The sequence below is a fragment of the Quercus suber genome, unplaced genomic scaffold (genome assembly GCF_002906115.3).
Source record: "Quercus suber isolate HL8 unplaced genomic scaffold, Cork oak 2.0 scaffold_1106, whole genome shotgun sequence".
Taxonomy (NCBI): domain Eukaryota; kingdom Viridiplantae; phylum Streptophyta; class Magnoliopsida; order Fagales; family Fagaceae; genus Quercus; species Quercus suber.
The window spans coordinates 1-54,949 of NW_027070511.1; the positions used below are offsets into that span (position 1 = coordinate 1).

At 33.3% G+C, this 54,949-nt stretch overlaps 1 protein-coding gene and 2 long non-coding RNA genes across 6 annotated transcripts; 1 reads left to right on the top strand and 2 right to left on the bottom strand.

Moving 5' to 3' along the window:
• Positions 1 to 15,805: 15,805 nt before the first annotated feature.
• Positions 15,806 to 18,385, bottom strand: LOC136065736 (uncharacterized). 2 transcript variants are annotated; one of them, XR_010627337.1, is made up of 2 exons: positions 17,428 to 18,385; positions 15,806 to 16,086 (listed from the first exon to the last, which is right to left on the bottom strand). It is a non-coding gene; the product is annotated as an uncharacterized LOC136065736 (long non-coding RNA). The 2 variants fall into 2 exon arrangements; XR_010627336.1 differs by having other exon boundaries at positions 16,811 to 18,385.
• A 1,753-nt stretch (positions 18,386 to 20,138) lies between these two features.
• On the top strand, positions 20,139 to 23,110 carry LOC136065735 (uncharacterized). Of its 2 annotated transcripts, XR_010627335.1 has the most exons (3): positions 20,139 to 20,156; positions 22,469 to 22,591; positions 22,939 to 23,110. It is a non-coding gene; the product is annotated as an uncharacterized LOC136065735 (long non-coding RNA). The 2 variants fall into 2 exon arrangements; XR_010627334.1 differs by lacking the exon at positions 20,139 to 20,156 and having other exon boundaries at positions 22,332 to 22,591.
• An 11,003-nt stretch (positions 23,111 to 34,113) lies between these two features.
• LOC111984259 (uncharacterized) lies at positions 34,114 to 36,570 on the bottom strand. Of its 2 annotated transcripts, XM_024015885.2 has the most exons (4): positions 36,525 to 36,570; positions 36,370 to 36,416; positions 35,026 to 35,352; positions 34,114 to 34,925 (listed from the first exon to the last, which is right to left on the bottom strand). In XM_024015885.2, exons 3-4 carry the CDS (start codon positions 35,350 to 35,352, stop codon positions 34,323 to 34,325), a joined length of 930 nt encoding a protein of 309 aa, XP_023871653.1. In that variant the 5' UTR covers positions 36,370 to 36,416; positions 36,525 to 36,570; the 3' UTR covers positions 34,114 to 34,322. The 2 variants fall into 2 exon arrangements, with proteins under 2 accessions (XP_023871653.1, XP_065625370.1); XM_065769298.1 differs by lacking the exon at positions 36,525 to 36,570 and having other exon boundaries at positions 36,370 to 36,511.
• Positions 36,571 to 54,949: the final 18,379 nt, after the last annotated feature.

The following is a 54,949-nucleotide window of genomic DNA, read 5'->3' on the forward strand; positions in this document are numbered from 1 at the left end:
TGAAAATTTTGTAAGAATATTGTAGATATAGTATTTTTTTTTTTTTGATTTTTCAAAAAGATTTTTTTTTTTTTTTGGATGCCTTTTGTTCTATCTCCTTCTCTCATACTCACAAATTAGGTAATTTTGTAACTCATAATCTAGTTAAACATGTAAGGCATGTTAGTAGTTTTTCTGTGTAGATGGAGGATGTTTCTCCAAGCTTTGTTAGTGTATTTTTAGCTGACTTTGGGTGATTTCTTTTTAATAAAAATACGGTGGTTTTTCTTCTTAAAAAAAGGGTTTATTAGATTTAAAAAGATAAGATAGATCAAAATTACAATGGGTGGGGTTGAAAAAAAGAAGAAGCTAAAATGTAAATTGCACATTCTAAGTCCAATTAAGTCCTCCAAGTTTCGAATTTATTCAATTTAAGTCTTTTTTCCAATTTCCTAAAAATTTTCCCATAAAAAATATTTTTCTCACATGAAAAAAAATTATAAAATTAAGAAAAATATTTTTTAGAATTTTTATGTGAGAATTTTAGTTCTTTAGTTAATTGCATACTTAACTGCAAATTTTTAATGAAATTGGGCAAAAAGCTTGAATTGAATAAATTTGAAATTTAAAGGATTTAATTGTACAAAAGTAAAGTTAGAAAAATAAAATAAATTTTAGTCAAATTTAGAGAGTGAAATTTGCATTTTAGTAAAAAAAAAAAAAAAAAAATTACAATGGACAATGTTAAATTGTGACTATAGTTACGTTATCAAGTTTGAAATTGTGATTAAAGTCATAATTTCAGTTATTTTTGGCAATCGCAAAATATTAAAAAAAAAAAAATCCTTTTAAGAAGTTTTACAAAGGCCAAAGATTTTTGCATGTGAAACACTTCAAATGTGTGTTGATACCCATTTTTGTTACACATTTTGATTCAATCGAGCCCGATCTCGTTGTGGGCCTAATTCATGTATATATATTATATTTTATTCTTTTAAACATGGTCCAAGCCCATGTTACATATTGAGAAAATTGAGGAAGTGTGGTTTGGAGGGTATAGATCAGTTTTTTTTTTTTTTTTTTTTCCAGTCCTTTTGCATGAGCCCAGCATGCGTGCTTCAAAGTGAGCAAGGGACACTAGTAGCACTCCAAGCTCATAAAGAAGGTTTTTTACCCAAAATTTCCATCTCAAACTCCTACTGATTGTAGCCCAACTTTTCTGTTTACACTTTTTTGCCTAAAACACATAGTTGAACCTAAGTGACTGGCCTTGTTTGCTACAGCAATCAAATGCAGACTCCAAGGGCCTGCCATGTCTAGGAAACATCAACCCATAAATTTAGGCAACTTTATTTCCCAAATTATGCAAAAGGCAAGCCAACCTTTTACCCAATTAAAGCAAATCTCCATAACCTCTTTGATTGTGACTTTGGGGTTCAAAGCCTCTTTTATTGACAAAAAAACTAGTCACTTAGAGCATCCCAAACTCAATACAAAAGGCCCCAATTATATTCAAAAGGGACCAATCACGTTTTACCCACATAGCTAAAACTTTAGAGCAAAAGCTCATTCAGCTAGCCAACATTCTTACAATTTTGAAGTTTAGGAGTGGAAATATGGGTGCAGGGGAATCTTCCCTCTCTTCCTCACAACCTCTCTCAATTTTCTCTTTTTGTTGATTGTAGGTTGAAGTTTCAGACTTGCGTACTTTTTCTACATTTTCTTGTATTTTAGTTATGACATTTCGATTTGTCTCTTGTTAAAGCACCATTAACTTTTTGTTCATTATATATTTGAAATTTTGGGCTTAATTTTTCACAAATAAAAATTTCTAAAGAACCCAATGGGAGATTTGGGCTAATCTTGCATTTTTTGCCCTTGTCGCAAAAACGTCTTGACAATGTGTTAGTTGCATTGTTCATTAATCAAGATGCATTGTTATCTATTAACAGATTTCCAAGGTCACATGCAGTTCTTTTAGTACTACACCATTTGCCATAATTTGATGAAAATTGATGAGTGGTGGACAATTGTTGAATGATTTATTTTATTTTATTTTAAAATTGTCTTGTTTATTCAAAACTAAAGAAAATATGCTTGTATGTGTATGGAGTACGGTTATCTCTCTAGGAGTTTTTTTTTGAAAACTTATCTCTCTAGGAGTTGCAATACCTTTTACCAAAAATAAAAAATAAATAAATAAAAGAGTGGTGCAAAATCACTCATATACCACTTTTTTTTTTCACCATTCATGATGATATTATAATCTTTTTTAATTGAATCCTCCAATTCTCTCACATCTTTAACTAGATGTGAAACAAGTGATATTTATTTGATATTTAAATACCATACGTCTTAACCACTTAAAAATGAGAGCATTTAATGGGAGGGGATGAGTTTATTATACATTCATGACACCCATTTATTTCTTTGAAGGGTAGGTTAAAAGTTAATGTCACCAAGGTATATGACATGGTTTTTTTGTTGTCAAACAAAACAGGAGACTTAATTGCATTATGAAAAATTAGGGCCTGGGTTGGGACTGAGCTGACAGTTATTAGTATGGTCTAATTTTCGTGCGGGCTCTGACAACGATCTCTACTTTTACCAAATAATTCTTCGCGGTTATTTTTAGCCCCATTTCCCATGAAATGCTATGTGCAAATCATTGATTGTTGGTAGACATATTATAACTCAAGTGGCTCAAATCAATTGTAGACTCATGAATTTGTAGAACAAACATATTAATTTCAGGTTAGTATATAGTTAACCTATAGTTAGTCAAGTATGTTCTAGTATATAAACCCTACGTACGTTGGATTCATTGTAATATAAGTGCTTAAAATAATATATAACCGTCAAGGACTTGCTCATTGGGGATGTAGGCCGTTAGGCCGCATCACATAAACCTTTGTGTGTACTCTTTCTTTCATGCTTCCGCTCATTATTCAAACATTACACACAACAACTCATACAACAACTTTCACAATTATGCTTGCCTTGTTACAGTTAGCCTGAAAATACTTTTGTTACAAAGGGAACATATAATTTTTATATGTTCATAAACATAAATTATTCTATCTAGCTAATTAACTAAACGTAATTATTAATTTTTAGCATATATTTGTAAGGGGTAAAGAATTTGGTTATAATGTTTACTTTATATGGGAGTGAAATGAATAGCGTAATTATGTAGTTCATGAACAAACACAAATTTGTTTGAAAAAAGAAAAAGAAAAAAAAAAACTAAACTTAAACCTATAATCTTGTTGAATATTAAACTCAAGCTTGGATCATGGTAAAATATAATTAAATGAACATTCATGAACTATTAATATTATGCATGTCATCTAGGAACGGAGTTAATACTTGGAATTAGAGGAGGCAAAAATACAAACAAAAAAAAAAAGATTATGAAACTCCAAACGAATACACACAAGCACTATGCACACAACACAAGCACTCAGCAACTAACCAACCTATTTCAGAATTACAAATAATCTCTTTAATTATTTATCAAACAAAATAAAATATCTGTAAATTTTTAAAAAAAACTAGCCACTAATGGACAAAAAGTCAAAAACAACATCACTTAGGACATGACAGAAGCTATTATCTATCAAACAGTACAAGAGTAACAAGACTCGATACTCACATTTATTTGCTATTAAAAAATTATTACTTTTAGCTATATTAAAAAATAAAAGGCGAAAGGTGGAAGGTGGAGACAGAAGCTTCTCTTTCTCAGTTTCTCTGTTCTATTTTCGGAGAGTGTGGAGCTCTCAATCTCATCTCTACCTCATCGCCTCTCTTTCTATTTTCACAACTCATATCATCAAATCAACCAAGCACTAGTCTCTAGAGATTCATATATGAGAGGGATAAAATATTATCATCCAAAAAAAGAGAGATTAGATATAAATACCAAATTTGAGTGGTGCTGCGGTGGACTGGTGGTGGCGGCGTGGTTCTGATCTGGTCTGCTACTCTGCTTCTGCTCTGACGGAGAGTGTGGAGCTCTCAATCTCATCTCTACCTCATCGCCTCTCTTTCTATTTTCACAACTCATATCATCAAATCAACCAAGCACTAGTCTCTAGAGATTCATATATGAGAGGGATAAAATATTATCATCCAAAAAAAGAGAGATTAGATATAAATACCAAATTTGAGTGGTGCTGCGGTGGACTGGTGGTGGCGGCGTGGTTCTGATCTGGTCTGCTACTCTGCTTCTGCTCTGCTCTGGTTTGGTTCCGCTGCCGTCTGCCTAACCCCGCTCACTCCCAGGTCCTAGTATTTAGTAAGTTAGGTTTTTTTTTTCCCTTTATTATTTGTGTCTTGCTGCGTGTTGTGAGATTTGTGTGGGTGTTCTGCTGCTCTTTCCTCCAAGGCTAGTTAGGGTGAGTTTGGTTCAGCTTTTTGAAGTTGGACTTTTTGAAAAAGTTGAGTTTTCAAAAAGTGCATAAGGAAAAAGTGATTTTCAAAAAGCTGAGTGTTTGGTAAAAACTGTTAAAAAATGCTTTTTGAAAAAACTGAGTGTTTGGCTAGCATTTATAAAAGTGGAGTTTTGAGTTATAAATTACCAAAAAGGACAAGACATATATATATATATATATATATAAAAGAATTCTTTGTTTTAATTATCTCTCTTCATGTAAGTTATGGACACAACATTTTTACAAAAATTTCACAATAAAGTTTATATGACAAGTTGTTAATGGTAGATAAAAATAATAATAATGTTATTAGTAGGTTCAAATGAGAACCAATAATAACTTACTGTGTAAAATTTATTATGAAAAGTGTTACATTCACAATATTTTTTCGTAATATTTTCACAACAAAATTTATGTGGAAAGTTGTTACTAGTTCTAATTTGAACCCGTCACTGAAATTATTTTTTTACTAACCAATAATAACTAATAACAATTTATTACTTTAAATTTATTATAAAAATATTGTGAAAATATTACGGTAGCATTTCTCAATTAAAATTTTTTATTTTTTATATTATTTATCCTTTCTTCATTTCACTTTCAGCCATAAGTTTCATTTCTTTTTCTTTTTTTTTTCTTGTTTTTTTACCTCCACACACGTGTCCATATCTTTACCCCCTTCTTTTATTTTCCTTTTCTCAATCATTCTCCCTCATTCAGAACATTCCAGGAGCTCTATTCTCTCTTTCTTTCTCCAGCTCTCTCTCTCTCTCTCTTTTTTTTTTTTTTTTTTTACTTGATTCCAAAACTCACTCTGCGGTAAGAAAATTGTCCTTTTCTCCCTCATTCAAGAACATTCCAGGGAGCTCTTATTTTTTGTTGTTGTTGCTCATTTTCGTCCCCAACCCAATCCAGATGGGTTAGATGGCTTTTATCTGCTGTTTTTTTTTTTTTTTTTTTTTTTTTTTTTTATGGGTTNTCTAGGGGATCAATTTACAGCTTAGAGGGCGGCGGAGAGGTTTTACGACTAGTACTTTGGTTTTCTTTTCGATAACACATCGGCGTGTTATCTTGTGTTTGCATTCTTCTTCTCTACTCTTTTAACTTTCATTTTACTGCTGTGTTTTAATGATTATGGCTTAGAGTAGTTAGTTTGTTTATTCGCTCGCATTTACTCTATTCCGCATTTAGTATAGTTAGAGTAAAATCTATCAAGCCGTAATATTTAATTTGGGGGGTCTAAACAACTCTTGTTTTTTTAACACATTTTCGAGCTTCCAATTGGTATCAGAGCGGGTACACTTGTTTGGTTTCAGTACCTAAGTGTGATCCTTGACCCTTCTGTGATGGACCGATTACAATCGTTCAATGCTCCACCATTCTTTGATGGGAGCAACTATGCATTTTGGAAAGTCTATATGAGGACATTCTTATGTGCTATAGATGAGTCGGTATGGGATTTTGTCGAGAATGGGTATGTAAAACCCACAACACCCAAGTCCCAATAGGACAAGACAGCTCTTACTTTAGCAAATGCAAATAGTAAAGCTATTAACGATATATTTTATGGTGTGTCTATTGATGAATTTCACAAGATATCGCATGTGGAGATTGCCAAGAAAGCTTGGACGATTCTTGAGACTACCTATGAAGGTACCAAGAAAGTTAAGGACACAAAACTCCAGATGCTTACCACAAGATTTGAAGAGCTCAAGATGGGTGACGATGAATCATTTGATTCATTCTATGGCAAGCTTAATGAAATTGTAATTGCTAAGCGCAATCTTGGAGAGAAGATTAAGGATGCCAAGGTGGTGAGAAAGATTTTGAGGTCTTTACCGGAGAGCTTCCATGTGAAAGTCACAGCTATAGAAGAAAGTAAAGATTTGGATGAGATCAAGATCTAAAGAACTCATTGGGTCTCTCCAAACATATGAACTTGGACTGCCTTCCTACAAGTCAAACAAATCACTTGCTCTCAAAACCATCACCGAGAGAATGGATGACTCCTTCAAAGAAGATAATGTAGAGAAGGAGATAGCATTCCTTGTAAAGAACTTTCGCAAATTTCTAAAGATGAAAAACAGTGGGAAGTCATTCAGCAAAGGAAAAATTTTCATCCCTTAAAGGTGATGGGAAGGAGTTCAAGAAGAGAGATGGGAATGATTCTTAATCCCCTCAAGGAATCATGTACTACGAATGCAACGGGCATGGACATCTTAAGAAGGAGTGTCCCAACCATTTGAGAGAGAAGGGTAAAGTGTTTGTCACTACCCTTAGCGATTCTGAAAGCTCAAATTCAGATACAGAAGGAGAATGTGACAGTGAAGGAAATTATAGGGCCTTTATGGCTATTGCCTCCGTTGATTCAAAGGACGATTTGAGCAATTTGGTTGATGAACTTGGTAATCTTTCTAAGGATGAGAAAATTGAAGAATCGGAAGATGAAGACGTGTGCCAAAATGAAGGAGAGAACAAACTTCAAGACGTATATGATTCTCTACTGGAAGATTGTGGCAAATACGCCAAAGTTGCTAACCTTGCTGTGAAAAAGATGAAAAAGGTTGAAAAAGAGCATAGGTGTATACTTGTGCAACACAAGGAAGCAAAGTGTGAAGTAGAAAGACTTAAGGGAGAGTTGGTTGAAGCTTACTCTAAGATCAAGTTTCTTGAACTTGAAATTATTCAAGCTAATGTCAAGGTTGAGTGCATCTCCACCAAGAAACTTAACAACGTGCTGTCCTCTCAAAAATCTTTACATGATAAGACTGGTTTGGGCTATACCAGAGAAGGAAATTCAAGTAGCGAACCCAAGAAGGAAGTAAGGTTCATATCAACCAAGAATGATGAGAAACTCAAAGAAGTAAAGCCTGAGATTGAGACCTCTGCTGCTGTAAAAAGAACCATTGGTGCAAAACCAAAAGAAAAAGGGAAGTCATTACCTAAAAATCAAAGGGGACCTCAAGTGAAGCATGTGTGTCATCATTATGGCGTATAAGGGCACATAAGGCCAAATTTTTTCAAGCTTCATGCACTCAAGAAGGCTGAATCTCTGCGTGGCCAAGAAATTTCAAAGATAAGACCAAAGGGAGCACAAGCTAAGGGAGATGGTGAGGGACATCTCATTGGAGACACTATGGAAATGTTGAAGAACATATCACTATGCCTTGCTAGCTTCACTCTGAGGTTTGAAAGTTATGTTGGTCGTACCTTGCCATTTAAGGCTCTCACCCAAAACACTTGTAAAGAGTGGGTGAAGAAGAGTACTTATGCATGATCACTTTCTATGCCCATGCATTAATACTTCAAATGTTTAGGACCATAGGTTCATGCATCATGACATACATAATACTTACTTCTCATTGCTTCCAGTTTATAGCATGTTTCTTTTACAAGTTTTGGTTTGTACTTGTTGTTTTGTTGATCTTACTTTACTTGTTCTATTTTTGAGTGTGTTGAAAAATTCAAAAACCCATAAAAAATTAAAAAATCTCCAAAAGTTTGATCGCTTGTGTTGTGTATATCACATGTGAGTTTGGCCTAGTACCTTTGTATTAATGGCGTAGTGTATTTACATGCTTAGCTTGTTTTGTATACACATATATCTGTGTGAGAAAAATCTTGAAAACTATGTGTGATTGTTGTAAATCAATCTTCAAGCTTGTCATGAATGATTGGTCAATAGTCTTGATGATCTTGATATTTGCTTAGACTTGTGTCTATATCTCTTCTCACTTTATTTTTATGTTTTTGCTTAAAGAGCTTAACAAATGTAAATCTCAAAATGAAAGGAGATAATGAGCTGCAAAAGCCGTTGCACATACTAGTATTTGACTAGAAAAAAGAGAAAGTGACTTTTTAATTGAAATGTATAGTGCTCAAAAAACCAAAGGCTCATTCTCAATATTGAAATATCAAAAATTTCAAACACCAATCTCAAAATGAGATGTATTGTTAAAAAATGATAAAATGTTATGATTTGTATAGAAGCCAAATGAAAAGCTTCTAAGATTTGTAATCATTTTCTTGTGGAAGGTCATATATGTTCATTTTTATAATTAAGATAAACTACTTGACTTAATACCGGTTTTGTATGACTTGATTGAATTGATCATTGAAACTTCAGTCTGATCTAAGGACTATTCCACATTTGATACTCACCCACAACACACAAGTTTTAGTTCAATTAATGCTTATTTCATTTGTGTGATTATATATGCTTAAATGTAATGTGTATGCTCAATTGCTTGCTGATCAAACACAAAAAGATTTTTAAGTATTTTATATGTTTTTGAAAGTGATTTTATACTTTTGTGCTTTAAGTTTTTGTTCAAAATGCATTTTTGTATTGTTCTTAAAAAACTTGTTCAGGGGCATTTTCGTGAAAAGCTCGTGACTAAGCACTTCTTGTGAAAAGAGTTTAAGGCAAAACTGGAAAACACAAAATTTTAGATGGAGACTTTCACGACTGTCTCGCGACTATTTCGCAACTAAAAGCTTCCTGCAAAAAGCTTTATGCATCAAATGTGTTTTTTGCAAGTAATTTCGCGACTATCTAACCTACGAAAAATACGTGTTTTCAGTTTTATAGGACTAATATGACTATTTTTTAAAACACTCTCATGTTCCCTCCCTTGCCTCACTCAAACCTCTCTTAACCCAAATTTTATTTTCCCTCAAAATCCTCTAATTTCAAGTACAAATTTTTGCAAAATCTTTTCAAAGGTATGTTTCCTAACATTCTTTTCATGTTTTTCTAAGATTATGCAGAGAAATTTCTAGGTTTGTCTTGAATTGGGTATTTTCGAAAAAGGGTTGGGTTTATTGATTTTGGGCAATTTTTTTTTGAAATATTGATTGGACTTTGTCCCATTTGACTTAATTGTATCTGTGTTGGCCCCTTGTGACATTTTGGTCATGAATTTAGGCATATTTTCATATGTTCATGCATTGTCCATTTGTATAGTGTTGTGTTGCATTCCATTTGTTTGATAAAATGCTCAAGTAACATTTTTGAGTGGTTTTGGACTCCAATGAGTTCCAATTTTTGGGTTTACCCTTGATCAATCTTGTTGAACATGTTTTGATCATTGAGTGTATGTTTTACACACTTTGACCCAAGTGTGCATCACCATGCCTTGCCATGCATCACCTAGGCACACGCTAGGCACACACCATGCACACCTCATGCACACTAGATACACACACTTGCACAATTGCTATATTTTTGCATTTTGGTAATGTTTACATGGTTTAGCACTTAAAGCATGTTGTTTTAACACTGTTGTATTCTGTTTTATGTATTTGTGCTTATGCTTTAGACTAACTTGACACTAATCAAGTTTGTGTTTTTGTGTGTGTGTGTGTGTGTGTGTGTGTGCACTTTGTTCTTTTTGTTGTGTGTTTCCTTGTGCAAATGTCTCCAACCAAGCACTCTACTTCCAAGAAATCATCCAAGCATCCTCGCACGGACTCTAACAACTTCAAGTCCATTGAGGCAGACATGGCTTATAATAATTGCTACAAACGAGCCACAATCATTATGCTTATGCTTTAGACTAACTTGTGCTTATGCTTTAGACTAACTTGACACTAATCAAGTTTGTGTTTTTTTGTGTGTGTGTGTGTGTGTGTGTGTGTGTGCGCACTTCGTTCTTTTTGTTGTGTGTTTCCTTGTGCAAATGTCTCCAACCAAGCACTCTACTTCCAAGAAATCATCCAAGCATCCTCGCACGGACTCTAACAACTTCAAGTCCATTGAGGCAGACATGGCTTATAATAATTGCTACAAACGAGCCACAATCATTATGCTTATGCTTTAGACTAACTTGTGCTTATGCTTTAGACTAACTTGACACTAATCAAGTTTGTGTTTTTTTGTGTGTGTGTGTGTGTGTGTGTGTGTGTGCGCACTTCGTTCTTTTTGTTGTGTGTTTCCTTGTGCAAATGTCTCCAACCAAGCACTCTACTTCCAAGAAATCATCCAAGCATCCTCGCACGGACTCTAACAACTTCAAGTCCATTGAGGCAGACATGGCTTATAATAATTGCTACAAACGAGCCACAATCATTATGCTTATGCTTTAGACTAACTTGTGCTTATGCTTTAGACTAACTTGACACTAATCAAGTTTGTGTTTTTTTGTGTGTGTGTGTGTGTGTGTGTGTGTGTGCGCACTTCGTTCTTTTTGTTGTGTGTTTCCTTGTGCAAATGTCTCCAACCAAGCACTCTACTTCCAAGAAATCATCCAAGCATCCTCGCACGGACTCTAACAACTTCAAGTCCATTGAGGCAGACATGGCTTATAATAATTGCTACAAACGAGCCACAATCATTATGCTTATGCTTTAGACTAACTTGTGCTTATGCTTTAGACTAACTTGACACTAATCAAGTTTGTGTTTTTTTGTGTGTGTGTGTGTGTGTGTGTGTGTGTGCGCACTTCGTTCTTTTTGTTGTGTGTTTCCTTGTGCAAATGTCTCCAACCAAGCACTCTACTTCCAAGAAATCATCCAAGCATCCTCGCACGGACTCTAACAACTTCAAGTCCATTGAGGCAGACATGGCTTATAATAATTGCTACAAACGAGCCACAATCATTATGCTTATGCTTTAGACTAACTTGTGCTTATGCTTTAGACTAACTTGACACTAATCAAGTTTGTGTTTTTTTGTGTGTGTGTGTGTGTGTGTGTGTGTGTGCGCACTTCGTTCTTTTTGTTGTGTGTTTCCTTGTGCAAATGTCTCCAACCAAGCACTCTACTTCCAAGAAATCATCCAAGCATCCTCGCACGGACTCTAACAACTTCAAGTCCATTGAGGCAGACATGGCTTATAATAATTGCTACAAACGAGCCACAATCATTATGGAAAGAGTTGTTAGAATAGAGACTCTTGAGGACACTTGCATTACTGATGTGTTCAAGGAAAGGACATGGATGAAGCTGCTGAACCCAAATGGAAATGTGTACTAAAAAATCATCAAAGAGTTCTTTTCAAATGCTAGTGTGGATGGAGACCACATTAATTTTTGGGTGAGACACAAGGAGTTTGTTATTACAAGGGAATCAATCCAAGAATTCCTCGAAGTTCGTCCATCTTCTCAATAGATTATCTTTCAGTATGATGATCGATTGGACTCTCTTAAGCCAATTGTAAGACTTCTTGGTGGTACACTAAACAAGAAGTCCATGAACACCATTCCATTCAACCTGGAGATGAGGACTCTAGCATATGTCATGATCCACAATTTGTATCCGATCACCAACTTGACGACATTGTCCGTTCCAAGGACAATTTTCTTATACGATCTTTTCACACATAAAGAGATTGACATTTGTGGACACATCTTCCATCTCTTGACCAAGAGCATTGAAAAAAGGAACTCCAGAACAATCATGCCATTCCCCACTCTCATCATGGGCCTTATTGCAAAGTCAAAGCTCAAACTTCCAAGCGGTCTCACCATAGTACAAAGAGACTATCCCATTAGTGCTAACACGGTGACTAGAAGCAAAGCTCACATCACCGGATCCAAGACCAGCGTCTCACAAATACCAAGGGATCATGTTGAGGAAGAGGGTGGAGATACTGAAGAGGAGATTGACAGATTTACCTCACCACCAAAAAGTTCTGCTTAACCATCCTCTCATGCACAAGCACGGGGACCCGATTGTCTTGATTTCCTCATTGCTAGGGTAGAGCAGATGTATACCATGCTTGACTCCCATGGGCAGCACATCGCAAACCAGTTTGCATACATCCAGGGTCAAATTACTGCACTATCTTCACAGATTGACGATATGTCGATGGAGTAGGGATCTGATTCAAAGTCAGATCAGTTCTAGCTTCTTTGGCTATTCCGGTCAAAAAGGGGGAGAAAGTTTTGAGGGGGAGTATGCACAGTTGAGGGAAAGCAGAGCATAGTCATAGTTATTGGTTTATTGTTGGCGGTTTAGCATGTTTTATGTTTGGTTTAAACTTTATTAGTTTTTATAACTCTTGGATAGTTTTATTGCTTTCCTTTAAAGCTTCAGTACATTGTTTATAATTTTCAGTTTAATTTTCAGTACTTGTGTTTCTTTCATTGCTTTGTAGTAATTTTTTTAGTGCTTTTAGATATTGCTAAACTATCTTAAGTACCTCACACTTGTACCCTAGTAGGATTTTGTATCCTTGATGCAAATACTCCTTGTATTTTGCATTGGTTGTGTGTTAGACATGCAATTGATCCTTGTGATTGAATTTTATTGCATTGCATATCCGGATGAGCATTTACTAACTAAATGTTCATTGTAGTCATTCTTCAATGACTATTCTTATATGATTAAGATATGCTTAACTGCTTCATAGTGTTTATTATCTTGATCGCATTTTACTTGCGTATATAAGTATTATGTATTCAACTTGTCATAAGCTTAATGAAAGTTTTGTTTGTGTGCGAGTGTTTCAGGTTACAGGTACATACATGCAAGTACTTCACAGCTTCTAGATTAGGTGTGAGTGAGTTTTGCCGCTGTTCCCAAACTCACGTTTAAGTCTAGAGTCTGTTTTAGGAGTTTTGTCACAAAATAGTCAAAAGGGGAGATTGTAAAGTTGTAATTTACAACTAGTTTATATTGGCTTTAATTCCGTGTCAAATTTAATCGTAATTATGCTCAATCTTATATACCCTGTATTTTATGTGGGATTTATTTGTAAGGGTTGTGTGTGAGAGAGAGTGTGTGAAGACTCAAGGCAATTGAAGACTAAAATTGTTTTCGCAGGTAGCTCGTGAGTAAGCTTCCCGCAAAGTGATGCATGTGTTAAGCACATGACTGGAATGAGAAGAGTCAGGACAAGATGGAGACAGCTAATTTTCGCAAGTGTCTCGCAGGTAAAGCTTTCCCACGAGACACCCGTGAAACATTCTGTTTTATTGAATTGTCATTTCTGATACACACTATCTGTACCCATACTATATATACCCATATTACCCACAGATGTTGAGGAGTGCTCCTGAGAGAAAACCCTAGCTATAAACCTTGAGAGTTAGAGATTGTTATACCCATAATTCTCTACACAATTCATTGTGGATTTTCCTCAACTCCTAGCTCTCCATTTCCATACACTTGAGAAGTTGATAGCCCAAACACTTACCACACTCATTCTAAGTGTCAAGTGAAGTTTTGGTACTGTTGGGAAGCATTGGAAGAATGCAAGATTTGGCGGAAGCAATCGGGCATATTACGGGATCTGGATAGCTAAACAAGACACAGTTCCAAAAAGCTTTGTTGGAGTAGGAGCTTGGAGGGCTTAGGTGCATCGGGTAGATTAGGTTTGGAGGGTTTCTTGCTACTCATGTATCCCAACTGATTGTCTAGTGGATCGATTTACCACTTGAAGGGCAGCGGAGAGGTTTTACGACGAGTACTTCAGCTTCCTTATCGATAACATATCAGCATGTTATCTTGTATTTGCATTCTTCTTTCCTACTCTTTTAACTTTCATTTTACTGCTATATTTTAATAATTATGGTTTAGAGTAGTTAATTTGTTTATTCACTCGCATTTACTTTATTCCGCACTTAATATAAGTTAGAGTAAAATCTATAGAGCCGTAATATTTAATTTGAGGATCTAAACAGCTCTTGTATTTTTAACACATTTTTTAGCTTTCAATAACAAATTATTATTTTTAATTTATTAGTAATATAAATAAAGATAAACTATATATTTGGTCCCTAACCTTTACATCATTTATCAATCCGATCTTTGACCCTTTAAATGTGTTAATTTGGCCCCTAACTTTTTAATTGTGTCAAAAAGGTATTTGCCGTTAAGTGATGAATGGAAAATAATAATATAGCTAGTGGTCAAAATAAAATAATATTTTTATGCCATGTGTATTGCCATGTTAACATAAACTTACACACACTAAAAAAAAAAAAAAAAAAGTCAAGGTCAATTTTCAGAATTGAAAGTATCTTTTTCATTCATTTCATTTTGCTTTGCTTTCTTGGGAATCAAATAGGGGTTAAAAACCCAGAATTGAGAGCTCAACTTCTTCTTCTGCCCTTATTTTCCTAGCAACCAAAAAAAAAAAAAAAAACTTTAAAGCACGGGAAGCCTCTCTTAACAGATATAAAAATCAACAAAAATGAATAAAAACCTTGTTTCAACCAGAATATACTTCGATCCATCCTGTTTGAGGCTCAAAATTGAAATTTTATAGAAAAAAAATAAAACAAAAAATCTCTATCAAAACAAAGAAAAGGATTAGTCGTAGTTTTGATAAAGCTAGATTTGCTTCTTTGTGAAGATCTAGACCTGCTTTGTTAGATCATCTGGGTTTTACCTCTTCCAAAAGGTTGCTTTAATTAGTTTTAGGCGAAAAGCACATTTTTGTCCCTACATTTTCACACGATTTCCATTTTGGTCCCTAACTTTTTTTTTTACCGCTTTTAGTCCCTATCCTAGAAAACGCCTATCGTTTTAGTCCCTGCCGTTACATCAGAGACGGAAAATGCTGACGTGGCAAACGGATGGCACTGTTGGCTGACGTGGCCATTAAAATAATAATAAAAAATATTATTTGGTATTAAAAAAATTTACCCAAACAATTACCCAAAAAACCCAGATACCCAACAAGCAAAACAACTACAAAAACTCAAAAAATAAATAAAAAAATAAAAAAATAAAAACATAGAGACAGCCATAATAAAAACCTGAGCTTGGTGGGCTTGGGTTTGCGCTTGTTAACGAGCGGCTTCTTCACATCGTCAGCTGGGTAGAACTTAGGAGCTTTGGCAGCCGGAGCAGGAGCCTTGGGCTGAGCGTCGTGGCGAGGGAAAACGTCGCCATTTTTGGCCTTGATAGCCCAGAGGCCTCGCTTGTGGTACATCTTGGACCTGGAGTACTTGCCGACCCCGCGAACCAGATCTGGGTTCCTGCTAACCTTTGGGGTCCTCTGCTTTGGTGCCATTGGAATTGAGTTGGGTGGCTGTGGGTTAATGTTTAGGTGGCTGGGTTGGTGTTTGGGTTGGCCGGATCTGTGTTTGGGTGGCCGGAAATGGTGGTTTGGTGGCTGTGGGTTAGTGTTTAGGTGGCTGGGTTGGTGTTTGGGTTGGCCGGATCTGTGTTTGGATGGCCGGAAATGGTGGTTTGGTGTTTGGGTGGCTGTGGGTTGGTGTTTAGGGGGCTAGGTTGCTGTGGGTTGGTGTTTAGGTGGCTAATTTTTTTTTTATAAAAAAAAAATTTAATTCTTTTAGCACCTGTAATGTACCTACAATACATATTTTTCAATACCTATTTTATAGCAACTGTAATGAATCACAATTAATATTTTCCAATAGCAAATACAATACCACATTAAACCAAGAAACTAAATATATTTAATTACACCATATCAATAATTACATCCCAAATGTCTAGAATGTTATATATACGCAAAATAATACATTCCAAGTGTCTAGAATGTTATGAACAAAATAATACATTCTACACAACTTTGTAGGTTCACATTCTTAACAAAACCTATGGTATAATAAGAGAGGAGAATACAACAATTCCTTATACAAAAAACACATTTGTAGAAGAAAGCAAACCTCTCGTATTAGAAGACAGTTGAACCAGCAGAAAGCAAATTCAAGAAATTCCTGCCCTTGCTCCTCCATGTGTCTTGAAACAGGTTCTAGAGCATTTCAAAAAAGTATTCCAGTCAATAAGACCCAGCATATTATACTTAAAAATTTTGGTAAGATATAAATGTTAAACAGGTGAAGAAACAGGAAGGATTAGATATAGTAAGGTGATGGAAATTGTGACATGTTTCCTGCACTGATGCAACTGGGCAATATATATAAGATATACATTTTGGTAATGCAATATGGAAGATTCCTCACCAACCACAACACGGAAAAGATCTGGGAAACCCAAGAAAGCTTTTTATTAAAGCATTTGAAAAGATCCTTTCCCATTGAAGCCCTTGGAATAACTACGAAAATATGCTCCCCTTTACTTTAGTCGAAATAAAATTCCTAAATATTATAGTTTCTAGAAAAGCATAAATTACCAATAATACAATTTTTACAATAAAATATGTATAGAAAATCTGCAGCTAAAGTGAGTTAGGTTGATGTGCTCTATGGGATGGGAGGGTTTTTTTTTTTCCTCCATTTATAATAGTAACCAAATATTCTTAATTTCATTTTGAATTGTTGAACAAAGGATATTTTAAATGAAGACGGACTTGTCTAACTAGTAATGCTGATACAAATTAGGGTGCCTACATGTATTCACAATATTAATTCAATTAGCTTTACATCCATGGCAATTCTGCCTATAGTAATCATGAAACTATTAATCATCAAGTTATGACCAATAAAATAAGACTGTTAGTTAAACACACATATTACCTTGACATGCCATGTTCTTCAAATAAATCGGGGTTGTTTACATGTATTCTTTTATGCCATTCTATCCAATCAAAAATAATACTCTCGGTCACCCCCTTAATTAACAGGTCCTTTTTCACTACTACTAGCGGAAAGTTCTTCAAATAAATGATCTTCAACAAAATTAGATAAGGACAGAAGCAAGATCAACAAAAGGTACCATCACATAAGAATTAAAAAGGAGCATTTACTAGCCATATTATAAATTTATAAGGCAAAAACAACTATCAAAAAAAGAAAAACATTATAAGGCAAAAGCAAGATCTAAACTTCTGTAACATAAGAATGAAGGGAGCATTTAATAGCCAATACTACCCTTTGTGAATTGTCATCTATGTAGCACTAACATCTTTTGTGAAATAAGTTTTCATTATCAGTCTGATAAAAAAAAAAAAGAAGTTAAATCCAATTTGAAAGCTTTCCACTGAAACCAATATCTCTAATTGTACACGAAGAAACATTTGATTATAAATCTGAAATTTACTTCTAAGACTAAGCAACTTTGAATTACAAGCCCAATATTTCCGGTAATCATGCTTTTTAAAACCAATAGCTAGTATTAGAGAACTCAAACTTACCAAGAGATGCCTCCACACATCAGGGCGCATATAATATGGTATTCCACTCCAAGCTAACTCACGCAACTTCTCTACAAAATGTTAGTTTACCACTAGAAAGAATGACATAGACTTCATGCCTTCATCATACACATAAATGTGCATGAAAAAGATACGTAGATTTTCTAAGTGAATGGGCTATTCTAAATTTGAAACTACAACATAAAATTTTAGTTATTTTATTGGTAAATTACACAAACAGCCAATGGATCTTGAAGCTAGGACCTCACCCTTCACCTTACTCTTTTTTTTTTTAATAGGTAAATAATAATTCTATTGACAAAAGACTACTTCAGGTGCACTAAACACCAATAAGTCTAAAGAATACAATGAAATAGTATGTACAAAAAAGCAAAGACTCTATGAACACTCCAATGGAGTTACTATTAAACATTGCTATCAATTGAGTCCCTACGTCCTTTAAAGTACAACAATTTCATTCCCTCCATAATGTCCACATCAAAATCTACGCACTTAGCTCCCAACACCCAACTAATTGAGCTCAACAACACAACAATTCATTCACACAACAAAACCCAACAACATGTAAAAAAGGAAATATCAAAGTGAAATTTTCATTAGCAATTTAAGGAATATTTCCAAGGAAACTTTAGCATCTACAACTTTAGTCACTTAAGGAACAAAATAGAATTCCATCACAAACTCACAGAAATTTAAGGAATTACACTTGATAAATAAGCAACCCATTTCATAATAATCATCAAGCCAAATTCTGATAACAAACTAATAATTATGCTGAAAAAGTTCACATTGATTTTTTCATCAAACTTGCATTTGTGACATTCATGGAACGAAAGAAAGGTGAAGATGCCAATAGTTATAATGTGCTTGTGTAGCAGAAGCTAGAATTCAAAAGGTTAACACTACAAGATATGAATACTATGGCTATCACTCACACCCCCCCCAATATTTCTATGAAGGAAAACCACTACATAGTAAACTTTCCCCAAACAAGCAATTTACTATAGGAAGAGAATTCTTACAACCACTTTAGAACCTTTGAATTCTTCAACAAGGGACGGAACCAAGATTCAAACCTGGGGAGGCCAAAGCTTAAAACCAACAAAAAAAATTTAATCAGAGAGCAAGCACACAACATTTGCTGTATAGAGTTTGTTTATTCCATGTTTTACCCTTTCACATCCTTTAATTTGTGTTGGCCTTACTAGTTACTAACCTCTACTTTGGCAAATTTCAAATAGTCGAAAACTCTATATCAACATTAAAATACAACTAATTTTAGTTCATTTGGATCATGGTGGAGAAATTTAAGGACCCCAAAGATTACTCGATAAGAAATTTTAACTCTAATTTCAAAATATCTCCCAGTTTAGAGTCGATTTTGTAGCATAAGAAGTTAAATTGAGAGAAATTTCCATGCTTTTTAAGATAGCAACTCATTTACTCTAACTGGATGATCAAAAATTTGTTCAAATTTGGACAATTTTGTTCAACCTTGGTCAAATTAGACTTAACATTTTTTTTTATGAAACTCTTTTAGCATACGTTTGGGTGAGGTATACAAGAATCATCAGCTTGATTTCCAATGCTTCAATTATAGTTTAGGATGCAACAATAATTTTCGAATACCTGGGCATCATTAAATAACTATCTAAAAAAAAAAAAAAATTACGTAGCAAAACACGATGTCAACAAGTTTATCACATAATTTGTAACAAAAAATTATGCATCCTTTTCATGAATTCTTGTGCTCAAAGTCAGGGACGGACCTACATAGGGGCAGGGGACCATTCCCACCCCCCCCCCCCAAAAAAAAAGCTAGGAATATTGGTCAAACATGGCTCTCATTTTGGAAGTTTCATTGAATTCAAGGGGAGCTATTCTCTCTTTTATTGCGAACTTGATGTTGTACCAATCATTTACTCGCCGTTTTTTACTCGTAACTGCATCTCTTTCGCATGCCATGAACTATAGAGTTTGTAGGGGTAGTTTTAAGTCTATATTTCATTTCCTGAATAAATGTCCCCAACAAAACTTCTTTTAGGCTTCGGTAAGATTTTAAATCCATCCTTTAAATTTATTTTTTTTCCAACTTTTTTTTGTTCATTATTTTTGTTTATTATTATTATTTTTGTTCAATCATAGACGACTTTCGAGACTTAAAAGAGCGTCGAGTTCCATTTTGATAAATGTGTTGAAATGTTTAAAAAATACTTATTTTGTATGTTATACTTTGTCGACATTTTTATAATATCAAATGTTTAAGAAACACTTATTTTATATGTAGTATTTTGTTAAATATGAAATAGGTATTAGTTTTTATTTTCATCAAAAAAAAAATTGTTTTAAGATTTGGCCCCCCAAGTTCAAATCCTGGTTCCGTACCTGCTCAAAGTGTTTTTTTTCCCCAACCAATTGTGTAAACCAAAGAGTGTTGGTTAAAACAAGGATGTAGGATGTTCTTATTACTCAAAACATTTATTACAAAGTATATAATTCAGCTTCCAATTCCTCTCTTGTTTATATATATATATATATATATATAAAGGGAGTCAGTAGCAAACTCTAGTATCGATATTACTAAAGAAACTTTTGCATGGATCTTTGTCTACACCATAAATCTTTGCAGTTATGAAGAGGTATTGCATACCATTGGTCATAGGGCAGTGTCCATTGTGGATAATGATCTGGCTATTTTACCACGCAAGGTATGTCACAACATTTTCTCTTATCATTTGTATCCTTCTTTGTTTTATTGTTTTGATTTTGTTGAAATTTTGTTTATCGAAGTTTTCCTTCTTTTCTTGACAACTTATTATTAATCAGCATTTATTTAATGTCTTAACACCTTTCCAAATACTTTTATTGATGCTTAATTAATTTGAGACATCTAAAGTTCAAAAATGGGTCCAATTTCACCGAATGAGATATTTGTCTTAGTATTTTGCAACTCACCACTGAAAGTAGATTTTGTGGACAGATATTCCACTCCAAATTACCAAGTTGGCAATCTTATACTTTGAAGGAGGAGATAAATGAGTTTTGAAATGGAATGGGCATTTAAAAATATTTTCAGTTTGACAAGGATATTTTGTATTGCACCAAACATTTGAAAACAATGAAAATGTATTGTACAAGTTAGTAGAATGCCTTTTATGTAGGCTTAGAGTTTGCTTTTCCAATCTCATTATTTGTTCTCTTTATTATTACTTCTTTATTTTTAATTTTATTTACAAAGAAGCGTAATGTCTATTACACACCCATTTACATTGTACACACGCCATTTTGGGCAGAAATCTTGACTTCAAGTTATGATTTTAGTTGAAAAATTTGTGTGTGCTTACGATGTGTGTAAGTGAGTTTGTGTAAGAGACATTTTCCTAGAAAGAATGAAGAGAATTAATTATTAGCTTTTTGTCCGGAGGTTTAGAAGCCTAAATCTTTTGTTTAGATATCATAATGCCCTTTACAAGGTTTATCATTTAAGAGTAACGGTACAACTATAAACTATTTTACAACATTTTTACAAACTGATAATGTGACTTACTTCTTATTGGTTTTCGTCTAAGCAAACCATTAATATCACCTTTTCATTTACCAATAACTACCCACCACATCAACGGTGTGTAAAAAGAAAAAAAAGTTTGTATTTCGAACATTACTTATCATTTAAAGCTTGGAATCATAATAAATTTTACTTTTACATATCATAATATATACTCTTTAATATTTGGCTTTATTAGTAAACTCGTAGAGTGCTTTTAGAACCATACACTTAGCCACACATTTTGTGTTATAACTTGCATAAGTGTCTAGTTTATAATTGGATTAGACCACTCAAAAAATAATATGCATATACCTAACATACTCAAGAAGAGAAGTGATACGTCTCTAATATTTTTACAACAAATCATAGATGGTTAGTTGTTATTAGTTCAAATTTGAACCTACTACTGAAATTACTTTTTTGCCCTAATAATAACAACCATTAACAACCTGTCACTTAAAATTTATTATAAAAATGTTGTAAAAATGTTGTGGAGATAGGATTTTTCCATTCAGAAAAGAACAAGACAGTATCCTGTCCCACACACGAAGATGCATGTTTTGTCAAGATCGACCTGTCCCAGCGTTTTTTTCCCGGCGTTTTTACAAAACGCTGTAATAGATAACCCTATACCAGCGCTCAAAACCGGCGCTTTAAGAAGCGCTGCAATAGGAGGCCTAAAGCGGCGTTTCTCAAAAACGCTGGTATAGGAAGCCCGAAAACGCTGGGATAGGGTTACTGACTTCCCTTGTGGAAAAGACTTGTCCCGGCGCTTTTAAAAGCGCTGGGATAGGTCCCTCCATTCCTTTACGTAGAAGGACCTATCCCGGCGCTTTTAAAAGCGCTGGGACAGGTCATTCTCCATTCCCTTATGAGAAAGACTTGTCCCAGCGCTTTTAAAAGCGCTGGGACAGGTCCCTCCGTTCCCTTATGGGAAAAGACCTGTCCCGGCGCTTTTAANTACCTCATGCCTACAAAAAATACCAAAATACCCTCAATGACTAAAATAAGACCAAAAACACCTACTATTATTATTATTATTATTATTATAAGGACTATATATTATTATTATTATTATTATTATAAGGACTATATATTATTATTATTATTATTATTATTATTATTATTATTATTTTAAGGACTATATATATTATTATAGGTAAAGTACTCGAACAAATGTTAGTTGCCTTACTGGTAAGCACGTGTGGTTTTCAAGTTCCTGTCGTACGTTCTAACCCTCAAAATAGCTTTTTTCATTATTTAAGTTTCTATTATCAAAACGACGTCGTTTTGAATTTATATAAAACTAAACATCTTAAACTAAAACCCTAGCGTCTCTTTCTCATTCAGCCGCCCCGTCCTTTCTCTCTCTCTCCCTCCCTCTTCACACACAGCCTCCATCACTCCCTTTCACTCACATTCTCAAATTTTCTAAAGATCCCTAATTTTTTTTTTTTTTTTTGGTTTCTGTAGGTTGTTGCTTTGTGATGGGTGGGAAGTCTGGGAGAGCTTAAAAAAGAGAATAGGGAGCCGTTTCCTCCTGTAGGAATTATTCCATGTGGTACTGGGAATGATCTATCTAGGAGTTTTGGTTGGGTAAGCTTTTCTAATCTTTGCATTCTAAGGTAGTTTTTATTTTATTTATTTTAAAATAATGGCTTCACACACAGCCATTATTCTTTTTGTTAATAATAAAAAAGGGGTGGAGCAATGTAACGTGGTCTATATTGAGTCTTTGATAAACTAAAAATCAATATATTATTATGTAAGATTAGATATGGTGTTTAATTCTTTAATGAAATTTGTTGCTTATGAAAAAAGGATATAGTGCATGATTAAATTTGAACTTAGTGGCCTTTTGCCTTATTTTTTCAGATTCATGAAAAGTGTCTATTGTATGCTTTTGAACTTATCATTTGTCTTCAAATGCTTCATTTTAATAGGTTAAAGCTGTTGCGGAGGAAATGGGAATTGGATTTCTAGGAATTGGTTTCCAGCCTAAGTGGGGAATTAAAGACATACCTGTAATGCCCAAGGTATTTTTAATCCTCTTTCCAACCATTTCATTTGGATTGAAAAGTACAGATTCAAGAATTTGTTAAAAAAAAAAAACACCGCACTTGTTGAAAGTTGCCTGTTGGACTGAATTATTAGAAATAGAACTGTGATATGTCTTTAGCATGTGGCTATAGTTTAAAGTTATTTGCAATGAAGAATAAGAATGATCATAAAACTTGGTCCATTTAATATATTAATAGTGTTTTATATCTTCTTTTTTGGTTGGAGCCTGGAGGAGGAGAAAAAGGAAGGGGGGTATCAGTTTTTCACTTTGTCACCATATCGTGTGTCTTGTATTTTTATTATTTTATTATTTATTTTTATAGAAGAAGTGTCTTGTATTTATTGTGATTGGTTGATTTGCAATTGGTGACTACTTATGCCTATATTTTCTTTGTGATTAAAACCTAACTAAATAATTTGGCATAATCAAACTTAATATGTAAAATTCATTGCATAATAAATTTCAGGGCCTAAATAGCCTTCTTAATTAGTGACGCCTTGTTCTTATACTTTTTTTAGTGATGATAATGCGAGGAATTTTCTACTTTGTTTTATTTTATTTTTTCCATTCTATTTTAAGTTTAAAATAGGATTCTAATAAAATAGAATTCCTCGAAAAAACTGTTTTGTTTTTGCCCAAAAATTTAAGCTCGCACCCAAATTGACCACTCCCATCAGTGCGATTCAATGGCCTTACACATTCAGTCAGTTTTGGTGCAAAGGTAAATAAAATTGAGGGACTTGATTTGGTGTGTGTGTGTGTGTGTATTTGTTTAAAATGTATTTGTATATACTTAAAGAATTAAGATTTGAATATATAAGTTTGTAAACAAGTTTATTAGATAACAAATTATTATTTTTAATTTATTAATAATATAGATAAAGATAAATTATATATTTAGTCCCTAATCTTTACATCATTTATCAATCTGATCTCTGACCTTTTAAATGTGTTAATTTGGTCCCCTAACTTTTTAGTTTTGTGTCAAAAAGGTCTTTATCGTTAAGTGATATATGGAAAATAATAATGTGGCTAGCGGTCAAAATTAAATAATATTTTTATGCCATGTGTATTGCCATGTTAATATAAACTTACCCAAAAAAAAAAAAGTTAAGGTTAATTTTTAGAATTGAAAGTATCTTTTTCATTCATTTCATTTTGCTTTGCTTTCTTGGAAACCAAATAGGGGTTAAAAACCCAGAATTGAAAGCTCAACTTCTTCTTCTACCCTTATTTTCCTAGTAACCAAAAATAAAAAACAACTTTAAAGCACGGGAAGCCTCTCTTAACAGATATAAAAATCAACAAAAACGAACAAAAACCTTGTTTCAACCAGAATATACTTCGATCCATCCTGTTTGAGGCTCAAAATTGAACTTTTACAGAAAAAATAAACAAAAAATCTCCATCAAAACAAAGAAAAGGATAAATAAGGATAAATTATATTCCAAGACTTTATTGTACATGCAACCTGTTCATAAAATATTTTAGTAATACAAAGTCATGAATATAGACTGTCACTTTGAAGATTACTACATCTTAATCTTTAAGTACTCGGTTTAATTCTTTAAGTTATTCATCATATATTTATGAAATCCAATTTTATAAATATATACTTTAGTAACTCTTTACTAAAGTAGTTAGGTCTAACATTCTGAATAATCAAACCTATTAAACTTATCTCAAGGGAATGTTTTTTTATCTCCGTTAAAAGATTATGAATTCCATCTTGAAAATATATGTTCCATCAACACTAAATGTGACTGCCTAACATACTGAAATTTTGATTGTAACTTTGGATCTTACTCTTGATCTATCAAAGTAACCTACACTTTATGATCATGTTCATTATTCTCTCAGGATTAAAAGTTCAAGTAAATAGAAGTCGTGTGATTTATTATTCATTTGACAGTTGTTAGAAGAATAATAAATCTCATAGTGATCCAGTTCAATATGTCTTAACTCTTAAAACATATCAACATATCAACTAGAAGTCTCTACTTCCATGATCAAGACAAATCATCTTAGTTGATATGTTATAATTTTCGTAGATAAAATACCCAATTTCATCACCAACTACGAACTAAAATTCTGAGTTTACAAAAAACTTGTGATCTATATCTTTTGTGACTAAATCACATAAATCACATACTATGCATCTCATGGATTATATGATAATGTCCAAATATTTATGTTACCATTATTTTAGATAAAAATAAAACAACTTTATCAATCACAACATTAAGTCATACATAATGTCATATATAGCATTATACAATAAGATTTAAGGGCATACATCATAACAGGTAAAACATGTCAATATTGAACCCGGATTAGAATTAGTAACAGTTTACCAAATAAAATTTATTGTGAAATTATTGTGAAAATGTTATAAATATAGCATTATTCTTATATTTATTGAACTCAAATTTTTATGATTCTCAAGTAAAGGTGTTCAACATTTTTATTAAGGTAGTTAAAATAGGTTAATTTAGTATATAATATATATTTTTAAAGTATATATATACATTTTTTTTTAGTTAAGGTTGTTACAGAATATATTAATTTAAAATAATATTATATATATATATATATTTTTTTTTTTTTGACAAGTGAGGGTGGTCCTAGGACCATCCTCACATATAAATAGAGCCGCCAGTACATCTCTTACCACTGCTAATTACTAATTGCTTATCCCTCCAACTAACTCTTGTCACCCCCATAAATATATAGCTCGCATGGGGTGGAAAATTAACCTTTTGCGGGTGGAAACTTTGATCAATCTTCACAAATCATGCATTTTTTTTTTTGGCGTGTGAGACGGTATTGGATCTTTTCCTTTTTCCGACTGTGTTAGGTCATGAGTCATGAGTCATGACACAATTACTTCTTTGAAGACTTACATGGAAACTTTCATCGCACTTTAGAGCAATTGGGCTGATATTTTCCACTATGCATTTCCGTGCAAGTGGTTCATGAGTAGGACAAATAATAATAATAATAGGTGAAACTGAAAGAAATTTAAGTTACAATTTTAAGTTAGAGTTCTAATTTTGTATCATATGTTATAAATTATTTATTCTTAAAGAGTTTTATTTTTTAATTTTAGAATCAAATGTGAGATCACATCATAAATATTCATCCAAGTGAGTTATTAAATACAAAAACTAAAGAGTCTAAAATAAATGAATCGTAAAAAAAAAAAAAAAGTGCTACACAATAATTTAAAAGAAAATAGACAATTTACATTTTATACATAATAATATCTTTACAAAATTTTTTAAAGACTTAACAAAATATAAAAATTACTATCAATAGCATTTAAATTATATATATATATATATATATATATATATATATATATGAATTATATTATGCATTTTATTGTATATTTTTAAGTGTATCCATGCATATGCATAGGGTTACAAGCTAATATTNGTATGTAGGAGTGGTCCTAGGACCACCCTCACTTGTCAAAAAAAAAAATATATATATATATATAATATTATTTTAATTAATATATTCTGTAACAACCTTAACTAAAAAAATTGTTGTTTTTTATTTATTTATTTATTTATTTATAATTTTTAATAGTTAATTAGACGTTAACCATATGATGCAAGAAAAATGATTAAAAGTGCAACATGAAATTAATCAAATTGAAGAGTGATGTATATTTGTGCAATCTAAATGGTATAAAAAAAATAATTATATTACTCGTTTAGCTTTGCTCATGTTTATTCATAGGAAGTCATCATAAAACTGATAGTCTATGGACTAATTAAAACATTATCAAGAAGTTTATTAAAAAAAAAAAAAACATTATAAAGAAAGAATGATGTTATTAAGGAAATTTTATGTTAACAGCATAAATTAAAAATTTCTTTTTTGCGAATGTTATTGCCGTTCGTTATTGCTTAATGACATCATTAAGCAATAACGCACGGCATAAATATTTCTTTAACAACACCAATTAAAGTAACTCAGGTCAACCCCATAAATATTTTGAGTCGAGTGGAAAATTAATCATGTGAAACCTAGTCAATCTTGACAAAACGTGCATCTTCTTGTGTGGTACAGGGATACTGCCTTGTCCTCTTTCTTAGTGTGTTTAGGTATACATATACTATTTTTTTCATCAAGTGATGGATACATGTCTAAAGTGGTGTAATGCACTTACAAATTGACACTTATGCAAGTTAGAGCATCTACATTGGTGTTGCTAAAAATAAAGCATCTATATTGGTGGTGCTAAAAAACTATTTTTAGCACCACCATATACAAAAAGGGTGCTACATTAATGATGGTATAGGTAAAATTTTTACCTACACAGTTACAGTGCATATCTATTTATGGCTGTGCACTGTAGCTGAAAGCTAAACTCACAATTGATTTTTTATTCCCACCTCCTATTAAAATATTATTTCTTTCTCTCTTGTATTTCTATTTCTTTATCCTCTACCCGATTTAGTTCGGATCAAACTCTCAACTTTCTCTCAACTGTCACCTCTCTCTCAACTCTCAACTCTCAACTCTCAACTCTCACCTCTCTCTCTCTCTCAACTCTCACTTCTCACCTTTGCCGAGATTCATCATCCTCTCACCGCCGCCAGCCCGCCACTGAAGCTCAACTCTCATCTTTTTCTTTTTTTTTTTTTTTTTTCTTTTTTTCTTTTTTTTCACTCCTCACTGGCCACTCTCCTTCCCCATGCTGCCGACCCATCTCACCTTTGCCACTGACCCTTGGTGGGTTGTGGTGTGGTTGGTTCGGTGGCTGGGTGCCTTGCTTGGTTGCTTCCTTTTCTTCTTCTTCTTCTTCTTCTTCTTATTCTTCCTTTTTTTTTTTTTTTTTTTTTTTTTTTTGGGCTGTGGTGTGGTGGTGGTGGTTGTGTGGGTAGGTCGGGCGGCTTGGTTTTGTTTTTTTGTTTTTAATGGGTTGTTGTTGTTGTGGTGGTGGTTGTGGCTGATGGCGAAGGTGGTTGTGGTTGGTTACTGAAGTTTGTGGTGGATGTTTTTATTATTGTTCTAATGAGTTATTTGTATTATTTTAATCAAATAGCTAAAAATATATATCCATTGATGTTGGGTGTATTGTAAAGTGAGGTAAAATAGATAAAGTGACTTTTGTAAGTGCCAAATAGCTAAATTTTTAGTTCCATCAATGTGGATGCTCTAAGAGCATCCACAACCTGAAATCTCATCCTATCCTATTTTATCATTTCAAAAAACTACTTTATTAACTATACCATACCATTTTACAATACACCCAACACTCCAAAACTCTATTTTTTTCCTATTTTATTTAAATATTCTTTTTTAATCTTTTTTTGCTATTTCTCTTTTTCTCTTCATTTTCTTCTCTTTCTCCCTCAACCTCTAGCACCGGCCTCAACCTCTAGCAAACCCATACCTAGCAAAATCACAAGACGCAAATCACAACAAAAAATCACCCAAATCAAACAAGCACTAGAAATCCACCTGCCACCCCAGCAAAATCACAACAAAAAATCCATACCAAAATCACCCAAATCAAACAAGCAAACCACAACAAATCTAAAACCCAAACCCAAACTCCACACCACCACCATAGAAACCACCACCAGAAATGAGTCTTTGTGCAAGGACTGACCCAAAACCCACACCCACCATGCCACTGCCACCCATTGACCCAAAACCACTGCCACCGCCGTGCCACATCATAGATCAACCCACAACCCACACCACAAACCCACTCCGTAAACCCACTCCACCACCACAGACCATCGACTCAGACCTACTCCGCCACCACTGCCACACAACCCAGGCCGCCGCTACAAGGAAGATGATGTCGTATTGGAGGATCCGTGCCTACCTCTGCTGCTACCACCACCACACGGGGTTTTGGGTTTGAGAAAAATAGAGTTTTGGGTTTGAGGAGAGGAGAGAACAGCTATAGAACAAAAGCAAGAGAGAGAAGAGAAGACAGAGAAATAAAAGAGAGAGTGTTGAGAAGAGAGCTTCAGTGGGAGAATAAAATAACCTTTTTTGTTTTACAATTGAGCTACAGTGCGATTCTACATTTAGAATCGCACGGTAGCACAATTGCAAATTTTTTTGCAATAGGATGCATTTGCAAGGCGGGCTACTGGGGGAAATTGGGCTGTGAATGCTAAAATGTTGTTACATATGCCATTTGCAAGTTGGGCTGTGGATGCTCTTATAACCTAAAATGTGTAGCCAAGCGTGCGGTCCTAAAAGCACTCTATTAATTTTCAAAAGTACGACATGGTAGAACCTACTTGGTCCAGCTCTTTGTCCACTGCATCTAATTCTTGCATGCACACGGTTTTATGAAGTCCAGCAAAATAAGAGACTTATTTATATTAGGGCAATTTCAAATAATATTTTTTTTAAAAAAGGTCATATTTAGTGCACAAAATTTTCACTTTTGTGGGATTAAGAAATAAGGCATTCTAACCCAAATTTTTATTGGTGATGTGGATTCTCGAACTCAAACCTACAACTTGTCACTTTTTGTAGAAGACACCTGTTATTGCGCTAAACCCAACCTCTTGATTCTTAGGAACCTATCTTATCAATTGATTGTTTATTAACTAATGGAAACATTATCCAGAAAGCATGATGCATGGAAATCCAAAATGTTAAAATAAACAATAATAAAAAATTTAAATGGATAAATTGTCATGCAATAGCTACGATAATTTAAAAAATATTTGTATCTATCTCAATTAGGAATGTCCATGGGTGGAATCGAGTCAAGTTTGTGCTCATCTAGAGGTGTACCCAACCCAACTAGGCTATAATAACCCCTCTTGAAGAGCTCAGCTGGACCCTTGGGGGAAAGAGAGGATTATGTCTTAGGTTGAGCCCACCTCCACCATTGCCACTTGAGCCTCTCTTCACCATAGCCTCCACTGACCGTGCTCTTCAAGAACATAGCCAACTTCAATTACGCATGCCCTTCAAGAACCATCAGTTGGGAATGAACTTGAGTCTGATATCAGTAGGTGTTGGTCATTTGATTGTCTTATTCTTGGATAATAAGAAGCTTACTTGGAACTGGGATAGCTAGCTGGTCATTTGTGTGTATAGTTATGCATACATGGCTGTGTGAAATAAACACCACCAATCAAAAAAAAAAAAAAAAAAAAATTGTTGTTTTTTATTTATTTATTTATTTATTTATAATTTTTAATAGTTAATTAGACGTTAACCATATGATGCAAGAAAAATGATTAAAAGTGCAACATGAAATTAATCAAATTGAAGAGTGATGTATATTTGTGCAATCTAAATGGTATAAAAAAAATAATTATATTACTCGTTTAGCTTTGCTCATGTTTATTCATAGGAAGTCATCATAAAATTGATAGTCTATGGACTAATTAAAACATTATCAAAAAGTTTATTAAAAAAATTAAATAAAATAAAAAACATTATAAAGAAAGAATGATGTCATTAAGGAAATTTTATGTTAACAGCACAAATTAAAAATTTCTTTTTTGCGAATGTTATTGCCGTTCGCTATTGCTTAATGACATCATTAAGCAATAACGAACAGCATAAATATTTCTTTAACAACACCAATTAAAGTAACTCAGGTCAACCCCATAAATATTTTGAGTCGAGTGGAAAATTAATCATGTGCATTGAAACCTAGTCAATCTTGACAAAACGTGCATCTTCTTGTGTGGTACAGGGATACTGCCTTGTCCTTTTTCTTAGTGTGTTTAGGTATACATATACTATTTTTTTTTTTCCATCAAGTGATGGGTACATGTCTAAAGTGGTGTAATGCATTTACAAATTGACACTTATGCAAGTTAATAGCCCAAAATGTGTAGGTAAGTGTGCGGTCCTAAAAGCACTCTATTAATTTTCAAAAGTACGACATGGTAGAACCTACTTGGTCCGGCTCTTTGTCCACTGCATCTAATTCTTGCCTGCACACGGTTTTATGAAGTCCAGCAAAATAAGAGACTTATTTATATTTGGGCAATTTCAAATAATATTTTTTTAAAAATGTCATATTTAGTGCACAAAATTTTCACTTTTGTGGGATTAAGAAATCAGGCATTCTAACCCAAATTTTTATTGATGATGTGGATTTTCGAACTCAAACCTACAACTTGTCACTTTTTGTAGAAGACATATGTTATTGCGTTAAACCCAACCTCTTGATTCTTAGGAACCTATCTTATCAATTGATTGTTTATCAACTAATGGAAACATTATACAGAAAGCATGATGCATGGAAATCCAAAATGTTAATAAAAACAATAATAAAAAATTTAAATGGATAAATTCATGCAATAGCTACGATAATTTAAAAAATATTTGTATCTATCTCAATTAGGAATGTCCATGGGTGGAATCGAGTCAAGTTTGTGCTCATCTAGAGGTGTACCCAACCCAACTAGGCTATAATAACCCCTCTAGAAGAGCTCAGCTGGACCCTTGGGGGAAAGAGAGGATTATGTCTTAGGTTGAGCCCACCTCCACCATTGCCACTGGAGCCTCTCTTCACCATAGCCTCCACTGACCGTGCTCTTCAAGAACACAGCCAACTTCAATTACGCATGCTCTTCAAGAACCATCAGTTGGGAACGAACTTGAGTCTGATATCAGTAAGTGTTGGTCATTTGATTGTCTTATTCTTGGATAATAAGAAGCTTACTTGGAACTGGGATAGCTAGCTGGTCATTTGTGTGTATAGTTATGCATACATGGCTGTGTGAAATAAACACCACCAATCAAAAAAAAAAAAAAAAAAAAAGTGTTGGTCATTTGATTGTCTTATTCTTGGATAATAAGAAGCTTACTTGGAACTGGGATAGCTAGCTGGTCATTTGTGTGTATAGTTATGCATACATGGCTGTGTGAAATAAACACCACCAATCAAAAAAAAAAAAAAGGAGACTCAGTCGCATTTTGGAAAATTAGGGCCTGGGTTGGGACTGAGCTAACAGTTCTTGGTTTGATCTAATTTCAGTGTGGGCTCCAACATCGATCTCTACTTTTATCAGATAATTCTTCTACTAAACAGTTGCCCCATGTCTGATACAATGATTTATCTTCATGTTTTCAATATATTCAATCTGTATTTGAAAGAAATTACCCACCCCTTTTTTAATCTCATTGCCCATGAAACACTATGCGCAAATCATTGATTGTGCTTGCCTTGTTACAGTCAACCTCAAAATACTTTCATTACAAAGTGAACATATAATCAGGACACTTTAGTCCGTGACTTCATGAATATTTTAGCCATTGTTACTGTGTAGAACATGTTGCCTTGAGGATTTTGTAATTGCAATGTGCAAAGATTTACTTAACTGAATTTTGTGTCTGATAACATATTTCTATAGCAATTTTTATTTCCCCTCTACCTTGTTTCACATGCTCAAGGTAACGATTTTCCTCTTATATGAGCAATTGCATCAGTTTATGCAAACTTTCCATCTATTTTGCACACAAAAAACTACTTTTTTCTATTTTACATACCAAAATTTACAAATACCCACATCAGTCTATCTATTCTACACATCTATTCAATAAAATATTCATTATTTTACAATTTTTTATTATTTTCTCACTCACTACACCTCTCTCTCACAGACCCAACACTACCAAAAAATACTAAAATATTAAATGCATGAGCTACTACCAAAAAATACTAAAATATTAAATGCACGAGTTACAGTAACCGTATATATGTATGGTTACTGTAGTACTTGTATATTTATGCACAATTTTACACTTATTGATGTGAGTGTTTTTTTGCTCAAAATGTGTAAAATAGACTATTTTTTGCATTTTGTAAGATTTTGCATGATTTAATGCGGTTGCTCTAAATGTAATATATATATATATATATTTATATTTATAGCAGGGCACAATAGCAGAGGAATGAAACGGCTTTGTTATACTCAACGTATCTTTGATTTTCCACTTGAAAAGCCAAACATTTATAACTGATCATAAAAGATTTTGCTTTCTCTAAAAGAAGCGTAAAGAACTACAGAAAAAAACTTTAACTAGAAAATCATTGAAATCACATCACTACAACAGAAATTATACATAATTTCCTTTCTTCTCTCGTAATACTTTTGATTACATCATTCCATTGCCATGTAGCTCTTGATAGACTTAGCAGATGAGTACTCGCTTTGCTTATTCATGCATATGGGCTTATATTCCTTCTCTGAAGTAGATTATGAGCAAACAGTGTAGTAAAATATGTATTAATTGTGGCATTCGATAATTTGTGTTTGATTATATAAACGGTTGGAGGAATATATTTGATTTATATGTCAAAAGCTAACGAGTCAAGACTTTTGTGACTCAAAAATACTGATTTGCTCATGAAAGAGAACCTGACCTTAAGTTCCTATTTCTTTTATAAGCAAAATATATAATAGACTTATTATAGTTTCATTTAAAGCCATATTTTTTAAGAAATTAATTTATAGCCAATTGAATGAAGTGAAAGGGAAATATAGATTTATTGGCCTAGGGGTGATGTGGATTTCTCATAAGAATGTCCAGTTGCCAAGATCTTAGTATTTTAAACAAACACGTTTAGTGTTAAAATCCCCAAACCCCCAATTATCAAATTACACACACACACACACACATATATATATATAGAATGTGTTGTCGAGGATGACTTCTACTTGGAAGAAGGTAGTGGGAATGATGACGTTGATGTTATTATGTGAATTTAGATGCAGGAGGTGGAAGTATGCAAAACCCAAGTTCAAGAGTTGGAAAACTTTAAACAGGCCTTAAAACATGGGGTCGACAGTGGAGTTGAAGGTCATTGTGAAGCTCTACAAGAGGCAGAAAGGGCATCAATTGATACCTTTTCAATTCAACACATAAGTGACGAAATACATATATGTCCATTCGAAACCTGTCATAACACCACGCTAGATTCCAAAGTGAAATTCATTCATATAATCACTCCTAGACAAAATACTAGGCCGCATTAACCTTTTATCATAGTGACTATATACAATAAAATGTCCATTCGAAACCTGTCATAACACCACGCTAGATTCCAAAGTGAAATTCATTCATATAATCACTCCTAGACAAAATACTAGGCCGCATTAACCTTTTATCATAGTGACTATATACAATAAAGTGAAGCATACAAATATCTCAAAAGGCTTCAACTTTCAAATACTTCCCCATCAGAAATTGCAGCCAAATCATAATAGTTAGCTATGACACATAAATGAAAGGACAACCACAAGTCGATCAGATTCCTTTCGCAATAAACTCCATCCATGCTTTCTTCCTCTTATCTGCCATGGTAAGGAAGGCAATTCTACTATTCAAATTACAGAGTTCATTGAGTACCTTAAAGTAGGTATCATGATCCAGGTCTGTGTACTCATTGAGCATCCCCATAGCTTTCTCAAGAGAGAATTTATCATCAACGGTGACAGATTTACTAAATTTCTTAGCGCTTGCCTTAGCCTGACTAGCTTGAAACCTTGCCCTACATAGTTCAGTATAGTCCCGGAGTCCCTGTGCGAACTCACTAAGTTCATCCGTTTTCTTAGCAGTCTTCTTCCCCTTAGACCATTCTTGTTGCATTGGACGCTTCTCACCACGTGTGGTGTGCTCATGACCCCTTTGGACATTGTTTGTGTTGTCATCACTATCATCATCCAGGTCAGCATGTAATCCAGCATTGTGAAACTTCTTATCTAGCTCACGCTCTTCATCACTATTTGGAGCTGCTTGGTTGGAGGAAATTTGGAGGATACCGGTGGCAGTAACTTTGTTGAACAGAATTCTTAGCAAATGATAGTGTTCACATCTTTTTTTCCAAAAGTCCTTGGCTTTAGGATTTGCCTACCAAAAAGCAACATAAACAAGTGAAACACATATACCATAGTATACGGCACAAACCAAGAAAAGACTGCTAATATAATTGAACAAATAAAACACTTACCGCAAGTACATCCGCCCAAACTTCATCACTGGCAATAACTGTGTTTGTCTTAAAATCCCAAACCATTCCAGAATTTCGTAAATCTTGAAAAATGGTCTCGTGTTTTGTTCTGAGCCTATTAAATTTTGTCTCAAGTTGTTGCATGCCAAAGCACCGATTAGCTCGTGCATTGAGTTCATTTCGAATTTTCGTCCAAGTTCTCTTCTTAAAAACACCAGTTTTCATGTTCCCTTTCACTTGTTCTTCGATCATAATATCTAAAAACAACTTTTCAATTGCAGGAGGCCATAGTTTGAGGTCTTCCGCCTCATTCAATTCATGTGCCATCTATTGAAGATCATTCACATTAGCCTCAAATAAACAATATGCAATATAAAACCTGAGATATATAGAATGACATAATAATAAGATGGTGACCACATTGTTGCATGCATATGACCTGAAACCTATACATAAGCATGAACCAATAACATTCAGCATTTATCCCATGCATACACACGCTTCATCGACCATACCAAAGTTATCCAACCCATATGCACCAGAAAAAGATATAAGTTATAGCTGATACAACATCGTCCTTTACTTGCCATTATAAATCTATTTCTTCCTTCAGCTGAGCATCAATAGCATTACTAAAATGTAAAAATTCCCTTTGAACTTGAGATTCAATAACACCACCCAATCTACAACTGCAATTCCAGTCAAGCTTAATCCCATCCACCATAATACAAATTTAATGTGGCTGTTTCAGTTGTGCTTGTTCTCTTGAAACCCATAAATAAATATTTGTAAATCTTTTATTTCAGTTTGGTGCATGCATTGACATACATTTCAGGTTTCACAATGTGATCTAAGATCATCATAATTTCAGGTTTCACAACAGAACAAATAAATTAACTATGAAAGTCTTCAAATATTTTCACACAATGGGTTGTTAACTTTGCCTTTGTCCTGTAGCCCTTAAAGCTCACGTTGTGTTAATGCTCAAAAATTAAGAAAGTTTCAAACTTTATCTTTGTATAAACATTTCTTGAGCATTTCTTACACTTTCTGTCTCATGGAGATAAGTTACATAATTAAATATATCAGTGAAAATTGCATCAAAATTATGAGCATATAAAATTAACATTGAGAGACATAAAGAAATATATCCCAGAAACCCATGCACCCCAATGTCTCAAATATAACCACAAAATAATTTATCTACAAGAAAAATAATGATAAACCCAGATGGGATTCATGTCTGTTTACCCTGTTTCTATGCATACGAGGAAATGAAACCTATAATGTCAGATTTAGGACAAAGCAACCAAAAAACCCAGAAAACCCGATACCCATTATCACCTTATACGGCTTGAAGTTCAGAAATCACTTCAGATCCACCAATGACCCTGCTATATCATACAAAGAAAAACAAAAGAAAAAAAAAAATAAAACCACCAATAATTTTATCAAAATTTGTGGCGTATTTGAGAGAGAGAGAGAGAGAAGCTATAAACCTTTTTGACGACTGAGTAAGCTTCGACACCAAGTGAATAGGGTTTCCTTTGCTTTTATATGGGTGGTTTATAAGGAGTAAGAGCTGAAAATAGAAAACAGATAACAGGTGCCAAACAAGTGATGGGTTACATTTTTCTTTTTCAAAATTCCAAAACAGAAAACAGTTTTCAACTACTGCGTTTGGTAAGTGTTTTTCAGTTTTGTGTTTCCAGTTTTTGTTTTCTAGTCTGTGTTGGGTGAAGAAGAGAGAGAAATAGGACTATGTAATTTAAGTTGTTGATTTTTATTTAGAGCCAATAAAAATATAGAGTTTTTCACTTATAATATGCCGTGGACATAACACTTCTTTCATTATCTTTTATTATGAGGGAGGATTTGTTCCAAGCATGCAAGCATATGTGTTGTAATGTTACACTCTTGCCTTCAGACAAGGATTATAAGGCATGATTGGAGTGCATCTTTTTTCGATGTGGGGGCAAGTCTTAAAAACTGCTCACGTTGCTTGTAAAGAACAAAATCGTGCAGGTCCTTCGGCTCCAAAGCGGACAAACTGCTTACGGGTTTGGAACAAATCCTCCCCCACATTTATCATTTTTGAAATTTAAATAGACAGACCTTATTTTCTTCCTTATCTTTTATTATTATTAAATTTATATAGACACCTTTTTTCTTTTTCTTACTTCTTCTATATTCTCTTTTATTTTGAACAGAAAAATTCTAGGTATTTAATATGAAAGTTTGAAAATGTGTAAAAAAAACAAGAACTGTTTAGACCCCCAAATTAAAGTTATGGCTTGGTTGATTTTACACTAACTTAATACTAAAAGTGGAATAGTGTAAACACAAGCATATAAGCAATACAACTACTCTAATCCATATTTAAAGCAACACAACAGTAAAAATGAAATGAACAAGAGTAAGGAAGAGAGATGCAAACACAGATAACATCGAGACGTGTTATCGAAGAAGAAACTGAAGAACTCGGCGAAAAACCTCTCCGCCGCCCTCCAAGCGGAAATCGTTCCACTAGACAATTAGTTGGGATATATGGGTGAGCAAGAGACCCTCCAAGCCTAATCTACCCTCTACACCTAAGCCCTCCAAGCTCCTACTCCAACAAGACTTCTCGGAACCGTGTCTTGTCTAGTTCTCCGGATCCCGCAACAAGCTCCATGTTGCATCTGTTATTCTAGGCTTCTTCCAAAACTTCCCAGCAGTACCAAAACTCCACTTGACACTCTCAAAGGGTGTGGTAAGTGTTTGGGCTAACAACCTCTCAATGGTATATAAATGGAGAGGTAGGAGATAAGGAAATTCCCAAAACAAATGTGTAGAGGATTGTGGGTATAACAATCTCTAACTCTCAAGGTGTTTTGCTAATGTTTTCACTCAAAAGCTCTCCTATAAATTTGTGGGTAATGTAAGTATAAATAGTGTAGGCACAAAAAGTGTGAATCGGACTTGACAGGCTAGTAGAATAGAATGTCTCACGGGTGTCTCGCAAGAAGGCCTTACCCGCAAGAAGGCCTTACCCGCAAGATACTCACGAGACATAGCTGTCTCCATCTAGCCTGACTCTTCGTATTTTAGCATGTGCAGGGCATATGATATACTTCACAGGATGCAAAGTCGTGAGATACCAGCGAAACCTTCTTCAGTCATCAAATGCTTGAGTCTTCACACTTCTCTCTCTATCACACAACTTTTACAATGAAATCTCACAATAAATATAGGGTACAACAAATTGAATAAAATTATAATCAAATTTAGCACGGAATAAAAGCCAACACAAAGATATAGTTGTAAATAACAACTTTACAATCTTCCCTTTAGTTATTTCGTGACAAAACCCCTAAAATAGACTCTAGACTTAAACGTGAGTTTGGGAACAAAGGCAAAACTCACTCACAACTAATCCAGAAACTGTGAAGCACTTGCATTTATAAACCTGTTACCTGAAACACTTGCACACAAACAAAACTTTCATTAACCTTATGACAAGTTAAACTCAAAGTACATATATGAGCAAGTAAACTTTCACTAAAGAATGACTACAATGAACATTTAGCAAGTAAATGCTCATCCGGACACGTTGTGAATGGTAAAGCCATTGAAATCTTTTGGACAATTCTCCAACATTTTTAAGGCTGTAAAATCCTTATTTTTCAAGGAATCTAATTCTTTTATCACTTTAGTCACTGAAACTAAGTATTTTACTGTCTGCAAATTAAAGCATAAAGTATTTTAGGATAAAAAAGTCGATGCTAGCTGTTGTAATAAACTCCGAGGCAATAAATTTATGCAACACTAGATTTTTGTTGCAATAAGTACCACATATTGCAATGATTTATTTTGAAAATCTCATTGCAATAGGTGTTATTGCAATGACAAAAATGTCGAAGCAAGCCGTTGTAATAAACTCTGAGGCAATAGGTCAAAAAAATCTCATTGCAATAGGTTTATTTTTTTATCGAAAAAAATTTAAAAATAAATAAAGCATTTTCTTGAATAATAATTTTTTCATTAACCTATGGTGCAATTCAAAAACTATATCCTCCTTCCTAGCCAAACAAGAAAGTGGATTAAGTGAAGCAGAAAAACCAAAGAAATCACCACAACCAAACTACCCAAAACCTTTATTTGTATACTAAAGACCTCTTCATATTTCTAATCTAAAAGTGAGAACAGGGTCACCATGTAGACGGCAGTTATATAGGTAATTACCAGGAATGCAAGAGTAGTACATAGAGCTATTGTCGAAGGCCCACACTAATCTTATTCTTGACAAGGAATCCACTAATTAGTAAGAAGGAGACAATGACTGATGCAATAAAAGAGATAACGTTGAATATTATGAAATAAAAGTAGTCCAACAGATCGATAGAACCTATAACTGACGTTCCAACATCAATTTTAATGTTATGACTTGTATAAAAAGTAACATTCCCACTTTGTGACCAAACACCGCCTGGGGGGCTAGTTGCCTGTTGGAAAGTGAGAGTTATAATCACAGTGGCCACTACCATTATATAGCCACGATTCTCTTCTACCCAATTACCTCGGTATTTCAAGTGTTTCGACAAATTCTTCCACCATTTCTTCCTTGCTTGTGTTGTTTTTGCTGATTCACTTGGATTATTCACTCTTTCAACACTACCGCCAGCATCCACTAACTTGTGTGAATGGAAAAGCTATTGAAATCTTTTGGACAATTCTCCAACATTTTTCAGGCTGTAAAATCCTTATTTTTCCAGGAATTTACTTCTTTTTTAACTTTAGTCACCGAAACTAAGTATTTTTTGGTAAAAAAGTCGATGCAAGCCGTTGCAATAAACTCCGAGGCAAAAGATTTACGGAACACTAGATATTCATTGCAATAACTAGCACATATTGCAATAATTTAGTTTTAAAATCTCGTTGCAATAGATGTTATTGCAATGACACAAATGTCGATGTAAGCCATTGTAATAAACTTTTACGCAATAAGTTCAAAAATTCTCATTGCAATAGGTTGATTTTTTATCAAAAAAAAAATTGAAAATAAATAAATCATTTTCTTGAATAATAATTTTTTCATTAACCTGTTTTGCAATTCAAAAACCAAATCCACCTACCCAGCCAAACAAAAAAATGGATTAAGTGAAGTAGAAAAACCAAAAAAATCACCACAACCAAACTACCCAAAACCCATATTTGTATACTAAAGACCTCCTTATATTTCAACTCTAAAAGTGAGAACGGGGTCACCATGTAGATTGCAATTATATAGGTAATTACTAGGAATGCGAGAGTGGTATATAGAGCTATTTTCAAGAGGCCCATACAAATCTTATTTTTGACCAGGATTCCACTAATCATTAAAAAGTTGACAATGACTGATGCAATAAAAGAGATAGCGTTGAATATTATGAAATAAAAGTAGTCGAACAGATCGATAGAACCTATAACTGACGTTCCAGCATCAATTTTGATGTTATGAACAGTATAAAAAGTAACATTTCCACTTTGTGACCAAACACTGCCCGGGGGGCTAGTTGTCTGTTGGAAAGGGAGAGTTGTAATCACAGTGGCCACTACCATTTTACAGCCACGATTATCTTCAACCCAATTATCTCAGTATTTCATGTGCTTCGACAAATTCTTTCATCATTTCTTCCTTGATTGTGGTGTTTTTGCTGATTCACTTGGATTATTCACTCTTTCAACACCAGCAACGGCATCCAATAACACGTTGCAAATGGTAATGCCATTGAAATCTTTTGGAAAATTCTCCAACGTTTTTGAGGCTGTAAAATCCTTATTTTTCTAGGAATTTACTTCTTTTATCACTTTAGTCACCGAAACTAAGTATTTTACTGTCTGCAAATTAAAGCATAAAGTGTTTTAGGATAAAAAAAGTCAATGCTAGCCGTTGTAATAAGCTCCGAGGCAATAAATTTGTGCAACAATAGATTTTCGTTGCAATAAGTACCACATATTGCAATGATTTATTTTGAAAATCTCGTTGCAATAGGTGTTATTGCAATGACAAAAATGTCGACGCAAGCCGTTGTAATAAACTCTGAGGCAATAGGTTGAAAAAATCTCATTGCAATACGTTTATTTTTTTATCGAAAAAAATTTAAAAATAAAGAAACCATTTTCTTGAATAATAATTTTTTGATTAACCTGTGGTGCAATTCAAGAACTATATCCTCCTTACCAGCGAAACAAGAAAATGGATTCAGTGAAGCAGAAAAACCAAAGAAATCACCACAACCAAACTACCAAGAACCTTTATTTGTATACTAAAGATTCCTCATATTTCTAATCTAAAAGTGAGAACGGGGTCACCATGTAGACGACAGTTATATAGGTAATTACCAGGAATGCGAGAGTAGTACATAGAGCTATTGTCAAGAGGCCCATACTAATCCTATTCTTGACAGGGAATCCTCTAATTAGTATGAAGGAAACAGTGATTGAAGCAATAAAAGAGATAGCGTTGAATTTACGAAATAAAAGTAGTCCAACAGATCGATAGAACCTATAACTGATGTTCCAGCATCAACTTTGTGTTATGACTAGTGTAAAAAGTAACATTTCCACTTTGTGACCAAACACTGCCTGGGGGGCTAGCTGTCTGTTGGAAAGTGATAGTTGTAATCATAGTGGCCCCTACCATTATATAACCACAATTCTCTTCTACCCAATTACCTCTGTATTTCATGTGTTTCGACAAATTCTTCCACCATTTCTTGCTTGATTGTCTGGTTTTTGCTGATTCACTTGGATTATTCACTCTTTCAACACTAGCACCGGCATCCAATAACACGTTGCGAATGGTAAAGCCGTTGAAATCTTTTGGACAATTCTCCAACATTTTTAAGGTTGTAAAATCCTTATTTTTCCAGGAATCTACTTCTTTTATCACTTTAGTCCCCAAAACATAGTATTTTATTGTCTGCAAATTAAAGCATAAAGTATTTTAGGAGAAAAAAGTCGATGCAAGCCGTTGTAATAAACTTCGAGGCAATAAATTTATGCAACACTGGATTTTCGTTGCGATAAGTACCATATATTGCAATGATTTATTTTGAAAATCTCATTGCAAAAGGTGTTATTACAATGACAAAAATGTCAATGCAAGCCGTTGTAATAAGCTCTGAGGCAATAGGTCGAAAAAATCTCATTGCAATAGGTTTATTTTTTTTATCAAAAATAAATTAAAAATAAATAAATCATTTTCTTGATTAATAATTTTTTCGTTAACCTGTGTTGCAATTCAAAAACCAAATCCTCCTTCCCAGACAAACAAGAAAATGGATTAACTAATGCAGAAAAACCAAAGAAATCACCACAACCAAACTACCTAAAACCTTTATTTGTATACTAAAGACCTCCTTATATTTCTAATCTAAAAGTGAGAACGGGGTCACCATGTAGACAGCAGTTATATAGGTAATTACCAGGAATGCGAGAGTGGTACATAGAGCTATTGTCAAGAGGCCTATACAAATCTAATTCTTGACTGGGAATCCACTAATTAGTAAGAAGGTGACAATGACTGATGCAATAAAAGAGATAGCATTGAATTTTACGAAATAAAAGTAGTCCAATAGATCGATAGAACCTATAACTGAGCATCAACTTTGATGTCGTGACTAGTATAAAAAGTAAAATTTCCACTTTGTGACCAAACATTGCCTGGGGGGCTAGCTGCCTGTTGGAAAGTGATAGTTGTAATCACAGTGGCCGCTGCCATTATATAGCCACATTTCTCTTCTTCCCAATTACATCCGTATTCCAAGTGTTTCGACAAATTCTTCCACCATTTCTTCCTTGATTGTCTGGTTTTTGCTGATTCACTTGGATTATTCACTCTTTCAACACTACCACCGGCATCCAATAACACGTTGCGAACGATAAAGCCATTGAAATCTTTTGGACAATTCTCCAACATTTTTAAGGCTGTAAAATCCTTATTTTTCATGGAATCTACTTCTTTTATCACTTTAGTCACCAAAACTAACCTGTCTACAAATTAAAGCATAAAGTATTTTAGGTTAAAAAAGTCGATGCTGGCCGTTATAATAAATTCCGAGGCAATAAATTTATGCAACACTAGATTTTCGTTGCAATAAGTACCACATATTGCAATGATTTATTTTGAAAATCTCGTGGCAATAGGAGTTATTGCAAAGGCAAAATGTCGATGCAAACCATTGTAATAAGCTTTGAGGCAATAGGTTGAAAAAAATCTCATTGCAATAAGTTTATTTTTTTATCAAAAAAAAAATTAAAAATAAATAAATCATTTCCTTGATTAATAATTTTTTCATTAACCTATGTTACAATTCAAAAACCAAATCCTCCTTCCCAGACAAACAAGAAAATGGATTAAGTGAGCAGAAAAACCAAAGAAATCACAACCAAACTACCCAGAACCTTTATTTGTATACTAAAGACTTCCTTATATTTCTAATCTAAAAGTGAGAACGGGGTCACCATGTAGACAGCAGTTATATAGGTAATTACCAGAAATGCGAGAGTGGTACATAGAGCTATTGTCAAGAGGCCCATACAAATCTTATTCTTGATAGAGAATCCACTAATTAGTAAGAAGGAGACAATGACTGATGCAATAAAAGAGATAGCGTTGAATATTATGAAATAAAAGTAGTCCAATAGATCGATAGAACCTGTAATTGACGTTCCAGCATCAACTTTGATGTTATGACCAGTATAAAAAGGAACATTACCACTTTGTGACCAAACACTGCTTGGGGGGCTAGCTGCCTGTTGGAAAGTGAGAGTTGTAATCACAATGGCCACTACCATTATATAGCCACAATTCTCTTCTATCGAATTACCTCGGTATTTCATGTGTTTCGACAAATTCTTCCACCGTTTCCTTCTTGATTGTGTTGTTTTTGCTGATTCACTTGGATTATTCACTCTTTCAACACTAGCACCGGCATCCAATAACACGTTGCAAATGGTAAAGCCATTGAAATCTTTTGGACAATAATCCAACATTTTTAAGGGTATAAAATCCTTATTTTTCAAGGAATCTACTTCTTTTATCACTTTAGTCACCGAAACTAAGTATTTTACTGTCTGCAAATTAAAGCATAAAGTATTTTAGGATAAAAATCGAAGCTAGCCGTTTTAATAAACTCCGAGGCAATAAATTTATGCAACACTAGATTTTCGTTGCAATAAGTACCACATATTGCAATGATTTATTTTGAAAATCACGTTCCAATAGGTGTTATTGCAATGACAAAAATATTGACACAAGCCGTTGTAATAAACTCTAAGGTAATAGGTTGAAAAAATCTCATTGTAATAGGTTTATTTTTTTTTCGAAAAAAATTTAAAAATAAATAAATCATTTTCTTAAATAATATTTTTTTCATTAACCTATGGTGCAATTCAAAAACCATATCCTCTTTCCCAGCCAAACAAGAAAATGGATTAATTGAAGCAGAAAAACCAAAGAAATCACCACAACCAAACTACCCAGAACCTTTATTTGTATACTAAAGACCTCCTCATATTTCTCATCTAAAAGTGAGAACGGGGTAGACGGCATTTATATTGGTAATTACCAGGAATGCGAGAGTAGTACATAGAGCTATTGTCAAGAGGCCCATACCAATCTTATTCTTGACAGGGAATCCACTACTTAGTAAGAAGGAGACAGTGACTGATGCAAAAAAGAGATAGCGTTGAATATTATGAAATAAAAGTAGTCCAACAAATCGATAGAATCTATGACTGACGTTCCATCATCAACTTTGATGTTATGACCAGTATAAAAAGTAACATTACCACTTTGTGACCAAACACCACTTCGAGGGCTAGCTACCTGTTTGAAAGTGAGAGTTGTAATCACAGTGGCCACCACCATTATATTGCCACGGTTCTCTTCTACCCAATTACCTTGGTATTTCTAGTGTTTCGGCAAATTCTTCCACCATTTCTTCCTTGCTTGTGTTGTTTTTGTTGATTCACTTGGATTATTCACTCTTTCAACACTAGCACCGGCATCGACTAACTTGTTGCGAATGGTAAAGCGATTGAAATCTTTTGGACAATTCTCCAACATTTTTAAGGCTGTAAAATCCTTATTTTTCCAGGAATCTACTTCTTTTTTTTTTTTTTAAGTTTTAGTATCATAAATTTTCATTTATTCATTTTTTTTTTTTTTTTGCACTAAAAATTTATGATAAATTTGAGTTTATTAAATACCTAGAATTTTCTGTTCAAAATAAAAGAGAACATAGAAGAAGCAAGAAAAAAAAGTTGTGCCTATTTAAATTTAATAATAATAAGAGATAAGGAATAAAATAAGGCCTGTCTATTTAAATTTCAAAAATTATAAGAGATAAGGAGATTGCAAGAAAAAGAAAATAGAATGTGTTTGTTTATATTTTAAAAAAGATAAGAGATGAGAAAAATATGATGCATCTATTTAAATTTCAAGAAAGATAAGAAATAAGGTGATTGGAAACTGTTGAGAAAGTAGGATTAGCGGAAGGTTTTATCTAAATTGTGAACTTTTATTTTACAAATATCTCACACATCCATCAATTAATTTATAGTTTTTTGAGAAGTACTACTTCTACAACACATTTACAACAAATTATAAATGGTAAGCTCTATGTTATTGTTGGTTCTAATTAAAAATCAACAACTTAAATTACTTTTTTGCTTACTTATAACAACCTATAATAGATTATCACTTAAAATTTATTGTGAAAGTATTATGAAAATGTAGTCCTATTTCTCTATCTCTTCTTCACCCAACACAAACTAGAAAACAAAAGCTGGAAACACAGAACTGAAAAACACTTACCAAACAGGTAGTAGAAATTGTTTACTGTTTTTGAATTTTGAAAAAGAAAAATGTACCCCTTCACTTGTTTGGCACCTGTTTTCAGTTTTCTGTTCAGTTTTACTCCTTATAAACCACCCATATTAAAGCAAAGGAAACCCTATTCACTTGGTGTCGAAACTTACTCAGTCGTCAAAAAGGTTTATAGCTTCTCTCTCTCTCTTTCTCTCTCTCTCTCTCTCTCTCTATCTCTCTCTCAAATACGCCACAAATTTTGATAAAATTATTGGTGGTTTTATTTTTTTTTCTTTTGTTTTTCTTTGTATGATATAGCAGGGTCATTGGTGGATCTGAAGTGATTTCTGAACTTCAAGCCGTAGGTATTGGGTTTTCTGGGTTTTTTGGTTGCTTTGTCCTAAATCTGACATTATAGGTTTCATTTCCTCATATGCATAGAAACAGGGTAAACAGACATGAATCCCATCTGGGTTTATCATTATTTTTCTTGTAGATAAATTATTTTGTGGTTATATTTGAGACATTGGGGTGCATGGGTTTCTGGGATATGTTTCTTTATGTTGACTATAGGTTAACTTAACTCTCAATGTTAATTTTATATGCTCATAATTTTGATGCAATTTTCACTGATATATTTAATTATGTAACTTATCTCCATGAGACAGAAAGTGTAAGAAATGCTCAAGAAATGTTTATACAAAGATAAAGTTTGAAACTTTCTTAATTTTTGAGCATTAACACAAAGTGAGGCTTTAAGGGCTACAGTACAGAGGCAAAGTTAACAACCCATTGTGTGAAAATATTTGAAGACTTTCATAGTTAATTTATTTGTTCTGTTGTGAAACCTGAAATTATGATGATCTTCGATCACATTGTGAAACCTGGAATGTATGTCAATGCATGCACCAAACTGAAATAAGAGATTCACAAATATTTATTTATGGGTTTCAGAGAACAAGCACAATTGAAACAGCCACATTAAATTTGTATTATGGTGGATGGGATTAAGCTTGGAATTGAAGTTGTAGATTGGGTGGTGTTATTGAATCTCATGTTCAAAGGGAATTTTTACATTTTAGTAATCCTATTGATGCTCAGCTGAAGGAAGAAATAGATTTATAATGGCAAGTAAAGGACGACGTTGTATCAGCTATAACTTTATAACTTTTTCTGTGCATATGGGTTGGATAACTTTGGCGTGGTCGATGAAGCGTGTGTATGCATGGGATAAATGCTGAATGTTATTGGTTCATGCTTATGTATAGGTTTCAGGTCATATGCATGCAACAATGTGGTCACCATCTTATTATTATGTCATTCTATATATCTCAGGTTTTATATTGCATATTGCTCATTTGAGGCTAATGTTAATGATCTTCAATAGATGGCACATGAATTATACACTGTTTAAAAAAATATTGAAATTATATATGGGGTTAGTTTACACTTTTTTTAAACCATATATTTTTAAAATATGTAATGATTTCTCATATATATATATATATATATAGTATTAGTGCATGGTGCTTCTAAAAGATCATTTGATATAGTTTATTTTTTATTTTTATTTGAATAATAATAAAAATAACAAAATTCAGTTCTATCTTAAAAATTTAAAAGGAAAAATTATACATTAAAAAATAAAATAAAATAAATAAATAAGCCAAACTAAACAAAGAACAAAGTCTTCTCAATATAGATTTTTGGAAACTATAAACAGTGAGAAACGTAAAACAAATAATAAATAAATAAATATTAGTTAAATGCTCCTATGAAATAGATAATATCAGTGCATGGTGCTTCTATTTGATCATTTGATATATTCTATATTGTGAATTTTATTTTATTTAAATAATAAAATACATTTATAACTAAAGAGACTAAAATGTAACACTACAAGAAAAAAGACATAATACAACAGGTATTATTGCAACAAAAAAAAAATAATGAAGTAATATATATACTATTGCATCTTTAGGTTGTTTTTTGTTGTAACAGTAACTTAAATTTATTAAATCAATATGAGATTGTAGCAATAATTATTATACTACATAAAAATGTGTTGTTGTAATATGTAACCCCTTTATACATTGAGATATATTATTGCGATAGGTAATCTTTTATTTCACATCGAAATATATTGTTAGTATAGTTACTAGATATGGTGTTTGAATTGCAAAACAGGTTAATGAAAAGAATTATTATACAAGAAAATGATTTATTTATTTTTAAATTTTTTTAATAAAAAAATCAACCAATTGCAATGAGATTTTTTCAAAATATGGACTCAGAGTTTATTACAACGGCTTGCATCGAAATTTTTGTCATTGCAATAACACATATTGCAACGAGATTTTCAAAATAAATCATTGCAATATGTGGTAGTTATTGCAACAAAAATCTAGTGTTGCAACAAAAATCTAGTGTTGCATAAATCTATTGCCTCGGAATTTATTACAAAGCTTGCATCGAATTTTTTTATCATAAAATACTTTAAGCTTGAACTTGCAAACAGTAAAATACTTAGTTTCGGTACTAAAGTGAAAAAAAGTAGATTCCTAGAAAAATAAGGATTTCACAGCCTTAAAAATGTTGGAGAATTGTCCAAAAGATTTCAATAGCTTTACCATTCGCAACATGTTATTGGATGCTGGGCTAGTGTTGAAAGAGTGAATAATCCAAGCGAATCAGCAAAAACAACACAATCAAGAAAGAAATGGTGGAAGAATTTGTCGAAACACTTGAAATACCGAGATAATTGGGTAGAAGAGAATCGTAGCTATATAATGGTAGTGGCCACTGTGATAACAACTCTAACTTTCCAATAGACAACTAGCCCCTAGGCGGTGTTTGGTCACAAAGTGGAAATGTTACTTTTTATACAAGTCATAACATCAAAGTTGATGCTGGAACGTTAGTTATAGGTCCAATTATCTACTGGACTACTTTTATTTCATAATATTCAACGCTATCTCTTTTAGTGGATCAGTCGATGTCACCTTCTTACTAATTAGTGGATTCCAGTCAAGAATAAGATTTGTATCGGTCTCTTGACAATAGCTCTATGTACCACTCTCCATTCCTGGTAATTACCTATATAACTGAAGTCTACATGGTGACCCCGTTCTCACTTTTAGATTTGAAATATAAGGAGGTCTTTAGTATACAAATATGGGTTCTGGGTAGTTTGGTTGTAGTGATTTCTTTGGTTTTTCTGTTTCACTTAATCCATTTTCTTCTTTGTCTGGGAAGGACGATTTGGTTTTTCAATTGCAACACAGGTTAATGAAAAAATTATTAATCAAGAAAATGATTTATTTATTTTTAAGTTTTTTTGATAAAAAAAAATAAACCTATTGCAATGAAATTTTTTCAACCTATTGCCTTAGAACTTATTACAATAGCTTGCATCAACATTTTTGTCTTTGCAATAACACCTATTACAACGAAATTTTCAAAATAAATCATTGCAATATGTGGCACTTATTGCAACGAAAAGCTAGTGTTGCATAAATTTATGGCCTCGGAGTTTATTACAACGGCTTGCATCAACTTTTTTAACATAAAATACATTAAGCTTTAATTTGCAGATAGTAAAACACTTAGTTTCGGAGACAAAAGTTAAAAAAAAAAAATTGATTGCTATTAACTATACAATGATTATGTTTTTTTTTTTCTTTATTTTAATGATAATAAAATATATATCTGTAGTTAATTGAGATTATGAAAAAATAAATTAGTAATTTACATTTATTTGCTTGTTACATGTATGACAAATATACTGACATATACTAGCTAATTGTTTATTTATTTTATTATTAAAATAATTTTACTCTCAATTTTTTTAAATTTAATTTTAAGCTTGGCTTTTGGACTGAAATCTTGACTCCATTTGATTATTTCAACGAATATGTGTCGTTCTAGGCAACTCTGGTACCCAACCTTGTGCATGGCCATGGATTGATGTTTTCACAAAGATCGCATTTCAGAGCAAATGGTCAAATATTTTCACAAGAATTGGCTGCTTATTTCACTATAGTTAACTAGACGTGGACTTTTCTAAGAAAAAAAAAAACCACATATTGATCATCACCAAACATATCTGGAAGATCAAAAATCCTGTTGGTGTTAATCCAGATGAAACCAAGAAACAAGTTTCCTCAGCAGAAGCAGCCTTAAACTGGCAAGCAGAAAATGATGTGGTCTAAAACCAAGTTTTTTCAAAGATTCTGGATAATCAACAAAAGATGGCTGAGGCAGTCACTCATACTTTTTCATCTTCAAATTCTCTTTTTGAGGATTTGAAGAAGAAAATCAAGGCAGTTGAACAAGAATTGGTAGCTATTACTTCAACAATCAAAGATTTGTTTGTCTCTTTTCCTTTTATTGGCCAAAAATGAGAAAGAAAGAAAACAATTGTTGCTACAACTTCAATCCATAGAAGGATCACAAAAAGAAGTCATTCAAACTCCCCCGATCCATGTTCATAAGCCTTTTCAACCTCACCAATCATTGTACAAAGATCTGTCTATACCCGCGACTTCTCCATTTTCTCCAATTTCTACCTACCAAAATCTTCAACCACTAGCCATAACACATCTTGACCATAATCCTTTTAAACCAAGTGGAACTCTTCTTGCTATAACAAATTCAATTCCACCTCACCCACAGCCCCATATTAAACCACAAAATGAACCTTCTCCTATTAAGAAAGACAAAGAACCATTATACCAAACTCCTGACCCAATTGTTGGTGCTTCTTTAAGACCCCCAGATATGAATATGTTGACCATAAATCCTGACCCTCCAAACCCAATTTCATCATTTCTCAAAACCCTTACCCATGAAGATTCAAGAGAAACTTCTGTGCTTCCTATAATTGAAGATTCTGAATTGGATTTATCTGATCTTGGTCTAGAGGAAATGTTTATGACAAATACAGAACCAAAGGTAGAAGAAGAAGATGATGTTCTCCGTCCTAAATAGCCTCCGCCTCCACCACCTCCAATATTTCCTCCATCACCTCTTATCCCAGAATACCAAACAAGGTTGACTTACTCATCAACCACTGACTCCAAACATTTGTTCACTCTTGATAATGTTCCTCCTTCTAGATGGCATGAAGAGTTTTTTAACATGTACTCGTGGTGCATAGCTGAACTTCAGGCCCCAAATGCCACTGTCTCCCAGATTATTGCCAAATTTGTTGCAAGGATTATAGGAAGATTAAGAGCATGGTGGATTAATCTAGGAGAATACAGGCAGAAACATGCAGCTCAATGCAATACACTGGAAGACTTTTTCACAGTTGTCCATAATGAATTCCTTGGCTCTGTGACTCATTACATGGAAGTAGCACGAGAGGAATTTCTACAAATGAAATGCTGTTCATTTTAGAGGAAAGATTTGGAGAAACATTTTGACAGAATGTCAAGGAGATACTACTCTTTTAATGGTATGGATCGTGGTGCATAGCTGAACTTCAGGCCCCAAATGCCACTGTCTCCCAGATTATTGCCAAATTTGTTGCAAGGATTATAGGAAGATTAAGAGCATGGTGGATTAATCTAGGAGAATACAGGCAGAAACATGCAGCTCAATGCAATACACTGGAAGACTTTTTCACAGTTGTCCATAATGAATTCCTTGGCTCTGTGACTCATTACATGGAAGTAGCACGAGAGGAATTTCTACAAATGAAATGCTGTTCATTTTAGAGGAAAGATTTGGAGAAACATTTTGACAGAATGTCAAGGAGATACTACTCTTTTAATGGTATGGATGATGTAAATTCCAAGCATACTTTTCTCAATTCCCTTCCAGAACCATTGGGAGATGAAACTTTCCGCTTGATGAATCTTTAAAAAATAACACTGCAGCAAGCTTTCTTAGGAGAAATTTATCAGCATGTGCTTATTGCTTCGGAGAAACTATGTAACCAGAGGAAATTTCTTTCATAAATTGATAAGGTGCATAGCAAACTCAAAGATAATTGTAAAAGGAAAGATTTGCAGATCAAGTGCTATGACAAGAATTGTGTCTGTCCAACAAAAAGAAGAGCTCATTTTAAGAAATATTCTTGGAAGAAAAAGCATTATGCAAGCCAAAAGAAGAAATCCTTGAGAAGAAAGAAATGGAAATTCCTTAGAAGAAAATAGTTTAAAGGAAAAACTTCAAAATTTTGTTTCATATGTAGAAGACCGGGCCATTTTGCAAAAAAATGTCCAAAAAAGGAAAAAGCAGCAAAACTCCTGGAGCAAGCACAGATTCATGCAGATGATACTCAATTTTCAGATGTAGAATCACTCTTTTCACTGGATGATGATTATTCCCCTCAAGCCTTGGTTGTCATGGCCTATTCTACTTCTGAAGAAGATTCAGACCCAGAAATCCAAACCATTTATACATCTCAACCCATCATAGCCCCTTTTACTAGTCCCACACCCATAGCCCAAGTAAATATTCTCCTTGATACTTATAATATCTTTTGATAATTTAATAATTACAATAAGGGGAGGAGAGATTTGAATCAAAGACTTCTTCATTTAAAACATTAGAAAATACAAATTGAGCTACAAAGATATAAACCTCTATTATTAATATGACTTTTATTTGATATGTAGATTATGAGAAAGTCAACTACACTATTTGAAAACCTCTAATATTGATATTCTAGCTAATTTTTGAAAATCACTTCCCCCCTAAGTTTAAATCCTTGTTATGTCCCTAGTTACAATGTTTAGTTCTTCCATGAAGGAAATTTTGATTTGAATCTCTTCTCTTCGCTTATTGTAACTCCGTTGAAGGCCAATTCAATGAAGCAAAAATGGTGTAGTATAAATTTATTGGCTTGGTGGCGGTGATATCGACTTCTCATAAGAAGGCATTGGCAAGGCTGAGTAGTACTCAGAAGGAGGCGGTGGCGGTGGAGGAAAATGCCCATGTTTTCTTCAAATTGTTTTTTTTTTTTTTTGAGCAATCACGTCAGTTGCCACCTTTTATTTTTTCTTTTTCTTTTTTCCTTGGGCATTAACGTTGCCTCTTCTTCTTCTTCATCTTTTTTTTTTTTCTTTTTCTTTTGATTTTCTTGGGCTTGGGCGTGATTTTTTTTTTCTTTTTACTAAATGTGATTTTTTTTACATGATTTTTATTTTTATTATAAATTTGGGTGATTGTTCTTTTTTGTATAGTTATTTGTCACTTTTTTGCTTTAATTGAGCATCATTCTTTAATAAGGGCATATGAAACAATTTATTCAAATTCATTTTTTTTCATTCCTCTGCTTTTTACCTCCCAGCCAAATAAAAAGAAAATAAAATAAAATCTTTTCTATCCTTCCATTTTTCCACCACTCCAACCAAATTGACATACAACTAGCTCTCTCTCTCTCTCTCTCTCTCTCTCTCTCTCTCTCTCTCTCTCTCTCTCTCCTTAACAAAAAAAGTAGTAACACCACCACCATATTTCCGTGTAATTCCAGAACCGGTGGATCCACTGGGTAGGAAAAATCGTATCACCACCACCATCGCCGTATACTGCTCCTCGTCAACAATCACCATAAAAGAAGTGGCAATGACAATGAAAGTCATGGAAGCTACACTGTCTTTCGCCATTGGTAATAGCTTATCCTTCTAACTTTTGTCACCCCTTAAATATATTTCGTGTGGTGTGGAAAATTTTCCTTTTGCGTGTGGAAACTTTGATAAATTTGCACACAACATATATGCATTTTTGCGTCTATTATCTATTCATTTTCCTGAGTGTGTTAGGTTTATATTGTTCATGACAGTATGACAATTATTTTCTTAAGAGTTACATGGAAATGCTTCCTTGCCTATTAATGGTATTTTACTTTCCTGTAAGACAAATGTCTTTCATCGCACTTTAGAGCAAGTGGTATGATAGTTTCACTTAGGTCGCATTTCAGTGCAAGTGGTCAGCAGGGCAAATGAAATTAACCAAATTGATGACAAAAATAGACTAATGCGCTATAGGCACAGATTATTTTACATCATTTTTATTAACTATTGATATGACAAATTATTATTAGTTCTCATTTAGACTTAGCACTAACATCACATTTTTACTTATCAATAACCACTTATCGCATATTAACAGCTTATAAAATAGTACGTGGTTTTAGCATTTTTCATAAAGATATGTGTGTGTGTGTATATATATAACTCATAATTTTGCTCATATTTTATTCATAGGAACTCACCATATGAATTGATTGTTTATCAACTAATTTAAACATCTATCTATATACATATATATATATATATTTAAAAATTGAAGCGTAACATTTATTGGTGGATTTTTTTTTCAACCACTTTTTTTTTTCTACTAAGGGTTCTTTTTGTTATTATTGATTTAATTGTCATATTTGTTTTTATTTTTGGTAAATTTGTATAGACTTTTATGCATATTTAGTTATTTTGGTATTTCAATTCCCGATCACAAGTTCTTTTTATTTATCCCGTTGGTTTGATTTGATTTGGGTTAATTATTAGTTGTTTTGCAAGTTAGAATTTGGTTTTTTATAGTGATCATTTTAGATGTTAAACTATGAGACTTTACTAAGTTTTGTTTATTTTTTTAATCCTTTCGAGTGGGCAAAGTACTCTTAATAATTGGATAGGTGATACTTATTCAGACAAAAGTAAAGGTTAGCCAAACGAAAATAATCGTATGGGTGGCATTTTAGCTTTTGCAATGATTTTCATTATTATTGTTTTATAAAGCATATATAGAAACTTAATTATGAGATTTTGCTAATAAATTGTTTATTTGATAATTTTTTTTGGGTAGACAAGGTTGTTTTCTAATGGGTCAAATTAATCATTGTTAAGCTTTATTAATTTTTTTAATTATGTTTTTGATGTTTTGGATCGCAGGAAAAAAAATAGGGTTTGATAAAATTTGCTTAAAATTTAAATAATAATTTCCAAATTTTATATTCTTTTTAACGATTCACAAAATTTATAAATAAAATTATTAAAAAATGAATATTTTTGCTAACTTGCTTTTGAATTCTGTGAAAAATTGTATTATTTTATTTTTGGACAACAAAAATTATATATT

Coding starts and splice junctions, on each gene's coding strand:
- LOC111984259 (XM_024015885.2), bottom strand. CDS start 35,352: ATGGCACATGAATTGAATGAGGCGGAAGACCTCAAACTATGGCCTCCT. Junction 34,926..35,025: donor TTTGGGCGGATGTACTTGCG/GTAAGTGTTTTA, acceptor GCTTTTTGGTAG/GCAAATCCTAAAGCCAAGGA.